This window comes from Ranitomeya imitator, chromosome 3, assembly GCF_032444005.1.
Source record: "Ranitomeya imitator isolate aRanImi1 chromosome 3, aRanImi1.pri, whole genome shotgun sequence".
NCBI classification, from domain to species: Eukaryota; Metazoa; Chordata; class Amphibia; order Anura; family Dendrobatidae; genus Ranitomeya; species Ranitomeya imitator.
This window is the reverse complement of record NC_091284.1, coordinates 129,845,421-129,906,368: the sequence shown is the minus strand read 5'-3', so window position 1 is coordinate 129,906,368 and position 60,948 is coordinate 129,845,421. Positions and strand designations below refer to the sequence as shown.

Genomic DNA, 60,948 nt, shown 5'->3' with positions numbered 1-60,948 from the left:
TGATGACGTAGCGGTCTCGCGAGACCGCTACATCATCATCTTGCGAAATCGCAGTATGGACCGGTTACCGGAGCATCGCGAGCGGGAAAGACCTGTTGTGGATCCGAGGGGCCGACGGACGGTGAGTATATAACGATTTTTTAAATTATTTTTAACATTAGATCTTTTTACTATTCATGCTGCATAGGCCGCATGAATAGTAAAAAGTTGGTCACACAGGGTTAATAGCAGCGTTAACCGAGTGCGTTACACCGCGGTCAACGTTGCCATTAACCCTGTGTGAGTGCTGACCGGAGGGGAGTACGGAGCGGGCACTGACTGCGGGGAGGAAGGAGCGTCCATTTTCTTCTGGACTGTGCCAGTCGCTGATTGGTCGCGGCAAAACAGCCACGACCAATCAGCGACTTGGATTTCCATGACAGACAAAGGCCGCGACCAATGAATATCCGTGACAGACAGACAGACAGACAGAAGGACAGAAAGACGGAAGTGACCCTTAGACAATTATATACTAGATAGAGTTTTAAAACTTCATTGTTACTGTTCCAGAAAAATCAAAGAAACAATGGACTTTCTTCACTTAGATCTATGCCTTATTGAAGTGTTTGTAGTTGAATAAGTATGTCTTTTATAGTGAGGCAGTGCACATACACTCGCAGTTTTTGTATCTTTGAAAAACAAAATAAAAAGCTGTTAAAACACAAGGGATTTCTACAGCCAAATGTTAATACCCGGGGCACAAGAAAAATTTATTCACAAGGGTGTTCCTTTCCTGCGTTGGCATCTGGATGCCGTTCTTGAAAGAGCGTTGGACCTATGATGAGAAAGAAAACCAAGAGACATCAAAAATACATTTTAACTTTTTAATATATGCTTAATATTGAAGTAAATGGCTTGTCCATGTTATATATATATTTTTATTTGTGTTGGGGACATGATTTTGAGGCACTTTCTTATATATAATCATTACAGATTCTCCTCGGCTTTTATAGATGACACAATACTGCTGTCTACAAACTGGACCGCTAGTCACTGATGCTGCCCTCCCAGCCGGCCTGAACTGCAGTGAACTCTGGACCGTGGGAATATGCACTGGCATTTTCCCACGGTCCAGAGGTCACTGCAGTTCAGGCTATGAGGGAGCGCTGCCTCAGTAACGTCACCGCTAGTCACTGAAGCTGTGCTCGTAACATCTCATTCACCAGTGGTGTTCAGCCGGGACTGTCGCATTTTGGCACCATCCTGGTTGAAAACTGTATATCCCCCAGATATGGATTACTGCGTGGGTAGAAATTTGCCTCCTTATCTCTTGAGTCCCTGTGCGGTCACACAGGTTGCATCAATGATATGTCCGCCCCCTATCCAACAGCTATATGGCATTTACCATATGGGTTAAAATTGTTATGTTTTACTAGACAGCCCTTTATGAAAGCAACAATAGCAAATATTCATTTTTATTTTTTTTATTTCATTAATTTAACCCCTCTGTGACCTTAGACGTACTATCCCGTCGAGGTGCCCTGGGCTTAGCTGACCCTGGACGGGATAGTACGTCATAGCCGATCGGCCGCGCTCACGGGGGGAGCGCGGCCGATCGCGGCCGGGTGTCAGCTGCTTATCGCAGCTGACATCTGGCACTATGTGCCAGGAGCGGTCACGGACCGCCCCCGGCACATTAACCCCTGGCACACCGCGATCAAAGATGATCGCGATGTGCCGGCGGTGCAGGGAAGCACCGCGCAGGGAGGGGGCTCCCTGCGGGCTTCCCTGAGACCCCCGGAGCAACGCGATGTGATCGCGTTGCTGCGAGGGTCTCACCTCCCTCCCTGCTCCCTCCAGCCCCTGGGACAAAGTAACAAAAGTAAAAAAAAAATTTTTCCAAATGTGTAAAAAAAATAAAAAAAATAATTCCAAAATAATGAAAAAAAAAAAATATATATTATTCCCATAAATACATTTCTTCATCTAAATAAAAAAAAAACCCAATAAAAGCACACATATTTAGTATCGCCGCGTCCGTAACGACCCGACCTATAAAACTGTCCCACTAGTTAACCCCTTCAGTAAACACCGTAAGAAAAAAAAAAAAAAAACGAGGCAAAAAACAACGCTTTATTATCATACCGCCGAACAAAAAGTGGAATAACACACGATCAAAAGGACAGATATAAATAACCATGGTACCGCTGAAAGCGTCATATTGTCCCGCAAAAAACGAGCCGCCATACAGCATCATCAGCAAAAAAATAAAAAAGTTATAGTCCTGAGAATAAAGCGATGCAAAAATAATTATTTTTTCTGTAAAATAGTTTTTATCGTATAAAAGCGCCAAACCATAAAAAAATGATATAAATGAGGTATCGCTGTAATCGTACTGACCCGAAGAATAAAACTGATTTATCAATTTTACCAAACGCGGAACGGTATAAACGCCTCCCCCAATAGAAATTCATGAATAGCTGGTTTTTGGTCATTCTTCCTCACAAAAATCGGAATAAAAAGCGATCAAAAAATGTCACGTGCCCGAAAATGTTTTCAATAAAAACGTCAACTCGTCCCGCAAAAAAACAAGACCTCACATGACTCTGTGGACCAAAATATGGAAAAATTATAGCTCTCAAAATGTGGTATTGCAAAAAATATTTTTTGCAATAAAAAGGGTCTTTCAGTGTGTGACGGCTGCCAATCATAAAAATCCGCTAAAAAACTCGCTATAAAAGTAAATCAAACCCCCCTTCATCACCCCCTTAGTTAGGGAAAAATAAAAAAAAAATGTATTTATTTCCATTTTCCCATTAGGGCTAGGGTTAGGGCTAGGGTTAGGGCTAGGGCTAGGGCTAGGGTTAGGGCTAGGGTTAGGGCTAGGGTTAGGGCTAGGGCTAGGGTTAGGGCTAGGGTTAGGGCTAGGGCTAGGGCTAGGGTTAGGGCAAGGGTTAGGGTTAGGGTTAGGGCTAGGGTTAGGGTTAGGGCTAGGGCTAGGGCTAGGGTTAGGGCTAGGGTTAGGGCTAGGGTTAGGGTTAGGGCTAGGGTTAGGGCTAGGGTTAGGGCTAGGGTTAGGGCTAGGGTTAGGATTAGGGCTAGGGCTAGGGTTAGGGCTAGGGTTAGGGCTAGGGTTAGGGCTAGGGTTAGGGCTAGGGTTAGGGTTGGGGCTAAAGTTAGGGTTGGGGCTAAAGTTAGGGTTAGGGTTTAGATTACATTTACAGTTGGGAATAGGGTTGGGATTAGGGTTAGGGGTGTGTCAGGGTTAGAGGTGTGGTTAGGGTTACCGTTGGAATTAGGGTTAGGGGTGTGTTTAGATTAGGGTTTCAGTTATAATTGGGGGGTTTCCACTGTTTCGGCACATCAGGGGCTCTCCAAACACGACATGGTGTCCGATCTCAATTCCAGCCAATTCTGCGTTGAAAAAGTAAAACAGTGCTCCTTCCCTTCCGAGCTCTCCTGTGTGCCCAAATAGGGGTTTACCCTCACATATGGGGTATCAGCGTACTCAGGACAAATTGGACAACAACTTTTGTGGACCAATTTCTCCTGTTACCCTTGGGAAAATACAAAACTGGGGGCTAAAAAATAATTTTTGTGGGAAAACAAAAAGATTTTTTATTTTCACGGCTCTGCGTTATAAACTGTAGTGAAACACTTGGGGGTTCAAAGTTCTCACAACACATCTAGATAAGTTCATTGAGGGGTCTAGTTTCCAATATGGGGTCACTTGTGGGGGGTTTCTACTGTTTAGGTACATTAGGGGCTCTGCAAACGCAATGTGACGCCTGCAGACCAATCCATCTAAGTCTGCATTCCAAATGATGCTCCTTCCCTTCCGAGCCCTCCCATGCGCCCAAACGGTGGTTCCCCCCCACATATCGGGTATCAGCGTACTCAGGACAAATTGGACAACAACATTTAGGGTCCAATTTCTCCTGCTAACCTTGGAAAAATACAAAACTGGGGGCTAAATTATAATTTTTGTGGAAAAAAAAAATTTTTTTTATTTGCACGGCTCTGCGTTATAAACTGTAGTGAAATACTTGGGGGTTCAAAGCTCTCACAACACATCAAGATGAGTTCCTTAGGGGGTCTACTTTCCAAAATGGTGTCACTTGTGGGGGGTTTCTACTGTTTAGGTACATTAGGGGCTCTGCAAACGCAATGTGACGCCTGCAGACCATTCCATCTAAGTCTGCATTCCAAATGGCGCTCCTTCCCTTCCGAGCCCTCCCATGCGCCCAAACGGTGGTTCCCCCCCACATATGGGGTATCAGCGTACTCAGGACAAATTGGACAACAACTTTTGGGGTCCAATTTCTCCTGTTACCCTAGGGAAAATACAAAACTGGGGGCTAAAATATAATTTTTGTGGGAAAAAAATTTTGTTTTATTTTTATGGCTCTGCATTATAAACTTCTGTGAAGCCCTTGGTGGGTCAAAGTGCTCACCACACATCCAGATAAGTTCCTTAGGGGGTCTACTTTCCAAAATGGTGTCACTTGTGGGGGGTTTCAATGTTTAGGCACATCAGTGGCTCTCCAAACGCAACATGGCGTCCCATCTCAATTTCTGTCAATTTTGATTTGAAAAGTCAAACGGCGCTCCTTCCCTTCCGAGCTCTCCCATGCGCCCAAACAGTGGTTTACTGCCACATATGGGGTATCAGCGTACTCAGGACAAATTGGACAACAACTTTTGAGGTCCAATTTCTTCTCTTACCCTTGGAAAAATAAAAAATTGGGGGCAAAAATATAATTTTTGTGAAAAAATATGATTTTTTATTTTTACGGTTCTGCATTATAAACTTCTGTGAAGCACTTGGTGGGTCAAAGTGCTCACCACACATCCAGATAAGTTCCTTAGGGGGTCTACTTTCCAAAATGGTGTCACTTGTGGGGGGTTTCAATGTTTAGGCACATCAGTGGCTCTCCAAACGCAACATGGCGTCCCATCTCAATTCCTGTCAATTTTGCATTGAAAAGTCAAACGGCGCTCCTTCCCTTCCGAGCTCTCCCATGCGCCCAAACAGTGGTTTACTGCCACATATGGGGTATCAGCGTACTCAGGACAAATTGGACAACAACTTTTGGGGTCCATTTTCTCCTGTTACCCTTGGTAAAATAAAACAAATTGGAGCTGAAGTAAATTTTTTGTGTAAAAAAGTTAAATGTTCATTTTTATTTAAACATTCCAAAAATTCCTATTAAACACCTGAAGGGTTAATAAACTTCTTGAATGTGGTTTTGAGCACCTTGAGGGGTGCAGTTTTTAGAATGGTGTCACACTTGGGCATTTTCTATCATATGGACCCCTCAAAATGACTTCAAATAAGACGTGGTCCCTAAAAAAAAATGGTGTTGTAAAAATGAGAAATTGCTGGTCAACTTTTAACCCTTATAACTCCCTAGCAAAAAAAAAAATTGGTTCCAAAATTATGCTGATGTAAAGGAGACATGTGGGAAATGTTACTTATTAAGTATTTTGTGTGACATATCTCTGTGATTTAATTACATAAAAATTCAAAGTTGGAAAATTGCGAAATTTTCAAAATTTTCGCCAAATTTCCGTTTTTTTCACAAATAAACGCAGGTACTATCAAATAAATTTTACCACTATCATGAAGTACAATATGTCACGAGAAAACAATGTCAGAATCACCAGGATCCGTTGAAGCGTTTCGGAGTTATAACCTCATAAAGGGACAGTGGTCAGAATTGTAAAAATTGGCCTGGTTATTGACGTGCAAACCACCCTTGGGGGTAAAGGGGTTAAACTGGAGAAATGGAGAGTAATTAACATTTTTATTTTTTAATATGTATTAAAATGTTTTTTACTTTTCTTTTTTTTTTTTTAGCTTCCATAGGGAATCTGAACTTGTGATCATTCGATCGCTTGGACTACATACTGTACTACTTCAATTTTTCCTTATATATATTCTTAATCGTGGGCCACAGGATTACCAACATGGCAGTGATAAGGGCTTTCATTATGGAAATGTCACGCCGTTCTGTCTGTATCTGGTTTTCGGCGTGACAATGCATATGTTTGCTTTAACCCTTTACTCTTTTCCCCCTAATGCTGCGCAGTCGTACATGGGTATTTAGGTATTTGCCCTGCCGCATACCTTTCTCATGTGTGGTCCCTGGTTGCTGCTGTGAAGCTGTCCGTGGGTTGTGAGGTCATTTGCAGCGCGTGCATGACTTTCCACGTGGCTCAGTGCATGCAGTTTGTCAGGTGCCCTGAGCCTCAGATCCTGCACTCTTTGTGCTGTAATGGTTTCTGTGTGTGCTAAGTGCATGCGCGGCCACACCTCCCCTGCTTTTTTTCAGGGTTAAGGTGTGTACTTCAAATGCTGTCCCCAGCCAATTGCTGAGGGGCAGCTCATATATAAAGCTCCCCTGCCCTACGGGCGGGGCCTGAGCTACACTCACAAAGCTCTTGAACTTTGCTATGTGTGTTTGTGTTCCTGCACCTCTCCCGTCTATGTTTTGGTACCAAAGTCCTTACTTTGATTCCTGTTTTGTCCTGTTCTGTCGCCTGTCCTGGAGGCGGTATATCCAGGCCCGAATGCTTGATCCTGTACCTGTCCTGTACCTGAACCTGTCTGAATTGTATCTGCTGTGATTATGTTCCTGGAATCCCTTTGCATCTGGAGCCTCACTCCCAGTGTTGTTGAGTCTCTTGAAACTGGTGTTTCTGCTGAGCATCTACTACTCTGTGCTCTGACTACCATGCAGTGTTAACCCCGTCTGGCTCATGTCCAGTACGGCGGTGTTTGCACCATCACGCTTGAGTTCCTTCCTAGGTCCGATGCCCGGAGCCTGACGACCGCAGTCTGGAACCTGATGACCGCTGTCTGGAGCTTGGAGCCAGATGACTTTGGTGGTGCCTGTAGGTCGTGTCGGATTTCTGGAACCGAACGTCTCCTGTCTGATGTCTGCCGGTGACCCTGGGTCCAGATGTCCTGATGTCCTGCCTGTGTCTTGTTGACCTCATGGACCCTGATGTCCTTATATCCTGTCTGTTCCCTGATGTCCTCCCTGTGTCTCATATCCTGATGTACCTGATTTCCTGGGCTGCCACGCCAGTGTCCCAGCCGATGACCTGGGCTGCCACGTCAGTGTCCCAGATGTCTATCCGGTATTCCTGATGTCCTGATGTAACCTGATTTTACTGGGCTGCCACGCCAGTGTCCCAGCTGATGACCGGGGCTGCCACGCCAGTGTCCCAGATGTCTGTCAAGTATTCCTGTGTCCTGATGCACTGCCTGTGTCCTGATGTCCTGAGGTCTTTCCTGAGTCCAGATGTCCTGATGTCCTGTTTGTATCCTGATGTCTTGCTCGCACCCTGATGTCCTCGTGTACCCTGATGTCCTGCCTGGGTCCTGATGACCCGCCTATCTGTGCCTCTGTGATCTGTTGGTGCCTTGGGGTCCACTGGGTGGTACCCTTCTGAGGTGTGGAATCGGGAGCCTGACATCGTCATGTTTTGTTTATGTACTGTGTGACTTTACTTTAGTAAACTTTACTTTTTCTATACCTGATGTATCGGTGTAATCAAGTCCTACGTGTTTCTTTCTTCGTCCACATGCTTAGCTGCCACAAAACCCCAGTTGCTGCCCTCCCCTAGTTCGGGTAGTCCCGGGTCCCCCTCTGCAGTTTAAAGGGTCCGTATTGCGTCCCCGGGGGATGCGCGCCCCATGCCCTCTGAGGTTGGTCGGCTTGTGGGCATCTATTGGCTGGGCCGCATTTGTGGCCGCAGCTGATCGTGACAGGCAAGCAATGCAATCACCCTGCAATCATGTGGCAGGGAGGAACGATGGGCATCCAGACCAGATGCCCGAACTGCACAGTTTGAATGATACTTCTCATGAGACCAATCCACACGCCCCGACCCTCTCCATGACGGATATATCCACTCTGGGCAACTAAGGGGTTAACATTAAATTAACAAATTGGTGTTCACACCATATTATTCTTAATTTAAAGGCCCAAAATTGTATGCTGACCACTGTCATTAGATAGGTCTACAACTTCTCTTTGAAGACTTACGTTTTGGAAGATATCCTGTATAGGTAAATTGTGAGCATCTTTTTTCATGTCGCGAATCAATTGTTTAATGAACAGGGAGCCGGATTTGGGATCTCTATACGAAATGGTATCTGGTGACAAAAGAAAGACAAACATCTGTATGTCAGAAAACTAGAACAATATTACCAGCATAATACTTGGGTGCAGACACAAAAAATTCAGGATAGCGGTAGTGTGGTTTGTACCTATGTTATCACCACTCCACTGTGGCTTTAATAAATACTCTATTAAATATTTATTGTTATATTTATTACTACTGATGAGCGAGCGTGCTTGGATAAGGTGTTATCTGAGCATGCTCGTGTGGTAATAGAGTATCTTCGGCTTGCTTGAATACTATGTTCAAGTTGGCGTGGCTAGATGTCTCGCAGCTTTTCGTCAGCCGCAACACATGCAGGGATTGTCTGTTTCTTAGGTTGACAGCTATTCCCTTTGAAGCCCCTATACATATGAACGCTCTGTTTGGATGAGCGTGCCGAGTTCGCATTAGACAGAGAGGAGAATTGAACTGGCGAACACTTCTGGTGGCAGCTTATCTCCAGGGAATAAAAAGGATCTGTACCTTGACAGCTGGAGCTGGGCATTGTAGGGACCCCTAAAAAACCTGATGGCTTATTCTTATGATAAGTCATTCATTCTTGATCTCTTGGGGCCTATATACTGGATACCCATCATTGTCAAAATTAATGGGCCTCTTCCTTCTTTACTCAGGTAGAGCAGCTTGTCGATACTGACAGCTGTGCGTGCTACTGGTCAGTAACATGGGATTTGGACCTCCGTTGATCAAGCAATAATGGCCTAATTCAATGGCAGCCTTCTGAACAAGATATAGATAGGTTGCTAATCATTTTGCTGACATAGTCATAGACCTCTTGAACCATATGGCCATTACAGTAACAAATTATCATTCTGGGAACATTTAAAAAAAAAAAGAACAATCGAGCGTAAAACCAGTTTGGGAGATATGGATTCATTTGTTCACTTTTTTACAACTTTAGTCTAATGTTGATGGGCACATTTGGGATAGGCCTTAAATATTGACGCTTACAAAATGCCTTTGAGAAAACGTCATGAAGACATACCGTAATTAAATGGCCTGTGTACTCCTATTCCCAACCCAGAGGTGATGCCACATGCGCAAACTATCCACTTTGCAGAAACCTTATCCAGCAGCCCACCCTTGATAAAGAGCTGATCACATTGTGTTTCAGTTTGTCTCCATATAATCTTATAATATATTTAGCACAATATTATTATACATTACTATTATAAATAGATGCATTTGGCAACATAGTGACAGACAGTACTGAAAAACTGTAAAAGTTTGATAACACTAGTTAAAGGGGTTGTCTGGCCTTAGGCTACAAGTCTGCAGTAATTCTGTTTGACTGCAGACTTGTGAATCCTCACATCGCATGCTCTGCACTCTGTGAGCATTCTCTGGTCCCAGCGGTGGGCACGTGACCACCAGTGTGCAATTTGCATACAAGCGGTCACATGCCAACTAGCCGTGTTCGGCCTCGCTGAATGTGAGTGTAGTGAGTGAGGCTGGGCACGTCTAGTTGGAATGTGGCCAGAAGTATGCATGACCGCCTGCTTCCGGACAAACCCTGTAAATCCATTTGTGTACCTGGTGTTGTAGAATAGAAGCAAATGAAGTCGGTCTCCCTCAGAACCATGGGCTGAGCATCATCTTCCAAATCTTTTTGTTGGATGCTTGGGGGCGGCTGAGCACCGTCGCTGACCAGTACCAAACTCCTCTCATCTGCATAAAAATATTTATTTCTTAGTCAGAAATATTTGATTTTACTTTCACAAACAGTGTTTAGCACAAGACAGCATGCTTCCATTCCATCAATCCACAGAACATCGTTTTATTTTCTTATTAACGGTAAAAAATATTTTTGCATAGTTTTGAATAATTCCATTTTCCTTTGAAACTTACCCATCTTTTTTATATTTATTTTCCCTTGCTTTCATCTCAATAGAAATTTTGTGAACCAGTAACCCGCTCTGTGCATGCGCTCATGGAGGAGCTCAGTGCTTTTGCAATTTTTTACTAAGGAAAGGTAAAGATAGTAAAAAATGATACTATCCTTTAAAAAAAGAAGATTGAGGCTATGTTCTGGCTTCTACTTTTCCAGGATACATGACAAATATGACAGATCTATTGTGATCTGTTTGAAATAAATCTTAATGAAAACTTACATAGCTGTAAATGCAACGGAGAATAATTATATTTCATTACAGTTTTGCTTTTCTCACTGTACAACACGTCTCATGTTCTATTCCTATACCGTACCTCCACGACAAGCCTGGATAATTATCACTTTGGGTTTATACCGCAGTCCTGAGCAGTTTTTGTTATTGAATATATCGAACATATCATCAACACGGAGATCACCGGTGACTCTTTCCCCACCATCTACATTTTCTCTTTTGAAATCAGTCCCATAAATAAAGTCTCTTTCTCCATGAGACATAAAAACCAGGAAGGTGCTGTCAGAATCCTTGTGATCTGGGTCAGTAGCGAAATTCTTCATCGTGGTCCGCATCTCCTGGAAAGAAAAAAATGATAAAAATATTTTACGGTAACTTTTTTTGAGGATTATATAACTAAATTTTAGAGAGGCTTGAGTGGTTTGTATTTTTTTTTCATTTTCAAATAAGAAGATAAGTACAGCATATGTATATTACAAATTAAAGTAAAGTGAGCCAAACCTGGTGATCTAGGCATGGGAGATGGGAGTAAGTGCGGGAAGTAGGGATTGGGCAGTTTGAAGCACCACGTATGGTCCCTGACTCTAGCCTTTACATACTCACCACTGTCTCCAATTCTTCTCGGCTGTGTATGAAAGCCTTGTTCTGCCTCTCATAGATGTACACTATGTTATGACTCCCAGATCCCTCCAACAAACACTGGAGCAAGTGATCCGTCACGTCACAAACGGCTGCAGACCGTTTGGAGTGCTGCCGAGAACAGATGAAATCGGCAGCTGGAACGTACAAGGCATGAACTTGGAGTCGTGCTTTAAATTTGAACACCCCAACGTTCTTCCTGGAGATAAGCATAGCCTCAGTTGTCTACTCGTTCTTCCCACATAGAATACATGCGAGCTTGGCTGACCCAAGTGTGCATGTGTAAGGAGAGGGACACACAGCCCGAGTTCCTCCTTGAAGAATCAAGTATATATAATTGCGTTAGCGATTCCTCTGTCCCCATAATCACTCACTAGCCCAGGCCGGTTAATAAACATCAATGGATTGTTATATAGTCGATCAGCGTTCGTTAAAGGGAACCTGTCACCCCCAAATCCGAAGATAAGCTAACCCCACCGGCATCAGGGGCTTATCTACAGCATTCTGTAATGCTGTAGATAAGCCCCCGATGTATCCTGAAAGATAAGAAAAAGAGGTTAGATTATACTCACCCAGAGGCGGTCCCGCTGTGGTGGGCGTCGCGGTCCGGTGCGGGCCTCCCATCTTCTTATGATGACGTCCTCTTCTTGTATTCACGCTCTGGCGCAGGTGTACTTTATCTGCCCTGTTGAGGGCAGAGCAAAGTACTGCAGTGCGCAGGCTACGGGAAAGGTCAGAGAGGCCCAGCGCCTGCGCACTGCAGTACTTTGCCCTCAACAGGGCAGACAAAGTATGCCTGCGCCGGAGCCGCAGCATGAATACAAGAAGAGGAAGTCATCGTATGCTGTAGATAAGCCCCTGATGCCGGTGGGCTTAGCTTATCTTCGAATTTGGGGGTGACATGTTCCCTTTAAGGTGCATTGTCGAGATGAAATCAGCACATCTAAATGCCTCATAAAGTGTGTGGCCACCATGAGGGCCCATGTTACATTGATGTGCGGCTATGCTGTAGGTAAAAATTCAACTCTGATTCTTTTTGTTGCTTTCAACTACAGCATTTAATGCACAGTCATAATTGTACACATTTAGCCCCTTGGACTTCGGCTCTAAATTTCATCGAACTAGTCCTCTCCTCACCGCAGCTGTCAGATTCTTTTTCCACTGCACATTGTAGTCAAGTCCTTCTAATAGTTCCTTCATTCCTGTAAGATCAAACTGTGCCCCGGCGCGCTCCCGAACTTTCTTATCATGAAAATCAATATTACAAATGATCAAAGCCAAACGTTTGCGTTTACTCTTCTCACAAATCGGATAAATCTAGAGGAATAAGAAAAAAGATATGAGATATGATGTAGAAAAATTGTACTATTTTTTTTTTTTTTTTAACTTCGTGATCTGTTGTGGTTCCAGTGTTTAGATCCCCAGCACTACTCCAATAACGCAAAGGGAACCTATCATTTCATATTTTATTAAATATCTAGTCTGTTGATAACATGTGCAGCAAATCTGTGGGGGTTGTGTCCTGAGACTTCCACCGATCAATAAAAAAAACTGCTCTGCGGAGCACTGCTTAGCAGGCAGCAGCATTCAGGAGCGTGATCACAAAATGGCGTACAGGCGTAATAGAAAGTCGATGAGGCAGTACAAGAACTGTACAAAGTAATAATGCATCACATTTTATTAAAGGGACTCTGTCAGCACAGGACGACTGTTCACACTAAGGCTTGACACTTAGTGCTTCATGGCGTGACCAATCATTTATATAGACCTTCTTACCTGCTTGATTGCCAGCTCTGGCTTCACAGAGCCAGAGAAGGGTGGAAACCAAGCAGGTGGGAAGGTGTATGTACATGACTGGTCCCGCCATGAAGCTCCGAATGCCTGTGCTTGGTTTGAACAGTCATCCTGTGCTAACACTGATTTTCACAAAATGCGAAATGCCCAGAACATGTGAATAAACCCTAACCGCTTTGGAGCAAGACACTTTGTAAAAGATGTAATGAAAGTGAGTCTGTGAACATAATATAAGGGGCTGTTTGGCTAACATCTACCATGTGAAAAAATAATTACAGGAAAGTCATTAGCACTGGCAATTTGAAAGACGGGGTGTACGCCTCTAAGGACTCGGTCCAACAGTCACCCACAGACAACAAATGGGGAGAGACAGGCAGCGCACCCAGTGAAATGAACCTTGAGAAGACTTCACAGTCCCATGAGTTACTAAAAGGTTAATTTCACTGGATGGGCTACATCATTCTCCATATTTGTTGCCACCCGAAAAAGATGGCAGTCTTTAGTATTCATTATTGAATGATTCCTATGAATCACCTCTGATTCTTTAGCAGTTATTTCTCGAAATTCTTCCTCTGAACACGGGATGATTCTAGTAAGTTCTGAAAAAAAAAAAAAAAAAGAATGAACCTCTAGTGTTACCAGAACCAAACTGATATATCTCACAAGATATACAGTGGCATGTAAAAGTTTGTGCACCCCTGGTCAAAATGACTGTTATTGTGAATAGCTAAGCAAGTTGAAGATGAAATGATCTCTAAAAGGACTAAAGTTAAAGATGGCACAACATGTATTTTATGGTATTTAATCATCATGCATCTTATGGCCATATATGCTACTTTTGGTGCTTTAGGGTACGTGCACATATTGCGGATTAGGCTGCGGATCTACAGCTGTTTTCCATGCGTTTTACAGTACTATGTAAAGCTATGGAAAACCAAATCCGCTGTGCAGATGCTGTGGAAAATTCCGCACAGATTTGCAGCGGTTTATTTTCCGCAGAATGTCAATTCTTTGTGCGGATTCTGCAGCGTTTTACACCTATTCCGGTAAATCTGCAGATAATCCGCAGGTAAAACGCAGGGCAAAAGGGTTACAATTAGTGATGAGCGAGTATACTCGTTACTCGAGATTTCCCGAGCATGTGTCGCCGTAGCTGCATGATTTGCAGCTGCTAGTCAACCTGAGTACATGTGGGGATTGCCTGTTTGTTAGGGAATCCCCACATGTATTCAAGCTGTATAGCAGCCGCAAATCATGAAGCTACTATGACACAAACTAAATCTCTGAGCACGCCAAAATACTCAGAGACCACCCGATCATGCTCGGGAAATCTCGAGTAACGAGTATACTCCCTCATCACTAGTTACAATGTTTTGAACTTTTGACTTTCAGGATCCAGATCTCACCATCCACGACTGCTAAGAACGTGAGACTGCCATCATTTTATAGTTAATCTCTTGACTATCTCAAACATAAATTTAACTTGCAACTATTTAGCATATGATTAGTTATGCAGATTCTTGTCGTATCACTGCATTGTTACTGTTTTGATCCTAGTACTTGACAAAGACCTGACATAGGTTGAAACATTGTTCTTTTGTATATTGTTTTGTATACAGTACCCCGTTTGGGTTTGTGCCCCCTTTTCAATGCATACTCGCACTTTTAATTATACTGACTCAATAAAAAAATTTTTTACTTAACTAATTATTGACTCTAAGTCAAGTTTTCCTTTGCTCAATTGTCCAGCATCTCCTATAGGTACCGTCACACTGACCAACTTCACAACGATATCACTAGCGATCCGTGACGTTGCAGCGTCCTGGCTAGCGATATCGTTGTGTTTGACAGGCAGCAGCAATCTGGATCCTGCTGTGACATCGTTGGTCGGAGCAGAAAGTCCAGAACTTTAATTCGTCGCTGGATCTCCCGCAGACATCGCTGAATCGGCGTGTGTGACGCCGATCCAGCGATATCTTCACTGGTAACCAGGGTAAATATCGGGTTACTAAGCGCAGGGCCGCGCTTAGTAACCCGATGTTTACCCTGGTTACCAGTGTAAATGTAAAAAAAAAAAAACACTACATACTTACATTCCGGTGTCTGTGGCGTCCCCCCGGCGTTCTGCTTCCCTGCACTCCTCCTGCATCCTGTGTCAGCGCTGGCCAGCCGTAAAGCAATTACAGCGGTGACGTCACCGCTCTGCTTTTACGGCCAGCACTTACACAGTGCAGGGAAGCAGAACGCCGGGGGACACGACAGGAATGTAAGTATGTAGTGTTTGTTTTTTTTACATTTACACTGGTAACCAGGGTAAACATCGGGTTACTAAGCGCGGCCCTGCGCTTAGTAACCCGATGTTTACCCTGGTTACCCGGGGACTTCGGCATCGTTGGTCGCTGGAGAGCTGTCTGTGTGACAGCTCTCCAGCGACCACACAGCGACGCTGCAGCGATCGGCATCGTTGTCGGTATCGCTGCAGCGTCGCTAAATGTGATGGTACCTTATCTGTTGATCAATTAATTAGCAAGTAGCTGACTTGAAGAGCAAACTAATAGGGTAGGTGCACAAAGTCAGTGATTGGCAGCGCTTTGGACACAGCACATGTCCGCTCCATCCAAAGCACAGCCGTTTTTTGAACGCAGGTGATTCTGCATGTGTTCATTGAACCGTGCGGAATCACCGTGTCCAATACATTGTACGGGTGAAATTTATCTTGCGGGTAAATTTTTTTTTTTCTCTCAGAATATAAAACTATTGTTTTTTATTAACATCAGCAAATTAGCAAAAATAGAAAATGGGAAAAGTAATATATACACATATTGTACACACTCGATATAAGAGTACACAGGGCAGTGGGAGAACACTGATCTTGTGGGTAAAATTGACATGCTGCTGTCTGGCAAGACGCGCCGCATGTCCGTCTTTGTGGGTGATCCACGGGCGTCGGTGCACACATAGTGGGCATGGGATTTCTTGAAATTCCATCTACTATGCTGTAACATCTGGATGCAGCGTCCAACCCGCAGCGTTTACCGCACCTATCCTTACTGTTTACTTTCTCGTTACCTAAGAGGTGCTACATCATAGGTTAAGATAATTGCCCCTAAAGCAGACAAGTCATCTTTAGCGTATATCAGTGACCTCACATTGCAATGGAAATGCAATATTTCCATGCCATATCTAATATATAATTGCCTAGAATACTACTTCCTGCAATTTGTGCCAACTTCCGTGGCTTTGTCCGGAGCTAATGTCCGGAGCTAATGTCCGGAGCTAATGTCCGGAGATAAGTGACGTCAACAGTGTCCAGTGTCTGATTGGTTGCCGCCTGCTGCGAGCGACCAATCAGAAACGTGCCGTACTGTGACACACTCCGCCCGCCATTTTGGTGTGATTTTTGAATTTTTACCTCACAGCAAGTTTCTACTGCGTGGAGGCGGGCCCAGTGACGTTGCTCTTCAAGCTCCTGCCGAATTTCGTCAAAAAAATGATAATACTATTTACCAAAACTATATATATTTAGTTGTGAAGTGGTTCAGTGACATTTTCACACCAATTTTGAACTTTTGTTTGGTGTTTTCTCCATATACTGCCTATTATTTTTGTTCTTTCTTACTATTATTTATTAATTGTATTATTCTTACATTTGAATAAATAAAGTATATATGGATTCTAGACTCCCGATTCTTTAGAATCGGGCTGCCATCTAGTCAATAATAATCTTGTCATGGGTTTACTCCGACAAGGAGGAGCCAGAAGACCGCGGCGTCTGATTTCTCCTACTCCTACACTATTTAGAATCAATTCACCTTCGTATTAAATGGTGGAAGTTTATTTAGCTGTGCAGGGGTTAATATGTTCAGTTGAGAGCTCCTAGAAGCTTTCCTGCATTAAGGCTCTCAGCTATTCACTGTTAGCCACTCCCATCTCCTATATAATCTGGGCCCTGGCAAGCACTCATTGCCAGAGCTAGTTTCATGCTGCATGGTTAGAGATGGTAGTTGGTAGATGTTGTTTGAGAAGGCGTTTGGTGGATTTATCTGAGACTGTTGCTATGTTTTGGGTGTTTGATAATTCCCTTCCTTCTCCTACTTTGATTTTACACCATCCTCCACTCCCGTGTTTACCTCTGTTGTTTGTTAAAAAAATTAAAAAAATTTCCTTTCTTGGCGCTTTTTTTTTTTTTAACCATTGTATTCACATGCAATCCTTGGATTAAGGCTGGCATAGTTCCTATAATTGTGCTGCATACCGGAAGATGATAAGGAGTGGATCCATCATACGGATCAAATGAATGTACATACAAGACATCCAAAGGGTGAGTGCAACAATATATATGTTCTTGCAGTGAATATACACCTACACTTAGACTCTGCGCCCCTTGTCTCCCCTTTTATATCTCCTTTCGATACCTCTGTTGTTTGTGTGAGTGTGTTTGTATAATTGGTATTTTCCTTTATCCCTGTTTGTATTACTTGCTAGTCTGGTTGGTGTTTTACGGTACACTACTACTCCCCTCTTCTCTTGGTGGGGGAAGGGGACATACTGAGGGCAGATTCAGGAGCTAAGGCACGGTACGTGGCCCCGGCGTCTTCACCATCAGAACTAATCCGGGGAACAGGGGGAGCTAGGGCGCCCCTAGCGTTAGGGAGAGGCAAGGAGCCCCTGTTTTTTCCGGGACACCTGACAACATAGTCGTAACAAATCTGTTATCAACATCATCTACTGCTATATCTGAGATTGAGGGACATATTTGCATCTATCCCCAGTCCCACACGCCCGGTGCCTCGGGGTGATCCTCGACTCTGCCCTCTCTTTCAAGCCACATATCCAAGCCCTTGCCTCCTCCTGTCGTCTCAAACTCAAAAATATTTCCCGGATCCGTGCTTTCCTTGACTGCAACACTGCAAAAACGCTAGTGCATGCCCTTATCATCTCCCGCCTCGACTACTGCAACCTCCTACTCTCTGGACTCCCCTCTAGCACTCTGGCACCACTCTAATCCATCCTACACTCTGCTGCCCGACTAATCCACCTGTCCCCCCGCTATTCCCCAGCCTCTCCCCTGTGTCAAGCCCTTCACTGGCTTCCTATCGCCCAGAGACTCCAGTTCAAAACCCTCACACTGACATACAAAGCCATCCACAACCTGTCTCCTCCATACATCTGTGACATGGTCTCCCGGTACCTACCTACATGCAACCTCCGATCCTCTCAAGACCTCCTTCTCTACTCCCCTCTCATCTCTTCTTCCCATAACCGCATCCAAGACTTCTCCCGTGCTTACCCCATACTCTGGAACTCTCTACCCCAACACATCAGACTCGCGCCTACCATAGAAACCTTCAAAAAGAACCTGAAGACTCATCTCTTCCGACAAGCCTACAGCCTGCAGTGATCCTCAACCTACTGAACAGCCGCACAGCCAGCTCTTCCCTCTCCTAGTGTATCCTCACCCACCCCCTGCAGACTGTGAGCCCTCGCGGGCAGGGTCCTCCCTCCTTATGTACTCGTGTGCCTTGTTATCTGCTCATGTTTAATGTATTTGTCTATATTTGCCCCCTATTCACATGTAAAGCGCCATGGAATTCCATGGCGCTATAAAAATGTATAATAATAATAAAAAAAATAATAATAATCTGTGGGTTTTATGTGCCAGGATTTTCAGCCTAGGGTATTCCAATAATGAATGACAGATGCTGGGATCTACATCTATGTAAAGAAAATGTCCTATCATGCCACCAATGTGATCTCTTCCTTTATTTATATGGAAGCTGCAGGGAATCTATCACCAGGTCTACCCCATCTGAAATCAGCATGATGTGGGGTCAAAGACCATGATATCAGTGATGTGTCACTTGCTGAGCTGCTTACTCTCATTTTGATAAAAACACTGATCTTCTGCAGATCTAGTAGTTCTGAAAACTAAACTCTGTATTACCTCACCCACACCACTGATTGGCAGCTTGCCGTCTATACACAGTGTACACAGAAAGTTGTCAATCAGTGGTGGTGGTGGTTATACAGATCTCAGCAGTATGCTTGACTACCTGGCAGCAGGTTTATTAGTCCTCTAATGATAATCTGCTGATTAAATTATGATTTTTACAACATTACACTAAGGATCCCAGTAAGTGACAAATCACTGAAATCAGGGTCTCTGTCACTACATTATTCTGCTCTCAAATTATGTGGCAAAAACTTGGTGACAGATTTCCTTTAAAAAAGACCCAAGAACCGAAAAAATTACTACAGTTTTGTAATAAGATGTTGATATTTTTCAACAAGTTATTTTTATTTAAATTTTTTCAACATTTTTAATATTGGGAAGGATGTGAAAAGAAAGATAAAAAGGTGGTTAAGCAGGGAGGGAAGAGGAAAGATGCTGAGATTTTTCAATATACGATATAACTTTCTGGTGGTGATAGTGTGAAATTTGGAATATTTATCTGATAGAAGTAGGTGAACTTCTGACTCGCAGATACACTTGGGGTGAGGTCTACAAGAAATCGATATTTATGCAATCAGCTTTGGACATTTTTTAACTACCCTGTAAAAGGCCACATACCCCAAAAGTAGCAGATACTTGTTAGGATTGTCAAGAATCTTTTGTACTATTACAATTTACCGTCACTTTTACAGAGCACACACCATGCAATAACCTGATGGCTGAAAGTGTTACCTGGATGGATAGCGTGGGCTTCATTTATGTTTTGTTCCTGTATAGGTAATGGAAGTGTTGCTGCAAATAGAGGAAGAATTCGGATTAATCTTCAGATAATTGGAAATACGAGATCAGCCAGATTGCATATCTATTTGTGGGAAGAATATGTGCATTTTTAGTGCTCTTTCAAACAAGCAATGATATGGAGGAGGAGAAGCAGCAGCAGCTTCTAAACTGAGGGTTATATCTTCTGAATTTGGACAGCTTTACTCAGAGCACACTCACCGTGGTATGGAGCCAGCTTATTTGGTCCTGCACCATTAGTGAGTGGTGTATTGTATCATTGCCATTGTTTGGAAGTTTGATCTTCTGCAAACACATATGACAAATTTATCAATGGGAACGACCAATTTAAAAGAACTGTGACAGTAATAACATGTTATTAATTATCCACTGAAAAGGTGATATCTGCTAGATTGGTGAGAGCCCAAACAATGAGAGCACAAGTGATCACCAGAACAGGGATCCCATTCCCCCTATATCAGTGGAGCAGTGGTCTCACATGCTTGATGCCTCCATTCAAAGTCTAGAGGACCGGCAAACATTAGATTAAAAGGAGAATACGGGACCCCTGTTCCAGTGTTTGGGGATTAAGAGGACACAAATGGATCCATTCGCCCCAAGAAGAAAACTTGCTATGTGATCTAACATGGCCAGTCTAGCTTTCCTTGGGAAAGGATGTCTGGGATTATCTGGCAGCAGTACATCCCTACTAATAATCTTTATTTATTTTCTTTATACTATATTTATACTACTATATTAGATGTGGATTAATGGAGTCATTATCAGACAATAGTGTCATTATGCCGTCATTTCCATAATAATGCAATGTGCCACAATTACGTATTTACCTGTTATTTCCAGTTTTTCACTAAGTGGCAGATCCTTTTCTCTGATTTTTTGGAGTAGTATCTTACAGCTGTATTCTCCTTTCTTTATCACGATATCAATTAGTGTTCGACATTTGTCTCTGCGCTCCGGGAAAGCTTCCCGGATATGCTCCACCTCTGCATCCCTTAGTACCTTTATATGAAGCAAGTCATCGAGCAACTCTTGTAGAAGTGCTGAACTGCATCGTTCTACTAACTGAGGACGGATATTTCTGAGTTTATCTGGGGAATAGAATTCAAAATGAAAGAACATTAGATGAAAATAGATCATCATTATTATTATTGTAACTAGATGGAGGCCCGATGCTATTGCATCGGGAGGGCGGTAATGTCATGATTGGGGCAGGCATGCGGAGCTGTTGTTGCCTAATGACATCCTGTGATAATCTAATGACTTTTGCATCAGGGGACTCATGTGCTTGATGCCTACGCTTATATGCATTGTTTTTGTCCTAGCGATGCTGCTGCTCTTCAAGAGTCTCATTTGCCCTTTGTTGTCTTCGACCTTGTGGCTTTGCTGCTTTCCTTTCATTGTCATTGGCGTACTTTGTATGAGGAGCGATGTTGGCGTTGATATTTGCTTTTTAAAGGGGTTTTCCCACGAACAAAAGTTCATTTTAAAAATTGTCTGTGTCTGACCGTGTACCGAACATACCACAGCTACTGGGCAGGGGAGGAAGCAAAAGACAATACTGACATTACAGCAGGAGATCGCAGAGGATACATTTTGTGAGGTAAAATATTTTTTAAAAACAGTCAGTGAAAGCAGTGCATCATATATGATGTTGTACCTGGTGACTCCGATAGATTTTTGTATATTATCAATGTATAAGATTTTATCACATAATGTACGGGGGATTTAATTCCCCAGTAAAAAGAAAACGTGCCTTCATTGATTATGCAAAAAATTCCCCTGATGTAATATTTTTTGCAGGAAACACACTTCTCAAACACCTCATCCCCCAAATATTTCCATAAATCTTATTCAAGATTTTATTTAGCCACACATGATAAAAAAAAACGAGAGGGGTTGCTATCTTTCTTCATAATTCTTTCCCTTTTATACAAGAGGATACAATAGTAGATAAAGATGGCAGATTTATAATATTATGGGGAACCATACAGGAAAAGCGAATTTGCCTGGTTAGTTGCTACGCACCCCCGACGTTACAAATGAAAACTATTAGATCAGTTGCGAGATCCCTGCATTCTGTATCGTATGATATAATCATATGGGGGATGACTTCAATTTAATTGTGGATAAGACTCTTGATAGCTCCAACAATCAAAGATCTGACATGTCGGGGAAGGAAAAAAAGATACTTCAAACTATTTTACAATCTCACCGTTTGGTTGACATATGGAGAGAAACCCACCATCAATCAAGAGGATATGCTTTCTTTTCTAGAGTTTATCATTCCTATTCTAAGGATTTATTGGATCCTTACCAACTCAGAAAATATACCATCCTTACTATATTCCAGACATATTCCCTCGTCATGGTCAGATCATGATTGTATACTATCCGTATTTAAACTTGACCAAGCAACTTCACGATTATATAGGTGGAGATTAAATGAATCATTGCTGTCAAATCCCCAGGTGAGGACATCAGTTGAACAAGAACTCAAACCTTTCTTTCTTTCAAATAACTCTGACGAAACCTTATCGGGTAATGTATGGATGGTCCACAAAAAATATATAACAGGTGTCTTTATTAAAATTGCCTCTAAAAAAAAGGGGCAGATTGCAAGAACAATCTACTCTTGAAAATGAGCTTTATAAACTAGAACTAGCAAACCAATCTGGTCCCTCCATGTACCTAACTAAACGAATTTATGATTTAAAACTACGTTTAAATACCCTATTGACCAACCGTACTAAGCGGGCAATTAGATGGACCCAAGCTACATTTTACCGGTTTTCCAACAAAATGGATAGAATGCTAGCTCGTAAATTGAAACACAAACAACAATTGAATACTATTTTCTCTAGAAAAGATGAACAATCTCAGATTACCTTCAACCCAAACAAAATCTACGACACTTTCCAAAAATATTACCAAAAATTATATACGGATAGAACGGTCTTTACTCCATCTAAACTAGATGACTTCCTAAATAATATGCCATTGCCTACATTGAACCCGAACTTCGCAGCGACACTACATTCTCCTTTTTCTGATGAAGAAATTACCTCTACTATTAAACATCTAAAAATTGGAAAGCACCAGGTCCAGACAGGTTAACGGCATTATATTATAAAAAAATTTCAAAAATTCTATCCAAACACATTCAAACTTATTGTAATGATATGTTGAAAGGTCAGGCAATGCCCCCACAATTTTACACAGCTCATATATCAGTTATCCCGAAACCGAAAAGAGACCCGTTACTCACAAAAAATGATAGGCCCATATCTTTATTAAATCTAGACCTTAAAATCTATTCAGCTATTATAGCAGAAAGAATCAATAAATGCCTCCTCAGCCTTATTCATAAGGATCAAGTAGGATTCATCCCAACAAGACAAGCCCCGGACAACATTCGTAAAAATCTTAGCATAATCCATACTGCTAATAAACGTATAACTTAATTTTACTAGCCTTGGATATAGAAAAGGCGTTCGACTCTGTAGGATGGCCATACATGTTTAGTATATTACGTAAAATGAGAATATCACAACAATTAGTTAACTCTCTTAAACTTCTTTACAATAACCCGGTAGCTTATTTAACCCCTTTACCCCCAAGGGTGGTTTGCACGTCAATGACCAGGCCAATTTTTATAATTCTGACCACTGTCCCTTTATGAGGTTATAACTCTGGAACGCTTCAACGGATCCTGGTGATTCTGACAATGTTTTCTCGTGACATATTGTACTTCATGATAGTGGTAAAATTTATTTGATAGTACCTGCGTTTATTTGTGAAAAAAACGGAAATTTGGCAAAAATTATGAAAATTTCGCAATTTTCAAACTTTGAATTTTTATGCAATTAAATCACAGAGATATGTCACACAAAATACTTAATAAGTAACATTTCCCACATGTCTACTTTACATCAGCATCATTTTGGAACCAAATTTTTTTTTTGTTAGGGAGTTATAAGGGTTAAAGTTGACCAGCAATTTCTCATTTTTACAACACCATTTATTTTTTAGGGACCACATCTCATTTGAAGTCATTTTGAGGGGTCTAAATGATAGAAAATACCCAAGTGTTACACCATTCTAAAAACTGCACCCCTCAAGGTGCTCAAAACCACATTCAAGAAGTTTATTAACCCTTCAGGTGTTTAATAGGAATTTTTGGAATGTTTAAATAAAAATGAACATTTAACTTTTTTTCACAAAAAATTTACTTCAGCTCCAATTTGTTTTATTTTACCAAGGGTAACAGGAGAAAATGGACCCCAAAAGTTGTTGTCCAATTTGTCCTGAGTATGCTGATACCCCATATGTGACAGTAAACCACTGTTTGGGCGCATGGGAGAGCTCGGAAGGGAAGGAGCGCCGTTTGACTTTTCAATGCAAAATTGACAGGAATTGAGATGGGACGCCATGTTGCGTTTGGAGAGCCACTGATGTGCCTAAACATTGAAACCCCCCACAAGTGACACCATTTTGGAAAGTAGACCCCTAAGGAACTTATCTAGAGGTGTGGTGAGCACTTTGACCCACCAAGTGCTTCACAGAAGTTTATAATGCAGAACCGTAAAAATAAAAAATCATATTTTTTCACAAAAATTATATTTTTGCCCCCAATTTTTTATTTTTCCAAGGATAAGAGAAGAAATTGGACCTCAAAAGTTGTTGTGCAATTTGTCCTGAGTACGCTGATACCCCATATGTGGCAGTAAACCACTGTTTGGGCACATGGTAGAGCTCGGAAGGGAAGGAGCACCGTTTGACTTTTCATGCCAAAATTGACAGGAATTGAGATGGGACGCCATGTTGCATTTGGAGAGCCACTGATGTGCCTAAACATTGACACCCCCCACAAGTGACACCATTTTGGAAAGTAGACCCCCTAAGGAACTTATCTGGATGTGTGGTGAGCACTTTGACCCACCAAGGGCTTCACAGAAGTTTATAATGCAGAGCCATAAAAATGAAAAAAAGTTTTTTCCCACAAAAATTATTTTTTAGCCCCCAGTTTTGTATTTTCCCTAGGGTAACAGGAGAAATTGGACCCCAAAAGTTGTTGTCCAATTTGTCCTGAGTACGCTGATACCCCATATGTGGCGGGGGAACCACCATTTGGGCGCATGGGAGGGCTCAGAAGGGAAGAAGCGCCATTTGGAATGCAGACTTAGATGGAATGGTCTGCAGGCGTCACATTGTGTTTGCAGAGCCCCTAATTTACCTAAACAGTAGAAACCCCCCACAAGTGACACCATTTTGGAAAGTAGACCCCCTAAGGAACTCATCTAGATGTGTTGTGAGAGCTTTGAACCCCCAAGTATTTCACTACAGTTTATAACGCAGAGCCGTGCAAATAAAAAATATTTTTTTTTCCACAAAAATTATATTTTAGCCCCCAGTTTTGTATTTTTCCAAGGGTAGCAGGAGAAATTGGACCCTAAATGTTGTTGTCCAATTTGTCCTGAGTACGCTGATACCCGATATGTGGGGGGGAACCACCGTTTGGGCGCATGGGAGGGCTCGGAAGGGAAGGAGCATCATTTGGAATGCAGACTTAGATGGATTGGTCTGCAGGCGTCACATTGCGTTTGCAGAGCCCCTAATGTACCTAAACAGTAGAAACCCCCCACAAGTGACCCCATATTGGAAATTAGACCCCTCAATGAACTTATCTAGATGTGTTGTGAGAACTTTGAACCCCCAAGTGTTTCACTACAGTTTATAACGCAGAGCCGTGAAAATAAAAAATCTTTTTGTTTTCCCACAAAAATTATTTTTTAGCCCCCAGTTTTGTATTTTCCCAAGGGTAACAGGAGAAATTGGACCACAAAAGTTGTTGTCCTATTTGTCCTGAGTACGCTGATACCCCATATGTTGGGGTAAACCCCTGTTTGGGCACACGGGAGAGCTCGGAAGGGAAGGAGCACTGTTTTACTTTTTCAACGCAGAATTGGCTGGAATTGAGATCGGACGCCATGTCGTGTTTGGAAACCCCCCAATTATAACTGAAACCCTAATCCAAACACACCCCTAACCCTAATTCCAACGGTAACCCTAACCACACCTCTAACCCTGACACACCCCTAACCCTAATCCCAACCCTATTCCCAACTGTAAATGTAATCTAAACCCTAACCCTAACTTTAGCCCCAACCCTAACTGTAGCCCCAACCCTAACCCTAGCCCTAACCCTAGTCCTAACCCTAGCCCTAACCCTAAACCTAGCCCTATTCCCAACTGTAAATGTAATCTAAACCCTAACCCTAACTGTAGCCCCAACCCTAACCCTAGCCCTAACCCTAGCCCTAACCCTAGCCCTAACCCTAGCCCTAGCCCTAACCCTAGCCCTAGCCCTAACCCTAGCCCGAGCACTAACCCTAGCCCTAATCCTAGCCCTAACCCTAGCCCTAACCCTAACCCTAACCCTAGCCCTAATCCTAACCCTAGCCCTAGCCTTAGCCCTAATGGGAAAATGGAAATAAATACATTTTTTTTATTTTTCCATAACTAAGGGGGTGATGAAGGGGGGTTTGATTTACTTTTATAGCGAGTTTTTTAGCGGATTTTTATGATTGGCAGCCGTCACACACTGAAAGACGCTTTTTATTGCAAAAAATATTTTTTGCGTTACCACATTTTGAGAGCTATAATTTTTCCATATTTTGGTCCACAGAGTCATGTGAGGTCTTGTTTTTTGCGGGATGAGTTGTCGTTTTTATTGGTAACATTTTCGGGCACGTGACATTTTTTGATCGCTTTTTATTCCGATTTTTGTGAGGAAGAATGACCAAAAACCAGCTATTCATGAATTTCTTTTGGGGGAGGCGTTTATACCGTTCAGCGTTTGGTAAAATTGATAAAGCAGTTTTATTCTTTGGGTCAGTTCGATTACAGCGACACCTCATTTATATAATTTTTTTATGTTTTGGCGCTTTTATACGATAAAAACTATTTTACAGAAAAAATAATTATTTTTGCATCGCTTTATTCTGAGGACTATAACTTTTTTATTTTTTTGCTGATGATGCTGTATGGCAGCTCGTTTTTTGCGGGACAAGATGACGCTTTCAGCAGTACCATGGTTAGTTATATCTGTCTTTTTGATCGCGTGTTATTCCACTTTTTGTTCGGCGGTATGATAATAAAGCGTTGTTTTTTGCCTCGTTTTTTTTTTTTTTTCTTACGGTGTTTACTGAAGGGGTTAACTAGTGGGACAGTTTTATAGGTCGGGTCGTTACGGACGCGGCGATACTAAATATGTGTACTTTTATTGTTTTGTTTTTTTTTTTTTATTTAGATGAAGAAATGTATTTATGGGAATAATATTTTTTTTTTTTTTTTTCATTATTTAGGAATATTTTTTTTTATTTTTTTTTTACACATTTGGAATTTTTTTTTTAACTTTTTTACTTTGTCCCAGGGGGGGACATCACAGATCAGTGATCTGACAGTTTGCACAGCACTCTGTCAGATCACTGATCTGACATGCAGCACTGCAGCCTTCACAGTGCCTGCTCTGAGCAGGCTCTGTGAAGCCACCTCCCTCCCTGCAGGACCCGGATCCGCGGCCATCTTGGATCCGGGCCTGGAGCAGGGAGGGAGGGAGGTAAGACCCTCGCAGCAACGCGATCACATCGCGTTGCTGCGGGGGGCTCAGGGAAGCCCGCAGGGAGCCCCCTCCCTGCGCAGTGCTTCCCTGTACCGCCGGCACATCGCGATCATCTTTGATCGCGGTGTGCCGGGGGTTAATGTGCCGGGGGCGGTCCGTGACCGCTCCTGGCACATAGTGCCGGATGTCAGCTGCGATAAGCAGCTGACACCCGGCCGCGATCGGCGGCGCTCCCCCCGTGAGCGCTGCCGATCGCTATGACGTACTATCCCGTCCAGGGTCAGATAAGCCCAGGGCACCTCGACGGGATAGTACGTCTAAGGTCACAGAGGGGTTAAAACTACCCTTGACCTCCCAGAGCCGATAATCATTAATAGAGGAGCGAGACAAGGATGCCCACTGTCCCCTGCCCTATTTGGTTATGGAACCTTTAGCTCAAAAAATACATTTGCATCCAGACATTAGAGGCCAAACGATTGGCAAGCACGAATACAAGTTCAGCCTGTTTGCTGATGACCTCTTACTAACATTGACAACCCCTAATATATCCATACCAAACCTATTATATACCCTCAAACATTTGGAGGAGATAGCGGGTTTAAAGGTTAACGTTTATAAATCAGAGATCATGTTTCTAAATACCCCACCCCACAGTCCAAAACATAATTCTAAATAATTTCCAATTTCAACATGCAAAACATTACATCACCTATCTACGAATCAGCCTTACTCCCACCAAAAATACTTTATTTAAATACAATTACACCATTCTATTACAAAAGTTCACACAAAATCTATCACACTGGTCCACCCCGTCTCTCTCCTTTTTAGGCAGAATTCACTCAATAAAAATGGTAACTCTACCCCAATTTTTGTATCTGTTTCGCTCCCTACCAATTCCATTACCTTCTCTGACACTCGAAACAATAAATTCACAAATATTACGTTTCATTTGGAACAAAAAAAATCACGTATTTCCCAACAAATTCTATTTAGACACAAACGACAAGTAGGAGTCTCCTTACCGAATTTTTCTCTATACTACAAAGCAGCTCAAATCGCTCAACTGGCAGCAGTGACTGCTGAGCAACATGCATCCATCTGGTCTCAGATAGAAAGCTCCTATATAGCACCTTACTCCTTGGAGAGTCTTATCTGGGCCACTGGACCGCTGCCAAAAGATTTACATTTACATTCACCTTAAGGTACCGTCACATTTAACGACGCTCCAGCGATATAGACAACGATCTGACCTAAACTAGATCGCTGGAGCGTCGCTGTTAGGTCGCTGTAGAGATGTCAAACCCAGCAACTCCAGAACAATGCAGGAGCGATCCAGTGAAGTACTTATTGTTCTCGCTGGTTGTTAAGGTACCGTCACACATAACGATATCGTTAACGATATCGTTGCTTTTTGTGACGTAGCAACGATATCGTTAAGGAAATCGTTATGTGTGACAGCGACCAACGATCAGGCCCCTGCTGGGAGATCGTTGGTCGCTGAGGAAAGTCCAGAACTTTATTTCGTCGCTGGATCTCCCGCTGACATTGTTGGATCGGCGTGTGTGACACCGATCCAGCGATGTCTTCACTGGTAACCAGGGTAAACATCGGGTTACTAAGCGCAGGGCCGCGCTTAGTAACCCGATGTTTACCCTGGTTACCAGCGTAAACGTTAAAAAAACAAACACTACATACTTACCTTCAGCTGTCTGTCCCCGGCGCTGTGCTTCTCTGCACTCCTCCTGCATCCTGTGTCAGCGCCAGCCAGCCGGAAAGCAGAGCACAGCGGTGACGTCACCGCTCTGCTTTCCGGCTGACCGGCGCTGACAGTGCACAGCAAAGCAGAGCGCCGGAGAACAGACAGCTGAAGGTAAGTATGTAGTGTTTGTTTTTTTAACGTTTACGCTGGTAACCAGGGTAAACATCGGGTTACTAAGCGCGGCCCTGCGATTAGTAACCCGATGTTTACCCTGGTTACCGGGGACCTCGGGATCGTTGGTCGCTGGGGAGCTGTCTGTGTGACAGCTCCCCAGCGACCACACAGCGACGCTGCAGCGATCGACATCGTTGTCGGTATCGCTGCAGCATCACTTAGTGTGACGGTACCCTTAGCTCTGTGAAAAAACATTGCAGGCATCGTTGCCTTTGCTGTCAAACATGACGAATCACACCGACCTGACGACCAAATAAAGTTCTGGACTTTCAGCTACGACCAGCGATGTCACAGCAGGATCCTGATCGCTGCTGCGTGTCAAACACAACAAGATTGCTATCCAGGACGCTGCAACGTCACGGATCGTTGTCGTTCTCATTGTAAAGTTGCTCAGTGTGAAGGTACCTTTATTCATCCCATTCCTTACGTATCAGGAGAGCTAATAGATTCCAATTTTTACTCCAATCCCAACTCTCACCACTTTTAGAATTATTTGACAATCCCATGTTTCCTCCGGGTGTGGCTTCCAAGAATCATGCTTGGTGGAAACAAAACAAATTAACTAGGTTACAACGTTTAACATCACATTTTCAACTAATGTCGAAACAAGACTTTATCACAAAATATCACATACCAACATCGGAAAATTTCAGACTTGAACAAATCTTTCATTTCCTGCACACCATGTTCACTAACGCGCCAAACCCAAAACCTACAAGCTTTGAATTAAAATGTCTATATGACCCATTGGGAAACGTCCTTATATCACATCTATACTCTACATTCAATCAACCCAGAAATGACTCAAAATTAAAGGTCATGGAACGATGGGAGAATGACTTGCAAGTTGCCCTCACACCTCAAAGATGGTTTAAATGTTATGAAAATATATTAAAAGGAAGTCACCAAATCTCATTAACCCAGACATTTCTTAAACTATTTCATAGAATACACTACGTTCCTAGTTTTTTACATAACATTTATCATACAATCCCTAACAAATGTTTTAGATGATGCACAGATGAGGGAGATACGCTCCACATTTGGTAGACGTGTCCAATAGTGAAGTCTCTTTGGAAGGATGTGATAAAGTTAATCAACACAGTTCTAAAAAAAGAGCTACTTCTGTCTCCGACAGTCCTACTTTTGGGAGACAGACCAGTTCATGCTGATAATAGAACTTGTCGTTTAATTGGTTTTATTTCTATGGCCACCAGAAACCACATCGCAAGTCAATGGAAAAAAAAATACGTTGCCATTTACACAAGTGAGGAGACGGATAGATCTAATAATGCTATACGAGAAAATCGAGGCCACTAAATCTGATACTGTTGATCTATTCCAGAGCATCTGGGATCCTTGGATTCAAGTGCAGAATAATGACAATTTCTCCAGGACAATGTCTCTCGCCATTTAACATATAATAATACCCTAACGTATGGATACCTGCAATTTATTGGTATACCTGACCTAATTACTCATGTCAGCTTATCTCGTCACTAACACTCAAAACCTCTGATCTCCCCCCCCCTTTTTTTTCTTCTTTCTTCCCCTCTCCCCCCCTTCACTAATCTGAATATGACTAAGTTAAGACTGTTGTATACTTACAATTATGATTATATTATCAAGGATATAGTTATGTACTTCTCTGCTTATTAATCTGTTATATATTTACCCCTGCAAGGGGATCCTTGATTTTTACAACTGATAAGTCTCATGTTAAAAGATGTTTCCTGAAATAAAAACCGTTGAAACTAAAAACTGTCAGTGAAAAATTTTACCTCACAAAATGAATCCACTGTGATCCCCTGCTGTAATGTGAGTATTGTCTTTTGCTTCCTCCCCTGCCCAGGAGATGTGGTATGCTCCCTACATACACGGTCAGAAACAGTCAATTTTTAAAATGAACTTTCGTTCGAGGGAAAACCCCTTTAATGTGACTGGCTTCCTCTGCCTGTAGACACGTTGCGCATCTGCCGCCGGGATCAGCCGAATGATTCACTGCACCTTGCTCGCACTTGTCTTTTCAGCTTTGCCGATAAATTTTCAATAGGATTGAGATCATGGTTTTGTGATGGCCACCCCAAAACATTGACTTTGTTATCCTTAAGCCACTTTGTTATCATCTTGGCGGTATGGTCATTGTCAATTTGGAAGACCAATTTCCGCCCAAGCTTTAACTTCGTGGCCGATGTCTTGAGATGTTGCTTCAGTATTGCCACATAATCTTTTTTTCTCATGATGCCATCTATTTTGTGAAGTGCCCCAGTCCCTCCTGCAGCAAAACAACCCCACAACATGATGCTGCCAACCCCGTGTTTCACAGTTGGGATGGTGTTCTTAGGCTTCCAAGCTTTTCCCTCCAAACATAGCAATGGTCATTACGCCCAAAAAGTTAAATTTTAGTTTCATCAGACTACACAGGACATGTGTCCAAAAATTTATATATTTGTTCTTGTGTGCATTTGCAAACATTAATCTGACTTTTTTTATGTTTCTTTTGGAGTAATGGCTTCTTCCTGGCAGAGTGGCCTTTCAGCCCATGTTGATACATTACTCGTTTCACTGTGGATATTGACACAATCTTACCAGCTTCCACCGTCAACTTCATAAGGCCTTTTTCTTTTGTCCTTGGGTTGATATGCACATGTCGGACCAAAACACTTTCATCTCTGGGACACAGAACCCATCTCCTTCTGAGATGTACGATGGCTGGATATTCCCATCTTGTTTGTACTTGCGTATTAATTGTTTGTACAGGTGAACGAGGCACCTTCAGGCATCTTGAAATTGTACCCAAGGATGCGCCAGACTTGAGAAAGAGCACAATTTTTTTCCTGATATCACAGCTGATTTCTTTAGACTTTCCCTTGTTGCTATACAAAGAAGCAGTGTGTTTCAGATGTCCAATTAAATACATCCACAGGTGAGTCTCTAATTAACTCAGATGTCAAAAAACAGAAGCTTCCAAACATATTACATCATCATATATAACCTGTAATCGCAACTTTTAAATGCAGTTTTTTTTTCCAGTTCAAATCTACATTCAGACAACTGTTGGAATTCTCCAGCAAGTCAGGTTTGATGACGTTATTGCATCCATTTACTACTCTGTGCACTCGTCCAGATAATGGACAATTAATACATGTGCAATGGACGAAACAAATGGGTTCTACATTAGCAGATTGATTGTCACCAGTCAGTGTGCTATCGGTGTGTGGCCCGCTGTGCACACAGACCTCACCCTGACCAAAAATAGGTTCGGATGAATGTAGCCTAAAGGGAAACCGATGGCCTAAATGCCACAAACATGACATACTGTAATAAGTGTGAAAGTGAAACTGTATGCTTTCTGCAGCTATGGAAACTACATCCACTTTAGTGGAGAAGTGACTGCACAAAATGTACGTAGAATTCATCATGCTCCATACATATAACTCAGCCGGACCCGCCAACTACCCTACGTGTCTAGGTGGCCTCCTGATGGCATCCTAACCCCTGATCGGGCATTATACATTTTTACATGCTCGATCCCTTGTTCTTGATAGCGATAAGCCATCACCAGAGATGCCCAACAACTTACTGCTCTTTCCAAACAGTAACACATGCACACTCGGCTGATGGGAGTGTGTATGTAGATAAGGAGGAGGGCAGCGAAAGCTGTGGGCCAAGGAGGACATTAGCTGTTAGAGGCATGCTAGTCTTTGGAATTCTAAACAGGATACGTTACCCTCCATTTAGAAAGGAGCAGCAGCAATGTCCAATCTGCAGGGCACAGCCGAGGCGTGTGTGTATGTATGTGTGTGTGTACAACAACCAGGAAGAAGGAAATACATTGGACATGAAGGCCGTGCAGAGGGTGTCGCCTCAGCTACAGCACTTTCACTTTTACAGGATTTCCTTACACGGGCTGGAAGATGAAGGAGAACAGTGCAACCACATGTTATGTATCAGAGCAAAGTCACCAGAAATCAAGGAAATATATGGGAGCAGGGCAAAACGACAGGAGACCAAGAAATGTTTCCAGACACAATAGGCAATGTTCACATCATTACCTGATGTGGCCAAAAAAGTGGAAAAAAGTCTGCTTTAATATTTCTAATGGACCAGCTATGGAAAAAAAACACGGTATCAATGTAAACCACATTGTTCCATAAGGTGGAATCCAGTATTTTTGGTCTGAGGGCGATCTGACAAAACCTCGGATCGCACTTAGACCAATGTTATTCTGTGGGGCTGCTTATATGTCTGTGCACATGTACGATCAAAAAAATCACAGCATGACTAAGTTTGATCTGATTACTGGATCACATTCGGCCATGCAAGTCAATGAGACGGTGGAAAACATCAGACTGCACTCGGATGACATGGACTGACAGAATGGGCAAGACAGAAAAATTTTTTTTCTCCATCTTCCAGTCATCCGAGAGAATCGGAGCACACTGTGATCACACTCAGATCTGAGTTTGATCACAGTGTAATTTGTAATCTAATAATCTAATAATAATCTTTAGTTATACAGCACCAACATATTCCGCAGCGTTTTACAATTCAGCAGTTCATACACAAGTCAAGTAATAACGTTAAAGATAATACAATAATTAGAGCACAACATGACGACCCTTCTTGTAAGAGCTCATAATCTACGATAGGTAGGGGGAGACACAAAGTACAGGTGCTTATTTACAATGATGATCCAGCATCTTGAGGGAGTTGGGGATAGATAAAGACTACATGAGCTGGTCACCAGCCAGTATTTGTGGTGCTATTGGGTGCGGTGAAGTTTGATGGAGAGTTACCTATGCTCAGACAGATAGTGAATGGGCTATATACATATCGCTTGTGAAGCATAACGAGCGGTTAGGTCGATAAGAAATGAGGGAGGAGATGTAGGGGGGTGCCGCCCTTTGGAGAGCTTTGTGGGGGAGAACAAGCAGTTTAAATTGGATCCTTTAACCCCCAAGGGTGGTTTGCACGTTAATGACCGGTCCAATTTTTACAATTCTGACCACTGTCCCTATATGAGGTTATAACTCTGAAACGCTTGCATGGATCCCGGTGATTCTGACACTGTTTTCTCGTGACATATTGTACTTCATGTTAGTGATAAAATTTCCTCGATTTTACTTGCATTTATTTGTGAAACAAATGAAAATTTGGTGAAAATTTTTAAACTTTTGCAATTTTCCAACTTTGAATTTTCAGGCCCTTAAATCACACAGATATGTCACACAAAATACTTAATAAGTAACATTTCTCACATGTCTACTTTACATCAGCACAATTTTGGAACCAAAATTTTTTTTTGTTAGGAAGTTATAGGGGTTAAAAGTTGACCAGCAATTTCTCATTTTTACACCATTTTTATTTAGGGACCACATCACATTTGACGTCAACTTTGAGGGGTCTATATGATAGAAAATACCCAAAAGTGACACCATTCTAAAAACTGCACCCCTCAAGGTGCTCAAAACCACATTCAAGAAGTTTATTAACCCTTCAGGTGCTTCACAGAAATTTTTGGAATGTTTTTAAAAAATGAACATTTAATTTTTTTCACAAAAAATTTACTTCAGATCTAATTTGTTTTATTTTCCCAAGGGTAACGGGAGAAATTGGACCCCAATAGTTGTTGTACAAATTGTCCTGAGTACGCAGATACCCCATATGTGAGGGAACCACTGTTTGGGCGCACGGCAGAGCTTGGAAAGGAAGGAGAACTGTTAGACTTTTGAATGCAAAATTGACTGGAATTGAGATAGGATGCCATGTCGCATTTGGAGAGCCCCTGATGTGCCTAAACAGTGGAAAACCCCCACGAGTGACACCATTTTGGAAAGTAGACCCTCTAAGAAACTTATCTAGATGTGTGGTGAGCACTTTGAACCCCCAAGTGTTTCACAGAAGTTTATAATGTAGAGCCATAAAAATAAAAAATCGTATTTTTTTCACAAAAATGATCTTTTTGCCCCCAATTTTTTATTTTCCCAAGGGTAACAGGAGAAATTAGACCCCAAAAGTTGTTGCTCAATTTGTCCTGAGTATGCTGATACCCCATATGTGAGGGGGGGAACCACCGTTTCGCTTGGGCGCATGGCAGAGCTCGGAAGGGAAGGAGCGCTGTTTTGGAATGCAGACTTAAGGTACCGTCACACTAAGCGACGCTGCAGCGATACCGACAACGATCCGGATCGCTGCAGCGTCGCTGTTTGGTCGCTGGAGAGCTGTCACACAGACAGCTCTCCAGCGACCAACGATGCCGGTAACCAGGGTAAACATCGGGTTACTAAGCGCAGGGCCGCGCTTAGTAACCCGATGTTTACCCTGGTTACCATCGTTAAAGTAAAAAAAACAACCACTACATACTTACCTACCGCTGTCTGTCCCCGGCGCTCTGCTTCTCTGCTCTGGCTGTGAGCACAGCGGCCGGAAAGCAGAGCGGTGACGTCACCGCTGTGCTTTCCGGCTGCCCGGTGCTCACAGCCAGAGCAGAGAAGCACAGCGCCGGGGACAGACAGCGGTAGGTAAGTATGTAGTGGTTGTTTTTTTTACTTTAACGATGGTAACCAGGGTAAACATCGGGTTACTAAGCGCGGGCCTGCGCTTAGTAACCCGATGTTTACCCTGGTTACCAGCGAAGACATCGCTGAATCGGCGTCACACACGCCGATTCAGCGATGTCAGCGGGAGATCCAGCGATGAAACAAAGTTCTGGACTTTCTGCCCCGACCAGCGATATCACAGCAGGGGCCTGATCGCTGCTGCCTGTCACACTGGACGATATCGCTAGCCAGGACGCTGCAACGTCACGGATCGCTAGCGATATCGTCTAGTGTGACGGTACCTTTAGATGGAATGGTCTGTGAGCACCACGTTGTGTTTGCAGAACCCCTGACGTACCTAAACAGTAGAAACCCCCCATAAGTGACCCCATATTGGAAACTAGACCCCCCAAGGAACTTATCTAAATGTGTTGTGAGAAATTTGAACCCCCAAGTGTTTCACTACAGTTTATAACGCAGAGCCGTGAAAATAAAAAAATATTTTTTTGCACAAAAATGATTTATTTTAGACCCCCAGTTTTGTATTTTCCCAAGGGTAACAGGTAGTGATGAGCGAGTGTACTCGTTGCTTGGGTTTTCCCGAGCACGCTCGGATGGTCTCCGAGTATTTATGACTGCTCGGAGATTAAGTTTTCATTGTCTCAGCAGCATGATTTACAGCTATTAGCCAGCTTGATTACATGTGGGGATTACCTAGCAACCAGGCAACCCCCACATGTACTCAGCCTGGCTAATAGCTGTAAATCATTCAGCTGCCATGATGAAAACTAAATCTCCGAACACGAACAAATACTCGGAGGTCACCCGAGTGTGCTCGGGAAAACCCGAGCAACGAGTACACTCGCTCATCACTAGTAACAGGAGAAATTGGACCTCAAAAGTCGTTGTCCAATTTGACCTGAGTACGCTGATACCCCATATGTGTGGCGAACCACCGTTTGGGCGCATGGCAGAGCTCGGAAGGGAAGGAGCACCGTTTGTAATGCAGACTTAGATGGAATGGTGTGCGGGCGTCACGTTGCGTTTGCAGAGCCCCTGATGAACCTAAACAGTAGAAACCCCCCACAAGTGACCCCATATTGAAAACTAGACCCCCAAGGAACTTATCTAGATGTGTTGTGAGAACTTTAACCCCCAAGTGTTTCGCTAAAATTTATGACGCAGAGCCGTGAAAATAAAAAATATTTTTTTCCCACAAAAATGATTTTTAAGCCCCCCAATTTTTTTTTCCAAGGGTAACAGGAGAAATTGGACCACAAAAGTTGTTGTCCAATTTGTCCTGAGTACGCTGATACCCCATATGTGGGGGTAAACCACTGTTTGGGCGCACGGCAGAGCTCCGAAGGGAAGGAGCACTTTTACTTTTTCAACGCAGAATTGGCTGGAATTGAGATTGGACGCCATGTTACATTTGGAGAGCCCCTGATGTGCCTAAACAGTGGAAACCCCAGCAATTCGAACTCCAACCCTAACCCCAACAAACCCCTAACCCTAATCCCAACCCTAACCATAACCCTAACCACACCCCTAACTCAAACATGCCCCATCCCTAATCCCAACCCTAACCACACCCCTAACCCCAACACACCACTAATCCTAACCATAACCCTAACCACACCCCTAACCCAGACACACCCCTAACCCTAACCTTAACTACAACCGTAAGCGTAATCCAAATCCTAACCCCATCTCTAGCCCCAACCGTAATGCTAAATTTAGCCCCAACCCTAACCCTAACTTTAGCCCCAACCCTAATGGTAAAATAAAAATAAATGCATTTTTTATTTTATTATTTTTCCCTAACTAAGGGGGTGATGAAGGGGGGATTGATTTACTATTTATAGCGGGGTTTTATATCGGGTTTTTGTTTGGCAGCTGTAATGCACTAAAAGACGCTTTTAATTGCAAAAAATAGTTTTTGCATCACCACATTTTGAAAGCTATAATTTTTCCATATTTTGGCCCACAGACTCATGTGATGTCTTGTTTTTTTTGCGGGACAAGTTGACATATTTATTGGTACCACTTTCAGGCACATTACATTTTTTGATCGCTTTTTATTCCGATTTTTGTTAGGCAGAATGAACAAAAACCAGCTATTCATGAATTTCTTTTGAGCGGGTGGGGCATTTATACCATTCTACGTGTGATAAAATTGATAAAGCAGTTTTAGTCTCAAGGTCAGTATGAATACAGCGATACCTCATTTATATAATTTTTTATGTTTTGGCACTTTTTACAATAAAAATTATTTTATATAAAAAATAATTATTTTTGCATCGCTTTATTCTGAGGGCTCTAACTTTTTAATTTTTTTGCTGATGACGCTGTATGGCGGCTCGTTTTTTTGCGAGACAGGATGACTTTTTCAGCGGTACCAAGTTTATTTATATCCGTCTTTTTGATCGCGTGTTATTCCACTTTTTCTTCGGTGGCATGATGATAAATCATTGTTTTTTTTTGCCTTGTTTTTATTTAGTTTTTTTACTGTGTTCACTGAAGGGGTTAACTAGTGGGACAGTTTTATAGGTGGGGTCGTTACAGACGTGGTGATAGTAGATATGTGTACTTTTACTGTTTTTTTAACCCCTTTCTGACATTGGATGTACTATTCCATGCATGTGGGGTGGGCCCTAATTCCCAAGGACAGAATAGTAGGTCCAGCGCGATCGCCCGCGCTCACGGGGGGAGCGCGGCCGATCGCGGCCAGGTGTCAGCTGACTATCGCAGCTGACATCCGGCACTATGTGCCAGGAGCGGTAACGGACCGCTCCCGGCACATTAACCCCCGGCGCCGGTGCCGGCGGTATAGGGAAGTGTGCCGGCGGTATAGGGAAGCATCGCGCAGGGAGGGGGCTCCCTGCGGGCTTCCCTGAGACGATCGGTGCAAGGCGATGTGCTCACCTTGTACCGAGCGTCTCCTCCCTGCAGGCCTCGGATCCAAAAATGCCGTGGGGCTACTTCCGGGTCCTGCAGGGAGTACTTCCGGGACCAGAGCAGGCTCTGGTAACTAAGCATCTGTTGTGAATACAGCTTTTGGGCTCCCCCCGGTGGTTGTAGAGGGTAATGCAGTTGTGCCTGGACTGCAGGAGTGGACATGTGTATCTACTAATTACAAAACTGACTGGGGTATATAGCTTTGCTGGACTCTTTAGTCAGTGCCAGTTGTCATTGTTTTTGCAGGATTCACTTCCCTGCTGGTCTCTCCAGTTTGCTGTGCTTTTCTACAAAGATAAGTCCTGGCTTTGTTTTTGCTGTCCACCTGCTGAGGACCTTATAGTTCTGTGCATATTCATGTTTTTGTCTTGTCCAGTTTTGTCTGTGAAGGATTTTTTGCAGCCTAGCTATTTCTCTGGAGATGCAGATATACCCCCCATGTCTTTAGTCAGATGTGGTGATTCGTATCTTCTGTGGTGGATATTTTCTAGTGTTTTTATACTGACCGCATAGTATTCTGTTCTATTCTTTCTTTTTAGCTAGTATGGCCTCCTGTGCTAAAGTCTGATTTCATATCTGCGTATGTTATTTCCCTCTCCTCTCACAGTCAATATTTGTGGGGGGCTATCTGTCCTTTGGGGATTTTCTCTGAGGCAAGATAGGTTTCCTGTTTCTGTCTTTAGGGGTAGTTAGATCTTAGGCTGTGCCGAGGGGTCTAGGGAGTGTTAGGTACCCACCACGGCTACTTCTAGTTGCGCTGCTAGGTTCAGGGTCTGTGGTCAGTACAGGGACCACCTTCTCCAGAGTCTGTCTCATGCTGCTCCTAGGCACCAGACCATAACAGCATCAGGGCACACCAGATCGCTGATCTGACACAGTGCTCTGTAAAGTGTCAGATCAGCGATCTGTCACTATACAGTGATGTCCCCCCTGGGACAAAGTAAAAAAGTAAAAAACAATTTTTTTAGATGTGTAAAAAATAAATAAATTCCTAAATAAAGAAAAATATATATACAGTTAGGGCCAGAAATATTTGGACAGTGACACAAGTTTTGTTATTTTAGCTGTTTACAAAAACATGTTCAGAAATAAAATTATATATGTAATATGGGCTGAAAATGCACACTCACAGCTGCAATATGATAGTTTCCACATCCAAATCGGAGAAAGGGTTAAGGAATCATAGCTCTGTAATGCATAGCGTCCTCTTTTTCAAGGGACCAAAAGTAATTGGACAATGGACTCTAAGGGCTGCAATTAACTCTGAAGGCGTCTCCCTCGTTAACCTGTAATCAATGAAGTAGTTAAAAGGTCAGGGGTGGATTCCAGGTGTGTGGTTTTGCATTTGGAAGCTGTTGCTGTGAGCAGACAACATGTGGTCAAATGAACTCTCAATTGAGGTGAAGCAAAACATCCTGAGGCTGAAAAAAAAGAAAAAATCCATCAGAGAGATAGCAGACATGCTTGGAGTAGCAAAATCAACAGTTGGGTACATTCTGAGAAAAAAGGAATTGACTGGTGAGCTTGGGAACTCAAAAAGGCCTGGGCGTCCACGGATGACAACAGTGGTGGATGATCGCCGCATACTTAATTTGGTGAAGAAGAACCCGTTCACAACATCAACTGAAGTCCAGAACACTCTCAGTGAAGTAGGTGTATCTGTCTCTAAGTCAACAGTAAAGAGAAAACTCCATGACAGTAAATACAAAGGGTTCACATCTAGATGCAAACCATTCATCAATACCAAAAATAGACAGGCCAGAGTTAAATTTGCAGAAAAACACCTCAAGAAGCCAGCTCAGTTCTGGAAAATTATTCTATGGACAGATGAGACAAAGATCAACCTGTACCAGAATGATGGGAAGAAAAAAGTTTGGAGAAGAAAGGGAACGGCACATGATCCAAGGCACACCACATCCTCTGTAAAACATGGTGGAGGCAACGTGATGGCATGGGCATGCATGGCTTTCAATGGCACTGGGTCACTTGTGTTTATTGATGACATAAGAGCAGACAAGAGTAGCCGGATGAATTCTGAAGTGTACCGGGATATACTTTCAGCCCAGATTCAGCCAAATGCTGCAAAGTTGATTAGACGGCGCTTCATAGTACAGATGGACAATGACCCCAAGCATACAGCCAAAGCTACCCAGGAGTTCATGAGTGCCAAAAAGTGGAACATTCTGCAATGGCCAAGTCAATCTCCAGATCTAAACCCAATTGAGCATGCATTTCACTTGCTCAAATCCAGACTTAAGACGGAAAGACCCACAAACAAGCAAGACCTGAAGGCTGCGGCTGTAAAGGCCTGGCAAAGCATTAAGAAGGAGGAAACCCAGCGTTTGGTGATGTCCATGGGTTCCAGACTTAAGGCAGTGATTGCCTCCAAAGGATTTGCAACAAAATATTGAAAATAAAAATATTTTGTTTGGGTTATGTTTATTTGTCCAATTACTTTTGACCTCCTAAAATGTGGAGTGTTTGTAAAGAAATGTGTACAATTCCTACATTTTCTATCAGATATTTTTGTTCAACCCTTCAAATTAAACGTTACAATCTGCACTTGAATTCTGTTGTAGAGGTTTCATTTCAAATCCAATGTGGTGGCATGCAGAGCCCAACTCGCGAAAATTGTGTCACTGTCCAAATATTTCTGGCCCTAACTGTTTATTGTTCCCATAAGTACATTTCTTTATCTAAATAAAAAAAACAGTAAAAGTACACATATTTAGTATCACCGCGTCCGCAACGACCCGACCTATAAAACTGTCCCACTAGTTAACCCCTTCAGTGAACACCGTAAAAAAAAAAACAAAAAAAAAAACCAGAGGCAAAAAACAACGCTTTATTATCATACGGCCGAACAAAAAGTGGAATAACACGCGATCAAAAAGACGGATATAAATAACCATGGTACCGCTAAAACGTCATCTTGTCCCGGAAAAACGACCTGCCATACAGCATCATCAGCGAAAAAATAAAAAAGTTACAGTCCTCAGAATAAAGCGATGCAAAAATAATTATTTTTTCTATAAAATAGTTTTTATCGTATAAAAAGCACCAAAACATAAAAAAATGATATAAATGAGGTATCACCGTAATCATACTAACCTGAAGAATAAAACTGCTTTATCCATTTTACCAAACGTGGAACGGTATAAACGCCCCCCCCCACAAAGAAATTCATGAATAGCTGGTTTTTGGTCATTCTGCCTCACAAAAATCGGAACTAAAAGCAATCAAAAAATGTCATGTGCCCGAAAAAAAAAGACCTCACATGAATCTGTGGACCAAAATATGGAAAAATTATAGGTCTCAAAATGTGGTAACGCAAAAAATATTTTTTGCAATAAAAAGCGTCTTTTAGTGTGTGCCAATCATAAAAATCCGCTAGAAAACCCGCTATAAAAGTAAATCAAACCCCCCTTCATCACCCCTTTAGTTAGGGAAACATAAGAAAAATTTAAAAATCTATTTATTTCCATTTTCCCTTTAGTGCTAGGGTTAGGGTTAGGGCTAGGGTTAGGCTTAGGGTTAGGGCTAGGGTTAGGGTTGGTGTTAAAGTTAGCGTTACATTTACGGTTGGGATTAGGGTTAGGGGTGTGTCAGGGTTAGGGGTGTGGTTAGGATTATGGTTGGGATTAGGGTTAGGGGTGTATTGGGGTTAGGGTTTCAGTTAGAATTGGGGGTTTCCACTGTTTAGGCACATCAGGGCTCTCCAAGCGCAACATGGCGTCCGATCTCAATTCCAGCGAATTCTGCGTTGAAAAAGTAAAACAGTGGTCCTTCCCTTCCGAGCTCTCCTGTGCGCCCAAACAGGGGTTTACCCCAACATATGGGGTATCAGCATACTCAGGACAAATTTGACAACAACTATTGTGGTCCAATTTCTCTTGTTACCCTTGGGAAAATAAAAATTTGGAGGTCTACAAAAACATTTTTGTGGGAAAAAAATTTATTTTTATTTTCACGACTCTGCTTTATAAACTGTAGTGAAACACTTTGGGGTTCAAAGCTGTCAAAACACATCTAGATAAGTTTCTTAGGGGGTCTACTTTCCAAAATGGTGTCACTTCTGGGGGGTTTCAACTGTTTAGGTGCATCAGGGGCTCTGCAAATGCAACGTGACGCCTGTAGACCAATCCATCTAAGTCTGCATTCCAAATGGCGCTCCTTCCCTTCCGAGCTCTGCCATGCGCCCAAACGGTGGTTCTTCCCCACATATGGGCTATCAGCGTACTCAGGACAAATTGGACAACAACTATTGGGGTCCAATTTTTCTTGTTACCCTTGGGAAAAAAAAATTTGGGGGTCTAAAAAAACATTTATGTGAAAAAAAAAATAATTTTTATTTTCTTGACTCTGCGTTATAAACTGTAGTGAAACACTTGGAGGTTCAAAGCTGTCAAAACACATCTACATAAGTTCCTTAGGGGGTCTACTTTCCAAAATGGTGTCACTTCTGGGGGGTATCTACTGTTTAGGTGCATCAGGGCCTTGCAAATGCAACATGATGCCTGCAGACCAATCCATCTAAGTCTGCATTCCAAATGGCGCTCCTTCCCTTCCGAGCTCTGCCATGCGCACAAACAGTGGTCCCCCCCACATATGGGGTATCAGCGTACTCAGAACAAATTGGATAACAACTTTTGGGGTAGAATTTTTTCTGTTACCCCTGGGAAAATACAAAACTGGGGGCTAAAACATAATTTTTGTGAAAAATTTTTTTTTTTTTATTTTCACGGCTCTGCATTATAAACTGTAGTGAAACACTTGGGGGTTCAAAGCTGTCAAAACTCAGCTAGATAAGTTCCTTAGGGGGTCTACTTTCCAAAATGGTGTCACTTGTGGGGGGTTTCAATGTTTAGGCTCATCAGGGGCTCTCCAAACATGACATGGTGTCACATCTCAATTCCAGTCAATTTTGCATTGAAAAGTCAAACGGCGCTCCTTCCCTTCCGAGCCCTGCCATGCGCCCAAACAGTGGTTTACTCCCACATGTGGGGTATCGGCGTACTCAGAACAAATGGCCCAACATCTTTGGAGTCCAATTTCTTCTCTTACCCTTGGGAAAATAAAACAAATTGGAGCTGAAGTAAATTTTTTGTGAAAAAAAGTTAAATGTTAATTTTTTTTAAAACATTCCAAAAATTCCTGCAAAACACCTGAAGGGTTAATAAACTTCTTGAATGTGGTTTTGAGCACCTTGAGGGGTGCAGTTTTTAGAATGGTGTAACCTTTGGGTATTTTCTATCATATAGACCCTTGAAAGTGACTTCAAATGTGATGTGGTCCCTAAAAAATATTGTTCAAAGCAAAAAGAAAAACAGATTGCCGAAAACAGATAGTGAAAACACCGGTACATGTGTGTGTCAGATATCCAGCGTATATGCCACTTGCAGAACTTGGGTGCTGCCACAGAAATATAATCCATGAAATAGCAACAATTGTAGAAAAAAGTGGGCACTCACCATCTGCAAAAGACGACGATTGTTTCGCGCTGCTGCGCTTCCTCGGGTCTTAATTAAGACCCGAGGAAGCGCAGCAGCGCAAAACGATCGTCGTCTTTTTATATCACGTTTCTCCCTGCTATTTCTGCATTTGGCATGTGGCACAATGAAGACTGAATATTAGCAGATGGTGAGTGCCCACTTTTTTCTACAATTTTTCCTAAAAAATATTGGTGTTGTAAAAATGAGAGATTGCTGGTCAACTTTTAACCCTTACAACTCTCTAACAAAAAAAATGTTTGGTTCCAAAATTGTGCTGATGTAAAGTATACATGTGGGAAATATTACTTATTAATTATTTTACTGACATATCTCTGTGATTTAAGAGCATAAAAATTCAAAGTTGGAAAATTGCAAAATTTTCAAAATTTTCGCCAAATTTCCATTTTTTTCACAAATAAACGCAAGTTATATCGAAGAAATTTTACCACTATCATGAAGTACAATATGTCAAGAGAAAACAATGTCAGAATCGCCAAGATCCGTTGAAGCGTTCCAGAGTTATAACCTCATAAAGGGACAGTGGTCGGAATTGTAAAAATTGGCTCGGTCATTAACGTGCAAACCACCCTTGGGGGGTAAAGGGGTTAATTTACATAAAGAAAAGTATTTTTTTGGAAAAATATTTTTATTTTCTTTATTTAGGATTTTTTACAAAAATATTTTTACACATGGTAATTTTTTTTAACTTTTTTACATTGTCCCAGTGTGGGACATGACTATATAGTGTCAAATTGCTGATCTGACACTTTGCAGAGCACTGTGTCAGGTCAGCGATCTGACAGGCAGTGCTGGAGGTTTGCCGGCGCCTGCTCTCAGCAGGCACTGGCAAGCCACCTTCCTGCAGCTGTGATAATCAGCTGATACCCGACCGCGATCGGCCATGCTCCCCCCGTACTATCCCGTCCTTGGGAATTAAGTCCCAGGTCACATAGACTGGATAGTACGCCCGGTGGCAGAAAGGGGATAATGAATGGGCGGCCAGTGCAATGACTGGCAAAGAGCGGAAGCATCCTAGTACCGATTAGCCAGATAGACGACCCTGGCTGCTGAATGAAGGATGGACTGGAGAGGGGAAAGTCGAGTGAAGCGAAGGCCAATTAACAGAGCAGTACAGTAATCTACCTGATTGTCTCGAATGAGAGAAAATACGCTGTCGCAATCTTAGCTTTCAGACATATATATGTCGGGAGATTTTTCTTACATTCACTTCTCCTTTCTATCACTTCACCTATGAGTCCACTCCTCTGTTTTTCTCAATCCCCCAGCTCCTCTCTTCCACCATCGATTACATGTAACCGTGGCTCCTGGTGCCGGCAGTTTCTCCCTGGATACAGAACATTTATTTCCGTCCCAAATTCGCTATATGAGGTTTTAGACTGTATTCACATATGCCTTCTGTTGCATATTTTGGCATAGTTTAATTACATCATAAAATTACATGTGGTAACTACATTTCACATTTACATGCTTGGGATTTTGCATGTATGGTGAGCAGCATTCATTTTGAAGATAAAAATTAATTGTAATACCAAATATTGTGTATTTAGCGAACCCTCATACATGAGATCACACGTGCAAATGCAACATGTTCAGCCTCATATATGTACACTGCATAAAGTTTTGCAATGAATTGTTGAATTGTACTGGGATCCAAACACATTTACATGAGTGTAATATTTAAACACATTTTATAGCTGTGGCCTTAAAGGGGTTCTGTACTTTTAACACGAGAATAAGTGAAAAGGTTTTGCCTGTGATTTTACCTTGATCTTCACAAAAAACATTGATTTTGGAAGTTGATTTTAATCAGTATGGTTTTTTTTTCAGAATTCCACCAGTTTGGTCAGTTCCAGGTTTTACAATTAGAGCTTGCTCAGAATTTCTCGGAAGAAGAAAAAACAGTATGTGAAAAACAGAAAGCACACGGATGGCAACCATGTTCTGTCCAATTTTTTTCTACAGACCTTTAGACTTGCATAAACATGTTTCCATGACTTAATTAGTATTTAATCTATATTGTAAATAAAGAATCTTCCCCTCATTGATATCAGAGAGAACATGTGAACTCCATACGCAACACAATCCACTATACCATGACCAAAAATACCACATATATGTGAAATACCGCCACACCATGACCAGACCTCATATTACCACCACATAGTGACCGAATAATACCACATACAACGAACAAATACCGCCACACCATGACCAGACCCCATATTAGCACCACATAGTGACCGAATACTACTACAATTATGATCATGAATCAAAACCACAATACTGGTGACATTATACACAGGAGCTCTGTATATAATGTAGTTATGTGAAAGGAAAATATTGTAGAGAATTAAGGGCAAGTCCAGGTACACTCAAGAATGTATGGTATATGTGTTTTTTATGAGTGTCTACGCATTTCGAAGCACCTTACTTCTGCCTCAGGACCAAAACTATATTCAAGCTAACAAGATACTGCCACGTTTATACAGATGGATTCAAATTATGGCATCAAATAGGAACACATGATATGTCAAAGTTCATCATGACCGTTTTTACCAATGCAAGTGGTTTAAGAAAAAAAAAGTTAAAAAAAGTTAAAATTCAAAAACAGGTATAATGACATATAGACATGAGATAAAATTATATTGATTCAAAAATGATTAAGCATATAAAATAATAAATACTTCAGTAAAAACACCCATAATTACAAAAATAAGTGTACAAAATACATTTTTTTTGGGATGGATTCAAACTTATGGAATCATGATACCAAAGTTGGTGATAATCGTGCATTACTGATGTGTTACATGAAGAAGAGGATGAATGGAAATGAATAAAGTAAATAGGTGAAGGATTTATGAAATGGAGAGTAAATTTATTTGACGGATTACTGTAATGATATTGTGACTTCTATGTGGAGTGTGAGTAAATGTGTAGATTGATTTTTGTTTAAGCCAAACATGGAACTCAAATAATCTGCTATGAAGCGTGGGAAAATTTCAGTACCCGGGTGAAGTTCAGTGAACTCAGCGCTCGGGGGATTACCAGCCGCTAAGATGAACTGTGACGTAGCGTGTGAAAAAATAATCTGTTATTAGAACTACAGTAAAAGCCTACAAAGTAGATGTGTGAATAATATAAAAAAAGAGTTAAAAAGGGAAATCACAAGCAAACCCATCAGGGATACATTCCCTGATGTATCTGCTAAATAAGTGAATAATAAAAATATATAAATAAATATTATATAGTTAATATATTGTGAGGCAGTGATGGGGAATTATATGCGAGGGTCGGTATGTGTCCCCCTGGATGTGCATAGAAGTGTATTGAGGCCGCTGTAGCGCATTGCAGTCACAGACATACAGTGGGGCAAAAAAGTATTTAGTCAGTCAGCAATAGTGCAAGTTCCACCACTTAAAAAGATGAGAGGCGTCTGTAATTTACATCATAGGTAGACCTCAACTATGGGAGACAAACTGAGAAAAAAAAAATCCAGAAAATCACATTGTCTGTTTTTTTAACATTTTATTTGCATATTATGGTGGAAAATAAGTATTTGGTCAGAAACAAAATTTCATCTCAATACTTTGTAATATATCCTTTGTTGGCAATGACAGAGGTCAAACGTTTTCTGTAAGTCTTCACAAGGTTGCCACACACTGTTGTTGGTATGTTGGCCCATTCCTCCATGCAGATCTCCTCTAGAGCAGTGATGTTTTTGGCTTTTCGCTTGGCAACACGGACTTTCAACTCCCTCCAAAGGTTTTCTATAGGGTTGAGATCTGGAGACTGGCTAGGCCACTCCAGGACCTTGAAATGCTTCTTACGAAGCCACTCCTTCGTTGCCCTGGCGGTGTGCTTTGGATCATTGTCATGTTGAAAGACCCAGCTACGTTTCATCTTCAATGCCCTTGCTGATGGAAGGAGGTTTGCACTCAAAATCTCACGATACATGGCCCCATTCATTCTTTCATGTACCCGGATCAGTCGTCCTGGCCCCTTTGCAGAGAAACAGCCCCAAAGCATGATGTTTCCACCACCATGCTTTACAGTAGGTATGGTGTTTGATGGATGCAACTCAGTAGTCTTTTTCCTCCAAACACGACAAGTTGTGTTTCTACCAAACAGTTCCAGTTTGGTTTCATCAGACCATAGGACATTCTCCCAAAACTCCTCTGGATCATCCAAATGCTCTCTAGCAAACTTCAGACGGGCCCGGACATGTACTGGCTTAAGCAGTGGGACACGTCTGGCACTGCAGGATCTGAGTCCATGGTGGCGTAGTGTGTTACTTATGGTAGGCCTTGTTACATTGGTCCCAGCTCTCTGCAGTTCATTCACTAGGTCCCCCCACGTGGTTCTGGGATTTTTGCTCACCGTTCTTGTGATCATTCTGACCCCACGGGGTGGGATTTTGCGTGGAGCCCCAGATCGAGGGAGATTATCAGTGGTCTTGTATGTCTTCCATTTTCTAATTATTGCTCCCACTGTTGATTTCTTCACTCCAAGCTGGTTGGCTATTGCAGATTCAGTCTTCCCAGCCTGGTGCAGGGCTACAATTTTGTTTCTGGTGTCCTTTGACAGCTCTTTTGTCTTCACCATAGTGGAGTTTGGAGTCAGACTGTTTGAGGGTGTGCACAGGTGTCTTTTTATACTGATAACAAGTTTAAACAGGTGCCATTACTACAGGTAATGAGTGGAGGAAAGAGGAGACTCTTAAAGAAGAAGTTACAGGTCTGTGAGAGCCAGAAATCTTGATTGTTTGTTTCTGACCAAATACTTATTTTCCACCATAATATGCAAATAAAATGTTAAAAAAACAGACAATGTGATTTTCTGGATTTTTTTTTCTCAGTTTGTCTCCCATAGTTGAGGTCTACCTATGATGTAAATTACAGACGCCTCTCATCTTTTTAAGTGGTGGAACTTGCACTATTGCTGACTGACTAAATACTTTATTGCCCCACTGTAGCTGTGGTCGCAGTGCAGAATAAAAGTAAGTGTAGACTTAGTCAAGCTATTTGGCCAAGGCAGATTTAAGAAAACTATGGGATTTTATTTTTGGAGTGAACTACACGATAGTAGAGGGGCGGTTCACTCTCTCCAGCCGGGTCTTACAAGTCCAATTTAAAAACCCTGCAGCAAAGGGTTTGGTGTGTCAGTGTTGGTTTGCAAGCTGCAGAGCAGGTGGCTGTGCAACATCTGGCTTGAGTGTGAAGTCAACACAGAGCCAAGGGAAGCGAACACCTAGTGACCCCTCAGTGTGACAAGGTGGTGCAGTTGCCCACGGCAACCGGTCTCGGATATGGACTGTTTCGACATCCCGGTTGCGATCCAGAGGATACAATTTTTCATTTGTGAGTTTTGGGCATTAAAGACATTTCCGTGAACATGGCACTTGAATGGATATACTGCTATGAGCCATAGCATGGGAAAATTTCTGATATTGGAAAGTACCCCAGCTAAACCTCAGTGAACTCAGCACTCAGGGGTTTCCCAGCCACTGAGATGAACTGTGATGTTGCTTGGGAAAAAATGAGGCTGTTGTAAGAGCTGCAGTAGAAACCTACAGAAAAGGCATGTGGATGATAACAGAATAGGTTTGAAAAAAGGAACCATAATAATAATTTAAAAAATATATATATACACACATTCTTGTGTGTACCGGTAGTTACCCTTCATTCACCAGCTGCACGGATTCTCCACAATATTTTCTTTCCACATATCTGTATTTTATCCTAGTACCAGTGGACTCATAGCAGCTGGGATTACATGCTCTTATATTGTTGTGTGATCACAACATTACCAGGTTAGCAGAATCTTTTTATTAAATCAACATTAGCATAAAACCCTATTGTGCTCCTTTTTTCTTCCTAGCACTTTGTTTATAATGTAGAGTGTCAGCGTACAGGTAATACAGTGATCACCAGTGACATTATACACAAGAGCTCTGTATATAGTGTCAGTGCACAGTTAATACAGTGATCACAAGTGACATTATACACAAGAGCTTTGTATATGGTGTCAGTGTACAGGTAATACAGTGATCACCAGTGACATTATGCACAGGAGCTCTGTATATAGTGTCAGTGTACAGGTAATACAGTGATCACAAGTGATATTATGCACAGGAGCTCTGTATATAGTGTCAGTGTGCAGGGATCACCAGTGACATTATACTTTATTTAATAATGTCTCCCCTCCTAGGACCCTATGTACCCCCATTCTGGACCTCTACATCCCTCCGTACAGGGCTCCTATGTCCCCCATTCATAGGCCCTACATTCCATCCCTATGTTTCCCTATCCCAGGCCCCTATATTTCCCACATTCGAGACCCCTATGTCTGTAGTGGGGTTACAGGGACGTTATAATTACTCGTCCTGGTTCTAAATGTGTTACAGCAACAAAAAGAAAGCGTTCCGGCTCCATAAAACAATGTTTCTTTATTCATTCATTAAAATTCCTTCAATTCCATAATTCCTTGCTATTGTGCAAATGCTTAGGTACAGAAGAATATGCGACGCATTAAATGTGTTACTCTGTCTAAATATATATATACTGTTTTTATTCATGTGCTGTAGAATGTATACTGATACTTAGGGAAAGTGCAGTACCGCTAGGTGGACACTAGACAGGGGTACATTGGTGAACATAGTTTACATATGAGGAGTCTACTGTGGGTAAGCTAGGAGCATTTCCTGATCGTAGTCAGTAGGGCCAGGGAGTCTGAACAGTCCTGTAGGGCTCAGAGCCCGGGACAGCACGGTGAACCCGCAATGTTCACAAAATAAGAGCCCATCCGTCCAAAGTCTGAGTACTGGAGATTACAGCAGCACAGGAATGCAGGTGGCTCTAACATTTGGCAGCTTACTACGTGAGCAGAAGCCCTTACGTCTGATGCAAAACAGACAGGGGAATTCCTAAGAGTAGTGAAGCTGGACAGGGAGGATGCTGCAGTCCCAAACCAGACGGCACGGGTCGGGAGCGTACAGAAGGACTTGAGGGAGAGCACAGGGAAAGAGAAGGATATTAGCTGTGCAGAACCCTATGTCAATGCTGTAATGGATTTGAACATGCTGAGGAAAGAAACCAGTAAAGTTGTCTGTTTTAAGTTGAACTTGGACTCTGTCTCTTTATGCGTAACAGTGTGAGCAGTAGAACTTCAGCAACCCCGATGGGACCCTGATGGTGCAGAGGGTGAAGCAGAAGGTATGCCAAAAAGAGGACATTCATGTGATGGGGTTCCAGGGCGCGATAGAGCAATATATGTCAGCCACGACTACAGCCCTGGTGCCTCTCACATGTCCATTATCCTGCCCATTCACAGTGGGGCAAAAAAAGGATTCTTCCTGTGCTCTTGTGGCTTCATGTTCAGCACGGTCATTAAAATGGCCGTTGGCCTATCAGAGGCCACAAACTGACGTCAGTGTGTGGTGCATAGCAATGATTGTTAATATTTAACGGCCATTTGTCACTGCTATGCGCCGCATGGCTTTTGATGGGTTCGTCGTCATTGCCGTTCTAACGACCGTGTTTACTTGCAGGTATCCTCTATATTCACCAAAGGGGCCCACCGGTGGATTGTCCGGTGTCCCGCCAGTCCGACGCTGCATGTGTGTGACTGCAAACATTTACCGTAGTTTTCTTGAGAGACAAGCATTTCTGTATCCTTATACTGTGGTTGGGGGTGGCTCACAGGGCTGCCACTAGAAATTTCGGGGCCCCATACTGGCAAAATTTTTGGGGCCCTCTTAAGACTCCGCCCAGGCTCCACCCCAGCCCCGCCTCCACGCTCCACCCCTTGAACTGTCCACAGTCCCACCGTTCTCTCTTGGAAAAACTCCACTTCTCACCTATCACACATTAACAGTTCCCATCACCAGATCAAACATATAGCCAGCAGCTTTTGTTTTGGCCAAAAGATTTTTTAAGCCGCCACCTTAACACGGTAGACACTTTTGGCCGGGCCCTACTCTACTGTAACCTATTAAATATTTGTTAAAATATGCAATACAATTTAGGTATATTTTAATTTATTTTTCAATTTTTAAAATGACCAATAATATTACATACAAAGAACAAATACCGCTACACCATGACCAGATGACATATTACCACCACAGTGATCGAATAATATCACATACAAAGAACAAATACCGCTACACCATGACCAGACCGCATATTACCACCACATAGTGACTGAATACTACAATTCTGATCAGTAATAAAAAAAAGCACCATACGATCACCATAAGTGCCATTATACACAGGAGATCTGTACTTAGTATGCAGTGTCTGTGTACAGATAATACAGTGATCACTAGTGAAATTATACACAGGAGCTCTGTATACAGTGTATAGTGTCAGTGTATAGGTAACACACTGACTCACCAGTGACGTCTCTAGATGAAGTCCTTCATCTTTCATCCAGCACAGACCGCCATCATTTCATCCAGCCTGGACTTGTCTCTGCAGGAAATAACACAGTTATCTCGAGCTCTGCTTGTAGAATACATTACTTAATTTTTCCCAACTGCTACATTACACCACATGAAGAAAAAGAGGCGACATAGTATCACTCTACACAGTAACAGGACAGCCCCCTCATTTAAAACAGTATACTCAAAAAATAAAATAAATAGATCACTGCAGTAATAATATCCCTAAATTAGCCCCTATGGTAATAATATTCCCCATCCTGGCCACCGTGTGTCTCATTAGTGGCGTCAGCCATATGTTCTCCCATCCTGCCCTCATGAGTATCCATTCTGCCCCATATGATCGCCCCATGTGATCTCTCCATCCTGCCCCTTGATCCTGCACGATCTGTCTCCAATTCTGCCCCCAGTGTCTCCAATCATGCTCCATGTCTCCATTCTGCCCCCTATGTCTCCAATCATGCCCCCATGTATGCAATCCTGCCACTTGTCTCCAATCATGCCCCGTGTCTCCAATCCTCCCCATCTGTCTCCAGTCATGCCCCCATGTCTTTCATCCTGGCCCGTGTCTCCAATCATGCCCCGTATCTCCATTCTGCCCCGTGTCTCGCATTCTGCCCCAATGTCCAGCATTCTGCCCCAATGTCCAGCATTCTGCCCGTGTCCAGCATTCTGCCCTCGGGTCTCACAGTCTGCCCCTGTGTCCAGCATACTGCCCCTGTCACTGTGTCCAGCATTCTGCCCCAGTGTGTGTCCACCAGCATTCTGCCCCAGTGTGTGTCCACCAGCATTCTGCCACAGTGTGTGTCCACCACATTCAGATGTCTGTTTTTTTGATATGCAAGAAAAACAGACCAATTATTTTGTATAAATCATTTTTATTGGTCACAGCAATAAAAAATAAAAGTAAACAGTACAAACTGGTACATCTGTGCAATGATAGGCAATAGTTTAAAGTCGAACAGGAAGAGCATAGTTACAGCATTTAAGTCTTATGATTTAACTTTCTGATTAATAATGCTCTTGGCTATCCCGAGATTATGAGGTGATAACAATAAAGAGCAGCCGGGATAGTTGGCAACCATTGTTAGATTCCTTTGTAGTTATTTAAAATACAATATATATAATCAAACTGGATATGAGGAGGACAAACATAGAAAGTAAGAAAGGGGAAAGAAAAGGGGGTAGAAAGAAGAAGAGAGGGAAGGATGTGGATGTGGGGAATCCAGGGAAGGAGTGTGGCTGCCTCTATACCCCAGCAGACAGAACGCATGCCGAGAAACGGCCCGGAAGTAGACGAAAATAAGCTACATACTGTGTCAGGTTCTGGAAACCCAGAGATCTAGTTCAGGAGTTTCCCTAAAAGCGATCCAGGGGGCCCATATGTTGTAGGTTTTTTCTACGTTACCTGGTGACTGGTTTATCAACTGCTCCATTCTAAAAATGTTATTAAGTTCTGCCACAAATTCTGTACGGGAAGGAAATTTTTCTTGTTTCCAAAACCGAGGGATTAGATTTCTGACTGCGGTAAGAAAGTGTCTAAGGATACCCCTCTTGAGCCTAGATATTGACAAGTCGCTTAAAGACAACAATGCTAGACTTGCTGAAGGTTGGATCTGTGTGATAGATAGCTTGTTATGAAGTTCAAAGACAGCCAACCACAAATCCCTTATGGGGGGGCAGTCCCACCAGATATACATGTAAGAGCCTATTTCCTTTAAACATCTCCAGCAGGTGTCAGGGGTCGTGGGGAATACCGCATGCACCATGGAGGGGCATCTATACCATCTTGCTAGAATCTTATAGCTCCTCTCCTGTGATACCGCGCATAATGACGATAATGACGATCTAGACGAGAAGAGAAGAATTTTCCTTCTGTCTTCAGCTGACAAGGGCCTTCCCAAATCGCCCTCCCATTTCGAGAAAAACAATGGCCAACCCTGCAGTGGAGCCCCCCCTCTTGGAAGATTTTATATAGCAGCGAGACAGTATGGTCCGGGGAGCTTGCTGATATGCAAAGCATCTCAAAGGGAGTTAGCGGCCTGCTGATATTGGTTTGTTTAGAGATTGAGTGGATATAACTTTTTAGTTGTTCATAGAAAAACCAACAGAGTGTGTTTCCTCCTCTGGGAATAATTCCCGAAGGGACTTCATCCCAGTTTCTTTTAAGTAGTCGTGGATGATGGGTTTGGAATCTTTCCTCTTATTTAGAAATGTCTCTCTATTCAGCCCCGCCGGAAAAGTAGAATTGTCATAAATTGGAATTAAGGGGCCCGGGAGAGTTATGATCTGAAGGTCTTTGTTTCGGTTTTTAATAAGAAGCAATATATTTCGTGTGAGGAAGGGTATGTAGGTGCCTGGCCCTAGCCCCTTGCCTCCTGTCCAAAGTACAACTTGGGAGTCGCATCCGTTAAGATCGTTTTCTAGGTTTACCCACTTTTTGTTGTTTTTACTGTGATAAAGGACTAGGATACAAGTTCCTATTGATGCATAACTATAAATCGCGAGATCCGGGAGACCCAGTCCACCTGCCAGTTTAGATCTACTTAATGTTGTATATGAAATACGTGCCCGATTATGAGACCAAATAAAACGGGTAATTATTTGTTTGAGGCGGGAAAAGAAAGAAGCTGGTAGGTATAGGGGAATTGTTTGAAAAAAATATAAGAGACGGGGCAGGAGGTCCATCTTAACTGCATTGATCCTACCCAGCCATGACAATTGGAGTCTGTGCCACCTCTCCAAGTCTGAGTTTGTTTTCTGTAGAATTGGCGCAAGGTTGGTTTCATACAGTTTAGACGTTTTGCTTGTAATTTTAATACCTAAATAAGGAAATCAAAGCTCCATTTAAATGGGAAGGTCTTCCTTAATTGATCCACCAAGGGGAGTTGGAGTGAAATGTTTAGGATTTCGGATTTATCAGAATTCATTTTGAAGTTACTTAGTTGGCCAAATTTATGTAGCTCCGAAATGATGTTTGGTAGACTCGTAGAGGGGTTCGTGATATATAGGAGAATGTCATCTGCAAAAAGTGCTAGCTTATGTTCGTCAGAACGTAGCTTTATGCCATTAATTGATGGGTTGTTTCTCAAGGCCACAGCTAAATGCTCCATTGTTAGGATATATAAGAGGGGAGAGAGTGGGCACCCCTGCCTTGTACCATTTCTGATCGGGAACATATCCGATAGTGTGCTGTTTATCTTAACCTGAGCACTAGGAGAAGAATACAAGGCGGAGATCCTACGCAGCATATTTTCTTTTAGGCCAATTTCCTCTAGGGTCTGAGAGATAAATTCCCAATGGACCCGGTCAAAAGCCTTTTCAGCATCAATTGACATGATACACAGAGGGTCCCCCTCTCTGCCCGCTCTGTCAATTAGAGAGATAGTTCGGATTGTGTTGTCTCTCGCCTCTCGCCCTGGAACGAAGCCCACCTGGTCCTGGTTTATTAGTTTTGATAAAAGGGGGCATAATCTATTGGCTAACATTTTTGCATATATTTTAATATCCAGGTTTATTAAAGAGATCGGGCGGTAATTATCGCACGTAGAAGGATCCTTACCAGGCTTAGGGAGAACTGTTATGTGAGCGATGAGTGCCTGGGTAAGGAAAGAGCCCCCAAGAGAGACAAAATTACAAGCCTTCAGAAGTATTGGACTAAGTAGTGTGTTGAATGACTTGTAAAAGCCTGCTGAGAACCCATCAGGGCCCGGGCTCTTGCCCTGTTTCAAGGCGCTGATGGTTTCAGATACCTATTCCACTGAGAATTCCTTTTCAAGATCAAGTAAATCGCCTTCCGGCAGAGTGGGTAGTTTGTGTTCCTGTAAATATGATTTGATTTTATTACGGAGAGAATGTAGTGGAGCTTCTTTATAGTGTCCCGCTATGTTATATAAAGATTTGTAGTATTCACTGAAGTTGGAAAGAATATCTCTGGAATTAAACACTTTCTTCCCCTCTTTGTTTTTAATAAAAGGAATGTAGGTATTGGGGTTACGTTGGTTAAGGGCTCTGGCCAAGAGTCTACCACTTTTATTGCCGGGCTGGTAGAAGCGGCTCTTGAGTCTTTCTCTGAGGCATTTGGATTTTTGGTCTATTATAGATAGCAGTTTTTGTCTGGCCGAGGAGAGCCTAGCAAATGTGCTGGCCTCAAGGTCTCGTTTATGTTTGTTTTCTAATTGGTGGATTTGTTCTGTTAGGCTAAGTATTTCCGCTGCTCTTTCTTTTTTTAACCTAGCGCCATGGGAGATGAGGACGCCTCTTATTACACTTTTCAAAGCTTCCCATTTTACAGTGGGGGACGTGGCGTCTTCCTCGTGGTCAGTCAGGAAATCTGTGATTGTTTGATCAATCTTGGATTTACATATGGGATCCTGTAGCAGTGTTTGGTTCAGGCGCCAGGAGAAACCTGATCTCAAGGCAGAATGAAGTGAGATTGTTAGGTAAATAGGAGCGTGATCTGACCACAGTATCGACCCCACGTCCGCCTTTACCTGCATATCAAGCAACTTATATGAAACGAAAAAATAGTCTATTCTACTGTAAGTGTTATGTATTTTTGAGAAGAAGCTATAATCTTTAGTTGTTGGGTTAAGAACCCTCCAGACATCTACCAGTCTCATGCTGCGCAGCTGGGATTTTATTTTTTTAATAGAAGATGTAGGATATGAAGACTTACCCGAAGAGACATCCACTGCAGGGTTCATAGGAATATTAAAGTCGCCCCCAAGTATCACAGGAGGGGAACCAGCAAACTCCTCGAGACGTCTTTTGCAATCGGCTCCAAACTTCTGTTGCCCTTGGTTTGGGAAATATACGTTAGCAATTACAAGTTTATGTGCTGCCCATGTGATGAGTAGGAAGATATACAGTATCTGCCATTTTTATCAATTTGTGAGTCTAAGATCTCAGGCATAAAGGATTTGTGGAAGGCTATTGAGACACCTTTTGACTTTGAAAATGGATTTGGGCAACAGACCAATTATTTTAATCAGACTTTGATCAGAGTCTGGTCTGAGTGTCATCCATTTTTCTAGTATGTGGAGAGAAAATAAAAACTTTCTCCACATTCTCCTATGGGACAGTACATGGAAATTGGATCACAATGTAATGGAACCCTTGGATCAAAATATGCAGCAAAAGAGGAACATTTGCCAGGTTCAGCAAAAAACAATCAGAACTCTTCTTTATGTGTGATGCATGACACAGGTGCACCGTATGAATCATTTATTTAAAAAAAGTTGAACGTGGGAAAATATTGTGAATAAAATCAGCAAGAGGGAAGGGTTTGGGGTTTATAGTTTACATATACAAACTAGCTCTGCATGGGATAAATGCTGATATCTTAAAGAAGCACTACCATCAAAATTTTTATTCTATTAATACTGTATATTGCAGTTATCATACTATACAGGACTGTGTACTTACAATTTCTCATTTTGCCTCTCTTCTCAGTTAATTCTTCTCATTTCCATTAAGTCTGTGACACCACATGATTAAAAACAGACTAGCTTAATCCTTCTAAGTTCTATATAGAGGTATATTTTCCCTGCATGAGTCATAAATCAATGCAAAAGTCCCTGGGAGGTGAGGAGCTGGGTCAGGAGATGAAGAGGGGAATGATAAATGCAGGGAAAAGAGACTTCCTGTTTCTACAAAAAGCAAAGAAAAGAGAAGAATTTGACTTTAAGTGTTTTTACAGAAATTCATTTTTACATTTTCCTACGGTTTATTGTCTGCTATCTTTGCAACACAGTGATGCAGTCCAAATCCACCACAAAATGGCTGATGAATTCCCTGCCTCTGCTTTTATACATCCTATGATGGTCCCTCTTGATTGGCTGTGCTATACTATGCGATTTGATAGCCTAAGGCATTATGGGGGAAGTCACCTGTTCGCATCCCAGATCGTATGAGAACTTCTCTGGCTGATGCACTCTCCTACAATGTGTAAAATGATGGCGGTCATCTTAGGCTACTTTCACACTAGCGTCGTTTGGGATATGTCGCAATGCGTCATTTTGGGGAAAAAACACATCCTGCAAAGTTGTCTGCAGGATGCGTTTTTCCCCATAGACTAACATTAGCGACGCATTGCGGCGCATTGCCACACGTCGCAACCGTCGTGCGACGGTTGCGTCGTGTTGTGGCGGATCGTCCGAACAAAAAAAAGTTGCTTGCAACGTTTCTTTGAGCGTCGTGTCTGCCATTTCCGACCGCGCATGTGCGGCCGGAACTCCGCCCCCACCTACCCGCAACTCACAATGGGGCATGCGCTGGAAAAATGCATCCGCTGCCCCCGTTGTGCGGCGCTTCCACAGTATGCGTCGGTACGTCGGCCCGACGCACTGCGACGGGCCGAGTACGACGCTAGTGTGAAAGTAGCCTTAGGAGATTCGAATCGCAAATAGATCAAACTCACTGGATTTAGCAAATTCCTAAGAATTCAACAGGAATTAAAATATATTTGCTCACCTCTACTCCAAATTTATTAAACAGTACTGTGGAGTTAATCTGTTACCGCCTGCTATGATTCTTTAGGTAGAACCGCAGTAGAATCCATCATGGACATACTAAAGGTACCTTCACACTAAGCGAGGTCACTAGCGAGATTGCTGCTGAGTCACAAGTTTTGTGATGCAACAGCGACCTCAGTAGCGATCTCGCTATGTTTGACACGTAGCAGCGACCAGGCCCCTGCTGTGAGATCGCTGGTCGTGTCGGAATGGCCTGGACCTTTTTTTGATCGTTGAGGTCCTGCTGGGTAGTATACATCGCTGTGTTTGACACCTTACCAACGACCTCGTTGACGACTCAGACACCGACACATAGGCGTGCATTTGCGTTGCCTTTTCCGCACCCCTCCGCTCCGATTGGTGGTTGCTACTGCGTTCTGATTGGCGGTCATGCCTTCAACAGAAGGCGACATAGTAGCGCTTCTATCCTTTGTTCCTGACCGCGTGGTGGTTTGCAGATGGTTGTAGAGTTCTCCGGCCTGCGACTCCTCTTCGATTTATCTATTCTTCAACGGTTCTTCTGACACCTTTTGTGCACGGTAGGTATCGTTTGGGGTCTCAAATGCGTTCCCACCGAAAGGCTATTGTGTCGCCTCATAAGGAAAGGCCGCCACCAATCAGAACGCAGTAGCGACCACCAATCGGAACTGAATGGGTGCGGAAAAGGCAACGCAAATGCACGCCTGTGTGACTACAACGTCACACAGGACGTCCCTCATCGAGGTCTGAATCGTCATAATAGCTGCCATGTGACAGGGTCACAACGACCAACGACATCGTTGTACAGGTCGCCGCATCGCTGCTGCGTCGTTGGGAAGATCTCACTGTTTGACATCTCACCAGCGACCACATAGCGACGCAGCAACGATCCCTGACAGGTCGTATTGTTGTCGGGATCGCTTTAGCGTCGCTAAGTGTGACGGGGCCTTAGCACCAGTTGAAAGGATCAGAGTTCTGCTGTAGGAAGATGCATAGATATAAAGATCTGATACCAACTCTTTTCACACAGGGCTCTGTAGGTTTGGATTTCTTTTTCCCTTAATAAAGACCATCATTTCAAAACTGCATTTTGTGTTTACTTGTATTATCTTTGTCTAATATTTAAATTTGTTTGCTGATCGGAAACATTTAAGTGTGACAAAAGAATAGGAAATCAGGAAGGGGCAAACACTTTTTCACACAACTGTAGGTAATGGTGACAGTAAAGGACAGATGGAAGCTGACTGCAACTAAGCACGCATCCTGACTCTCGTGTAGTATTGCATGGCTACTAGTGCTATGCTCAGCCCGACGTGAAAGCTCCAACGGGCCCCCCCAAATATTTTAACCCCTTAGTGACCGGGTCACATTTTTGAATTCTGACCAGTGTCACTATGTAGTAACAATTGTGGAACGCTTCAACAAATCCCAGTGATTTTAAGATTGTTTTTTCATGGCACATTGTAATTTACGATAATGGTAAATTTAGGTCGATATGGTTTGTGTTTATTTATAAACAATATCAGAAATTTGACAAAAATGTAAAAAAAAATTAGCAATTTTTAAACTTTGAATGATTATCCCTGCAGACCCCCAGCAGACCCCTGCACACCCACGGACAGCCCCGCCGACCACACACACACACACACACACACACAGACCCCGCCCGCACACACAGACACGCACATAGCTCTGCCCAAACACTTCCCTCTTCCCGATCTGCAGCGTTTCATCTGCAGCTAAACTGCAGATCATTTTTACATCTGCGGTTTTGCTGCAGATGTGCCTGACTCAATGCAAGTCAGTGGGTGCAGAACGCTCCAGATGCACACAAAGAATTGACATGCTGCGGAAAAAACACCGCTGCATTTCCGTGCGTTTTTTTCCACAGCATGTGCACAGCGGATTTGGTTTTCCATAGGTTAACATGCTACTGTAAAACACATGTAAAACTGCTACAGATCC

At 42.6% G+C, this 60,948-nt stretch overlaps 1 protein-coding gene across 1 annotated transcript; it reads right to left on the bottom strand.

Moving 5' to 3' along the window:
- Positions 1 to 518: 518 nt before the first annotated feature.
- Positions 519 to 32,889, bottom strand: LOC138672966 (caspase-1-B-like). Its single transcript, XM_069761443.1, has 9 exons — positions 32,767 to 32,889; positions 20,307 to 20,567; positions 19,414 to 19,473; positions 13,263 to 13,327; positions 12,072 to 12,251; positions 10,378 to 10,633; positions 9,706 to 9,840; positions 8,037 to 8,146; positions 519 to 814 (listed from the first exon to the last, which is right to left on the bottom strand). Exons 1-9 carry the CDS (start codon positions 32,771 to 32,773, stop codon positions 725 to 727), a joined length of 1,164 nt encoding a protein of 387 aa, XP_069617544.1. The 5' UTR covers positions 32,774 to 32,889; the 3' UTR covers positions 519 to 724.
- Between the last annotated feature and the right edge of the window lie 28,059 nt (positions 32,890 to 60,948).

Coding starts and splice junctions, on each gene's coding strand:
- LOC138672966 (XM_069761443.1), bottom strand. Junction 12,252..13,262: donor TAACTGCTAAAGAATCAGAG/GTGATTCATAGG, acceptor TTATTCCTCTAG/ATTTATCCGATTTGTGAGAA. Junction 815..8,036: donor TACAGGATATCTTCCAAAAC/GTAAGTCTTCAA, acceptor TTCTCATCATAG/GTCCAACGCTCTTTCAAGAA.